General features: G+C 56.1%; 1 protein-coding gene across 1 annotated transcript; it reads left to right on the forward strand.

Moving 5' to 3' along the window:
• Positions 1 to 16,103: 16,103 nt before the first annotated feature.
• On the forward strand, positions 16,104 to 34,318 carry LOC119111623 (LIM domain kinase 1; the record flags this gene model as incomplete). Its single annotated transcript, XM_037235431.1, has 14 exons — positions 16,104 to 16,231; positions 16,920 to 16,931; positions 17,744 to 17,858; positions 18,810 to 18,940; positions 19,372 to 19,536; positions 21,699 to 21,831; positions 24,316 to 24,443; positions 25,168 to 25,306; positions 25,659 to 25,745; positions 26,000 to 26,257; positions 27,606 to 27,718; positions 29,068 to 29,173; positions 31,876 to 32,033; positions 32,550 to 34,318. Coding segments are annotated over 14 exons (1,932 nt in total), but the record flags the coding sequence as incomplete, so codon positions are not given.
• Positions 34,319 to 59,990: the final 25,672 nt, after the last annotated feature.

Consider the following 59,990-nt stretch of genomic DNA (forward strand, 5'->3'; position numbering starts at 1 on the left):
GGTGTACACAAATTGTGTTTCTAGATAGGGACAGTCTCCAAGCTTTTCAATCTATGTTCTTTCCAAAGACACCCTCTGCTGCTCCTTAATTGTCTGTTTGCCAAAGTGTGTTTGTGCTGATTCGAATGTAATGAATTGACTGTTCTGCCTGATCTGCTTTTATCTTTCTCAGTCTTTGCATTACAACACTTAACTGGAGCAAGCTGCATGCATCATCTGGAGCAAGCTGCATGCCATGAGGTGGTCAGCCATGTGCTGTTGCTTTGTGATGCCCATGCACTGCACTTGCAGGTTCTGTATGCTAGAAAGCAGCAGCGCACCTATGTTGACCCGTTCCACGAGATCTGGCTCATGGGGCTCTGCAGGTGCAATGTTATCCCTGCCTCATGCTCATGATGAACAATGCAATGATTGATGCATGGTGCAATGATCAGTGCAATGATTACCTCAGCCACATTGCCCAAGCTTTTCAGTTCTACATGTTTTAGTTGTTACAGTTTGTTTTTCAGCATGCTGAAAGCACACTCAATTTTGACATGTTTTTTTGGATGGTTGTTGAAGTGGCGCTGGGTGGGGCTGAGGTGATCGTTGTCTCGGGAAGGGGTGATGATCTCCATGTAGAGGGGAAGCTCCTGTCCTCGACGAGGTGTGCGTTAGATGGGAGAAGCTGCGCAGATGCTCCCTGAGGTCGTAGCAGAGGGGGCCTTCTCCGAAAAAACACGAGAATCGTGGGCTGATCGCGGAACCCTGGAAGTACATCAGTGAGTGCGCCGCCGTGATCACAAGCAGCCAGTAGATAACCTGTTTTGGCGTATTAACCTGATGCTTATGGGTATTATGAACAGCTGCTGTCTCCTTGCTGGGTGCATTCATGAAGAGAAAGGACCCGTCGATGGCCGCAACCACACCCGGGGAGGCGGCGCACGCTGCAAAGCCTGCGATGGTTCCATGTAGCCGCGCTCCTATTGGCCACGCGATGGCGTCACCGTGCGCGGTAGCAACATATTTGCAAAATGTTGTCAGATACTAGTGTGACCCAGATTTTGAACTTCCGAACTTGTCGCTACCGTCGTGTTGGGGTACTGGCTCGGCAAGATATTGCAGTGCAGGCATCACATCTTCCAACGGACGCTTCTGGCTGCCCCTGCGCTGGCCATGATTGTCATAATAAGGAGCCAGCTTTGCCCAGAGATTTTGAGAGAAAAAAATGTGCGCGGATACGGGACTGCGATTTGAAATATTCGTTATTATGTCCTGGAACCACGTCATGTACATAATTTTCTACTTTGTTTGCGCGACGTTGGTGTTTTAGCAGGGCCAGAACCACTACGTCGGCGTGTGCACCAATGTGTTAGTCACTTTCTGGATCCTGTAGCATAAATAGTTTGTCTGGACATCATGATTGTGGGAAAGTTTATATTTGCCTTGAATGCTTTGGAGTGTGAATATACTGCATAACCTGACGTCACATGTTTCCATGGATGTTGTTCGTCTGCGTGTCTATACATAGAACTCTCCTTCATGCGACTTGTCACATGATATTTCTCCCTGCACACGTGCTCCGATCAAAGCTGTATCCCTGCTTGCAGCAATACGCGCCAACTCGTCCATGCGTAACAAAATATATGGACGACCTCAATATACATGCGCGATGATCTTGGATGACATAAGGCGTTAAGTTACCAGTGCCTGTTAAACTTCGTGTCCGCGGGATGATCGATTGCGTGTGGTTTTGCGTGCGTGTGGAAACGCTCGTGCAACGCTTGAAGTAATGTGGCGTCTTTTGGAGTCTAGGGCGATGATCTGCCTTTCTCTGCCTATAATATTCTCGTTAAAGTAAAGTCGTCATGGTATGAACAGCTGTTGTGAGGGATGCACGAAGTATTTGTATTTGACTGTCCTGACTCGTCAATATCATCTCTGCTGCGGGTCAAATGTGTTCGTTGGGAAACAGCTGATTTTACTAGCCGCCGTATTTAGGAGTTACTTGAAGCGTTCTCCATGGCGCAGATGACGTAGCTGTGCGACGTCATAGGTTGTTACCTGAAAAGGCGGAGCATCTGGCAGCATTTCCCCATCAAGAACGGGGCCCAGGTTGAATCATCACCAATGGTGCCAGTCAAAATGTGGTATGGTAAATCGACTACACATCAGGGCTAAAGCATCCGATTACAGGTGGAAGCGCATGAACAATCACCGGAAAGAATTAAATCGTGATTAGAACAACACCTTGTCGCCCTATGTGGCTTGACACGCACTGGGATGAGGGGTCAATTTGATCCCCCAAAGGTTTTTTCCGGAATGGTTTCCGAGCGGCGCGGCGCAGCCTCCCCAAATTTTGATAGCTGTAGACAATTAAATGGCGGATCATTTGAATTCAAAAGTGAGATGTACCTTGCAAGGCTGCTGACTTATGGTAGATCAAAGTCAGGCCATGAATTCAGTGACATCAATTTCTAGGGAATCGTTCAATCTGATGGAACAACGGAGTGTTAGACGAAGTCGTAGATGTCTGAGATACCTTCTTGGGCAACACAACGATTAAAAGAACAAATCCCACTGACCTGGAGACGGATGTGAAGTTCAAACGAGGGTTAAAACCGAATGTGCTATCGATTTAAAGCTTCAGTATGGAAAAAATTATGGTGCTCATTTCCAATTTATTGATAACAGGATCCGCGTAAAACATCTTCTATGGACTTCTTAAAGGTTAAAATAGGTCAATGACCTAAGATGACTCAGGTCAACATTTTCTTTTGAGAATATTCCGCCAGTGTGATATTTGTCGCTTATTCAAATACAAAACTCAAAGCAGTCCTGTATGATTTTGCCCACCATGACCTTCGAAAGGTCACACAAGGTTACTGACCTTAAATGAGCATGCGAACTTTTGCTTGAAAATCTCCCCCCCCCCCCTCAACCAGCTGGCTGCGCTCCTGGATGCGTAGGTATGTACGGAACTCATTGCTAGTCAGAAGCTCGCTCTCAAAACGCAACTCCAATTTGTTATTCCAATGGTGTCTGCGTCCCAAACACTCGCGACTTGATGCTGTGGCGCACGGTATATCTATTCGCCGCGTGCCACATAGGTTGTTAGCTGTTATTCGATCTCCCCGCGACTCACAGCTGAGGTGGGACGCATTTTTGCACATCGCTGGCCGCTAGTGAAAGTAGCAGTGCCACGCGTAGGGTAGTGTTGATGGATTCGGGACTCGCAGAACGTGAGATTCGGTTTTCAGCTGCCTTCTTGCGACTCCCAGGAAGTGAAAGTCGGAAAAAAGGCGTTGCGCTGTCCGAAAAGCTGGCTGATTTGTTCCCGTTGATAGATTAACGTGAGCCACAGAAATGGCCCGCTAACATGAACATGAGTAACTGAACTTCAACAGCGGCAGTAAATTCAGCCACTGAGGGTACCGTTGTTGGAATCATTACAGCGACTCCGGAAGGCGAGTTTCGCACATATCAGCCGGTGAGGGATTCCGCGTGCCGATGTGTCATTCAGGCGACAAAATATTGAGAGCCGATGAGGGCTTCCGACGTGCCGATAAGGATTCCGGAGATTAAGGATGATAAGCCGATGAGGGATTCCGGCATGATTCCGTGACGAGAGACGGTGGGGGCTAGGTGGTGATGCCACGGTAAACCTTGCACCTGGTGACTAAAATTTACTGGGGATGAATTCCGAAGTATGCGTGGTGTATGGCTGTATGGTTCCGCTCATAATTGAGGGAGTCCGGTCGCTGCACTTAAGATGCGGACAGTGTGTAGTGATCACACTATAGGCCTCGCTTTAATGTGACCGGTGACAAGCGTACGTGAGATGGTGTGAATGTATGAATGCTAGTTGTGGAATTCCACTAAAGTGGCGTTTGCTGCCCATCTTAGGACGAACGCATCTGTTTCGTAGCAGCCCATATACTGTCGGTGCGCCAATGCTTTCGCCACCATTTTCAGTCGCCCCAGTTAGTTGCTGTATTACAGGGAATTGCCTCGATGGTCATTACCTGCAGATCAATACCGTGAATTATCTAGCCAACAGCCGCCAATAACAATGGCATGTACATTTGATCTAAGCAGAACGTGATTACTGTCGGACCTATTACTCCCAAAGACCTTTTCTTGGTGAGGTTGATTATTGATGAGTACAGCCACTAACTCTAGAAAGGTATCCATAACATGATGCATTCTACAACGTCATGTATGAGTACTTAACTTCAAAAACCGTACAAGAACTTCATCTAATCATTGAGTCAATCACGGCGCTCGTTGCCGTCATGCCAGCTGAGCTTTGGGAATGACGCGGTTGCCATTTGGTGTTGGTATGAAATCAGTCGGGTTAGCATGACAATATTGCTGGAAAAATGAGTAGCCAGTATTCCGAGTTAGGCGGACAGCAAAAAAAGTTTGAGGGAAACGACAACGATAAGCCAGAAAATGCTCGCATAACAGTGCTGCCCTGGTTTAAAATATGTTTGTTTTTGCTGGGTTGACTGAATACCTCAGACTCTGGTACAAACTCTTCATTTACTATATTTTGGTAGCTTATTCCACCTATTTGGTGCAACCGTAGCCAATCTGAAGCATAAGATTTCTTTCTAGGCATTTCCTTTCTGTATTTGGTGAGTGGAAGGGAATAGATAACCGTTGCATTTGATCTGTGGCGTCAACACGTTTGTCAACACCAATCATAGTCCATTATTCGCCTTACGTCACGTCACGTGACTACACAGTAACATGGTCTGTGACGTCACGCGCGGGCTGTCAATGATGTCAGGGGCCCCGTTTGATCTGCCGTCAGCACGATTGTCAGCTGGAATGCGTTTGTCATGCGTGCTGACGGTGCGTTCGATGTGTGGGCTGATGGAAGTGTTTTGATTTAACTTTCTCTTCTTCCTTTACCTTTTACTTCATACCACACCATCTGGTTTACCGCCAACCATGACACCATACGTACAAAGTGGTGCCTGGAAGTGTGGCTTCTGCTCCAGTATTGCCATCATTTATCCCGTCCATATGTTGCGTGCTTCTTCCAATTTCCAATTTATTTCAATTTTTCCTCTCATTTTAAGTGTTTACCTACAACACTATTAATTTACTGGGGAACGCAACCACACACCATACCAATCACTATCACTGTCACTCACTGGCGTGGGAACAGGGGGGGGGGGGGCGGGGGCCATGGCCCCCCTACTTTTCAAAATGAGGAACCGGGAGTGCTAACTGCCCCCCCCCCCCCCCACTTTTCAACTTAAGCCTGCGTTTAGCTCAGTTTTGGGGGATTCCTGTGCTGACTCGGGGCCAGCTGTGCGGGTCAGAAAGCCGTCCATGTCAGGGAGGGGGTCTGTGAAGTGATATATTCTTTAATGGCCTCCGGATCGACCAAGAGATGCCGCCCCGTGTCACCAGAATGAAAGCCAGAGGACACTTCGCGATGGGACAGAACGCCCCTCAGCACTTGACCGGAATCGATAATGGGTCTCCAGTGTTTTACTCAAGCGGTCCCTTGACCAGAAAGAAATAAGGGGTCTCATTATTGTTGAGTAGATTGAGGGTCTTACTATTGTTGAAAAGAATGGGTCGAAATAATTTTAAAAAGAACGAACAGGGCCATCCCATGTTTGCTTGAGAACGTTCATTTTTAGAATGGAGTAATGAAAGCATTTTATTAAAATGTTTTAACATGCCCGCCTGCAACCTCGAGGGCAAGGACAGCGATGGTTTGGGTTGAAGCTTCTGTAAATCCGAATGGCAGCGGTCACTGCACGTGCCGCCAGACAGCGGACTCCAGGTTAATCTGTCTTCTTGACAGATAAATAGTTACAGAAACACTAAAAGGATATATTCTACCTTTTACTCTTCCAGTTCCACCACCACTTTTGCGATGTCTTTAATGTTTATCAAACCCATATGAAACGTTCTGACAAAGCTTCTAAATTCTATCGGTTTATAAATATTTCACTAAGCCATTGTAAATTGAGGGCACCGGTGATTTATTCCATGCGGTCGTTCATCCACTGATTTTTTCACTTTATTGACTGCAAAATACAAACAGAATTGATGGCACGGTAGCTTTTGGTTTATGCCCTGATTGCAAGGTAAAAATATAAACGAAACGAAAAAACCGTGTTCCTTGTTAACAAGTAAGCTACATCCAATAATTTTTTGGGGGGAAGTCACCATACGGAGGCTTTTGTCAACCCTGTGCTTCCTCCTAGCAACGCTCTGGCTACTCCACTGCGTGCACACAAAAACAGATCAAGTCGTCTACGTTGAATGGTGGGCAATTAAACGCCCGTTGGGTCAATCGATACGTAAGGCAGGCGGCTTCTCGGATACTTTTTTGGGGGTGGTGGGTGTAAGGAAAGATAATTCGGAAAAAAGATACTGTTGCAGGTGTCCAACATATGCTTTACACACCAATTAGTGGTAATGCTGATCGACAAATATGCGACAAAGCAGCCATACGATCGGTTTGCAATCAGTCAAACGGGAGACAGCCAGGCCAGGTCAGTGGGCGCTGACGGCGCACGGGAGCAGGGCCAAGATAAGGAATATATGACAGGAGGGCGTTCATTTTGTGGCTTGGTTTTTAAAGGAGAATCTCCGTTTTTGTGGCTTTTATCACATTGTTATTGGCAGTTTGAAGCTTTCGCATTTGTTTCCGCCTAAAATGATGTGACAAGCCTTGAAAAGCAGTCAGCAAAATGAAGGCGCATGAAAAATATGTCGCGCTGTGAGCCTTGGATTCACCTTCAAAATCCCACTAGCCTATGTCCAGGCCGTATCTTGGCCTCTACCCTGTGGAGGCAGATGCCTTCCTTCTCAGTGACCCAAAACGCCTACCCGTGTAATGTGTAATGTGTGCTCGTGTAATTTCGCCTCCGCAGGAAAGACAATCTTGAGATGGATGAATAATTTCGATAAGCTGGATAGCGTTGTTTGCCGAATGACATAGTCGACATGAGTCGAATAGGCGAGATTGTACACCAGTAAGAAACAGCTCTAGATGCAAATCTAGCACGCCGGCCATGACATCTGAGTAAAGAGCGATAACAACCTTTATCTCTGCTCCCCCTCCCCCCCCCCGATCATCGCGCTTGTTTTCCAGAAAACTTCCTGAAGCATGTCCTGAGCTTGCCCCCCACCCCACCTTTTGAAACGTTCCTACGCCTATGCTGTCACCTTTTCATGGCTACTCTTGGCGTGGCTTTCATGGCATTTCAATTTCGTCTTTATCTTTCTGACGCCTCATTTCCTCCAAAATTGGAGACAAGTGCCCCTACCGCACCTAACGAAATCATGTAGCGGAAGTTAGCCCACATTCAGCCCACATTCAGCCCAGCCCAAATTTGGCAGCACAAATGTAGGGAATTCCCTTTACCGGCCAATATCTCCCATAGGATAAGGAAATCATGGAGTGGCGAAATGTCACCTGAAAGCTCTCTTTCGGAGAAAGACAACAGTGCACATAAAAATCACCTACCTTGTCTAGGGGAAAAGCTATAGACGATCCGAAAAATCATGTCTCTGGGGCGGCCCCTACGATTTTCTTCAAAATTGCGTCATCAAACCATCGACAGATACGCATCAATTCGGCTGAAGAAACCCTATGGGGCATTGATATTCAGGGGGTCAAAAACCCTTAGGAAACATATATAACGGGGTTTGGCACTTACTTAACGGCAAACATAGGCCGAGTTGCATGTCAAATGAAATCACGTGGCATCCCAAATGCAGACGTGCAAACCCAAAACCCTTATCTTGTCTAGGGGGAAAGTTATAGACAATCTAAAAAATCATGCCTATGAGGCGGCCCCTACGATTTCTTCAAAATTGCGTCATCGAACCATTGACAGCTTCTTATCAATCCGGCTGAAGAAACCCTATGGGGCATTGATGTTCAGGGGGTCAAAACCCCTTAGGAAACATATATAACAGGGTTTTGCACTTACTTGACGGCAAACATAGGCCGAGTTGCATGTCAAATGAAAGCACGTGGCATCCCAAATGCAGAAGTGCAAACCCAAAACCCCTATCTTGTCTAGGGAGAAAGTAATAGACAATCTAAAAAATCATGTCTATGAGACGGCCCCTACGATTTTCTTCAAAATTGTGTCATCAGACCATCGACAGATACATATCAATCCGGCTGAAGAAACCCTACGGGGCATTAATATTCAAGGGGTCAAAACCCCTTAGGAAACTTATGCAACGGAATATTGCCTTTAGCTAAAGGCAAATATAGGTCAAGTTGCATATCAAATGAAAGCACGTGGCGACCCAAATACATATGTGCAAACCATGCATTTGGGATGCCACGTGCTTTCATTTGACATGCAACTCGGCCTATGTTTGCCGTTAAGTAAGTGCCAAACCCTGTTATATATGTTTCCTAAGGGGTTTTGTCCCCCTGAATATCAATGCCCCATAGGGTTTCTTCAGCCGGATTGATACGTATCTGTCGATGGTTCGATAACGCAATTTTGAAGAAAATCGTAGGGGCCGCCCCATAGACATGATTTTTCGGATCGTCTATAGCTTTTCCCCTAGACAAGGTAGGTGATTTTTCTGTGCACTGTTGTCTTTGGCCGAAGGAGAGCTTTCAGGTGACATTTCGCCACTCCATGATTTCCTTTTCCGATGGGAGATATTGGCCGGTAAAGGGAATTCCCTACATTTGTGCTGCCAAATTTGGGCTGGGCTGAATCTGGGCTGAATATGGGCTAAGTTCCGGTACATAACGAAATCGCCAACGCAAGAGCTACCAGATCGAACTCCCGCTTCAGTCAGTGATTTTCTTATCTGGTAGCGCTTTCTCCTCCATGCATACCGACAGGCTGACAAAAATCCTGGCATCATCGTCAACTGGCGCGTGACGTAACAGGCCACGTGACTTCGAGGTCACATATCGTGATGTAGGGCGAATGCTGGGCCGTGATTGGTGCTGACAAACGTGCTGACGATAGACCGAACGCGGTCTAAGTGTGCGGTCTTTAGTAAAAGGTAAAGGAAAAAGGAAAAGTAAAGTTGAAAAAGCTTTCCCGTCAGCCCACACATCGAACGCTCCGCCAGCACGCCCATCGTCCCGCATTCCAGCTGACAATCCTGCTGAGAACAGATCAAACGTGGCCATAGATGTATGCCTCGTAGAGAAAAGCCAGGATAATGGTGCCATAGATGCGTTGATATCTTTAACATTTTCACCTGCGGTGGCGCGGCGCTCGCGTAGCCGTTTCCCGGCGACATATGCGGACGCTGGGAACGGTAAACGGGCGACGTCTCTGCGTGCGGCGTCAGTCTCCGCTGCAAAAGGCACCAAAGCTCAGCTGATTCGGAGAATGCTCGCTAGATGGCAGGGGCTGGGTGGCTGCCGCGCCGTGTCGGGCAGTGTCAGGCAAGGTGCGGGCAGTGTCAGGTTGTGTGCCATGAAATCATGTTTATCCGTCCCTCTTATCCTCTGTCTTGCTTCATCCTGCATCCTCGCGGCACCCCGCTTGTCTGGGGCAGGCTGCATACGTCAGCCACGAGTGGGCCGAGAGCCCCGCGGGAAGGGGGACCCCGACCGGGTACCCAGCGTGCATGCGCTGGTTATAGCTCGGGGGGTGCCCCCCCCCCAGGCGCATGAAAGTCTGCTCCACCATCAAGTATTTTCCTTCAGCCCATGGCCTTGAAATGATCAGTTTTGGTCGAAGGGGCTCTAATAAAAAAGAAGCCAAATCATGTTTGACGGCCGCATAGGCTTTACCATCCTTGTGAGCCATTCCTCTGATGCTGGTGAGAGTCTGGCTATGCGTCAGCTACCGAGACGTGTTCCGCCTGATCTGGCTCAGGGCACAGATTGAGGAGCTGGTAAGCAAGGGAGCTTTGGGGGAGCGTCGTAAAAGTCAAGCGTCGCCCGTTGTCTGGTTTAACGCAGAATGGTAAAATACGCGTTTGTTCATATCTCAGGCGCTCGAATTCCGTCACAAGGCTCTCATCGCACCCCATTCCACGTTTGGATGACACACTTGAGGCGCTTTCGGGTTTCAGCATCTTGTGTTCTTGACATGAACAATGCTTGCTTTCAAATGGGAGTTGACCCGGCGGACAAAGACAAGACTACCATCATCACCCCTTTTAATGTAGTGGTTAACGCGTCTGCGTTGACCATTACGCGTCTGGGAAACCAGAGGTCCGGGGTTCAATTCCCCACGGCGCCCGCTATTCCCGCCAGGGTGATAGGCATGCGACGCCAGATAGCATCAGAAGCTGAGCGCATTGTAAAGCCCCAACGACACGATAGAATTGTGGTACATGAACCCAACTTCTCTGACCTCTTCGAGTCAGATAGCCACATTTCCGTGTCGGAGCTCCCTGTTTTAGGATAGATAGGTCCCTTCCTGGATTTGGTGGCCCGCTTGGTGAATCGAAATGATCCTGTTCTAAATGAAGAGGCCCCTTCTTGGCATCCGGAAGCCCTTTGGCACGGGAGGCACCACCTTTGGATGGGAATGTCCCTCGCTTGAACAAGAAGACACCTGCATGAAAGTGTGTTCCTCACTTGTACAAGGTTTTGAACTGAAATAGCCATCTTAAAAATCGTTCAGTGCAGTTCACAGCTATGCCCCTCTTAAGACCTAAACCCTATTAGTTTGTGAGCTACATGCCCGCAAAGATGTGCACACTGTTTCGGGAAACTAATTTAGGATCACCTAGGCATATACGACGCCACAATAACGCCTTTTAAGTCATGTTGTTCCGTAGGCCATGCGGCGGCCAAGACCCAGAAAAGTATAATTTTCGAGTCGTCTAAATCTGGCATTCGTGGCACAATTTCCAGATGCTACGGCCGTCAACCGGCCCTCAATCAATGCCTTGTAAGGTGCATGGCGCAATCAAACAGCGACTTATTGAAAGGTACAATCACTAAAGAAAGGAATGGTGCTGTCTAGAGTGGTTTCTTTTACTTTAAGGTATACCAATGGTTAAAAGTGAGCTTATTTCATCAGAGCTAATGCTTGCTTCAATTTCTTCAAACTTGGAGCACTCTTTTTATCAGAAGACCCTCATTCTATATTTTTGAATGTCGCCATGTCTTTACCATTTTGTCCAGGAAAATTTCAGTCCTCCGAAAAACCCTGCTCCCCAACTCAAAATCCGTAGTACCGTCCCTATTAGTGGAAGAAAGGGCTCCCAGTGCCGAACTGGAAGTCTTCCGCCCATTTCAGTCAATGACCCGCTAAGATGTCTGTCTGGTGTCTCTGTACCAATTAATGGATTGCCTGCGGCGGTAGGGAATCTTATTACGTCAATGAAAGCTCCTGCGTTGATCTGGGGCCAACTGCCGGGTCAGGGAGCCTCCTGCGTCAGGTTGGGACCAATATATGATACGACCCTCTTAGGGTCTCCGTATGGACCAGGTGACTGCGCCCCTAGGTTGTCAGAATGGCATCCGGTAGTCACCCCACGCTGGGACGGAATGACTCTTAATGCCTTGGTCGGGAGCAGTGATGTGCCCCCTAGTGTTCTGCGCACCAAAAGTGCTCGTGTCAGTCAGCTCTTCTGGCACCTGCACCTAGCGCTCCTTTGAGTCAAATAAGTCTCCCACTGGGGTTTCCTTGCCCGGAAAAAGTTATAGCCTAATTAACGTTTAAGACGGTGGATCGAAATTGTCAAAAAATTAAAAGGCCAACCCATGTTTGGCCAACAGCGTCTAACTATTCACACGATTGACTAGCGAGACAACTTACATAAACCAGTTTAAAGCCTGTGTGGTCATCGTCTTCGGAACAAGGGCAGCCATGATCCATGTGGTAATGTCTGTCAATTATACTGCGTTGTCCGCTGCAGATAGGCGCCGGGCTATCGAGAACGACCGCCTTGTAAATAATGTTTACGAAATTGCTTCAAAGTCAATTCACACCGCTCACAGGTCAGATTATTGTGTATACTTTGCCTTTCAAGTTTTGAGGTTGTTCTGTGAACAGATTTACGGTAAGAACACCACAAAAAGACGATCTGTGTTTACTCTTCCGTTTTCATCATCAGATCCCAGCACCAGCGGGCGGTGCTGCAGGTAAATGACGATCCGGTCCATTTAAAAAAATCGTACGATTGACATCGGTTGTACTTTTGACGCTATTCCGGCCAAAAAGAACCATATCAGATGCATGACGTACTTTGCAACCCGTTTGAGTATCTTTGATTTTACCCATATGCCTAAGCAAGGTACATAAGAGTCTCGAGAACTCAACATGCGTGACTCGACAGTTATGTTCATTATGCAGACAGGTAGGGGCCGAACACTGTCGGCCTCGCGTACAGGCACGGTCCAAGCACGGCCGGCCCCGCCGACAGGCACGGACGCCGGAATTTAGGCAGGTACGGACCGAGCACATGACATATTGTTGAAAAGCACGGACCAAGCACGGTAGCCGTGCATGCAGGCACCGACCGAGCACCGCAGTATGTGGATTTTAGGTACGTCCCAAGCACGGTAGCTTGATGGACAGCTACGGAACGTGCACGACCGGCCACGCAAAGAGGTACAGACCGAGCACGGCGACTGTGCGGATAGATGCAGGTGGGTACGAAATTCCTGGACTCCTATATTGTGCAACTCAATATAATACAACCACAAAGGCGGTGGAAAAATATCAGTCACCTAATCGTACTCGCAATGTCCCCGGCGCACCCATGAACAAAAACGACCATAGCAAACAGCAGATTCACTACGTTTTCGACCCACTCGCGCCACCGGCGGCGGCACGACTACGGGGTGCGAGGCAGTATAAGATCGAAGCGCATTAAGTATAATTACTTGCCGCTTCCAGTTACCACGCACATCATAATGCTTGTTGTTCGATTCTACGCAAACGGTTCGCTGGTCCCACACATCTTTCACCAACTGTTTGTTCGTTATGGGTGGTAAGACAGTCTAATGCTCCTGATATCATATGGGAATCAGTCTCGTATGTACGTCGTCACATTTCATGCCAGTGTACTTTAATTGTTTGCTGCATTGGCTTGACAAGCTTAAAATTATATTCGCCAGACAATCATACATATTTTGCTCCCTTGCAGTATTGACCTTCCATTTACAGCCTTTGCATTATCTGTGCGAATATTTCGATTCTCCGGTTGCCTCAGCATTGCGCCCAGCGTCTGGCGGCTTCCAGCACAATTTAAGTTTTATCACCAGTGACGTCAGGGTAGCGTGAATTGCAGTTGACGCTAGAATCGCCGAGCAGTTTTGCCTTTATTATACAGCCTTGACAATAACATTGGCGTGTGTCTTCCAGGCCAAGGGTCAGGATCGGTCGTTTGTAGTCTGGGTCGAGTGATAGGTGACTGATGTTTTGTGTGTCTTAAAAGTTAATTCAAACGCTAAAAAACCGATAGCGTTTCAGTGTGTTTCTAATGCCGTAAGCCAGTTTTCTGCGGATTTTTTTTAGAAACGCCCCTGAATTTGTCAGCGGAGCCACTCGGCAAAGAAATAACGCAGAAAGGTAGGCTGTTTGTTAACATTCCTGCTAAAATGCGCGTGCACTAACTCCATACTTTAGGAAGCGCTGAATGCTATCCAACGTCATGTAGTGGTTGGCAGTTAAAGTCCCCATTTCACTTTAAATTTCAGGTTAGGTCCCACCAATATAAATGTAGGAGGTGGGCACCTGATTTATATTTCATGTTAAAGAATTGAACACCTCAGAGTTTAGTGTAACAATGACAACATATTCAAGCATCCCAAAATCACTATATGTTTGGTATAATTGCAGCCAAAATAGATCGCCAAAGACCAGTTTCATAAGATTGGTCCCTCTCACTGATAATTCACCATCACATGCTAATGAACATCATCATTAAATGACTGTTTTGCTCAAATGGCATAAGTTGTATTGCATCCTTCAATTTGAGCTTGAATGTGGTATGCTTCCATTGCCATTGCACTTTTGGGCTCCAGCCTGCATCTTATCCTCAGTATAATGCTTTCAACATACAACTGCCTTAAGGCATGTAACACCAATACTCGTGACAAAGTAGTAGGATTTCATCACTTTTCATTAAATAAAATTATAACACTACCCAGGCATGGCTTGTCAATTCCAACACAGCAAATATGGTATGAGGCACAACATGTGGCAAGAGGTGTAGACAAGATAATTTTTTGCTTATGAAAAATTATGACTTATATAACATTGTCTTGTCATGAAGTAGGATTCTCAGCTTGTTGAACTGGGACAGCATTTTGCAAACACCAAATGCAAAGTTCAAAATGTTCTGTTGCAACTATTACAGAAATGTTCAATTATAACTAGGATGTGACATCTTGAGAAATGCATCATAGGATTGGGACTAGAATGGGACAGGCATTATAAATCAATGTGCATTTTAATGAAGGGGATAAGCTAGAAGTTAGGTCAAATCATTTGTTACCTTGTCTGGTTCAGCTGATAGGAAAGGTGTGTCAGATATGATTTGGGGACTTAGAATAGTCAGCAGTTCTGTATAAAAAGGTTTGATATTGGAGCTCATCTTGCATTACTGGATCATGTTATTTCAAAGTAAGTCCTTACAATATGCAAACAAATATATCATTTTCTATAAAGCTATATTTATGCTCTCTGGTTTATATTTGATTATCAGCTTAGAAGTTATGTGAGACTTATTATGATTTATATGGTCACTAGAGCAATGAGATGGTTTTAAATATGTGGCAACCACAGAAGTGCATTGTTTGGAGGGAATTATCTATGGCATATATACTAAATCTCCTATTTTTGGGATGCACAGAGATGCAGCTCATATGTTGTCCTCTGTCAGAATTCCAGCATTATGCCAACCAGACAAATTTTCAAGAAAAACAATCTTTCAAGAAGTCTGCCTGGATATATAGTCATTGTGTCAGCTGGTTTTCCACCCAACCTTGTTTTACAAAGTGTGCTTCAATGTGCATTCCTTGTCATATCTGGTTTTCAGGTCAAGCCATGTTTCAAGAAGTCTATTTTGATCTGTGCTCCTTGTGTTGTCCTCTCTTTGAGGCCTGGAATGGTTGGTGGTGGACTACCCTCAGCTCTTTGGGCAGCAACTGTGAGCCAATCATGGCATGCGATCCTGTGTTTGGTAATGCTGCTGTGTCGCCTCATATCATTTGCTGTGGCAGCTGAAACAGCACTGGCATTTTCAGTTTGGCCTGTGTCAGCTCACATGTTAGTATTTATTGCTTTCATTCTGCTGCTGCAAATGCAAGGGCTGATTGCCAAGGCTGTAATTGTTCTCATGCTTCAGGAGAGTTTGTCTTTTTGTTTTTGTGGTATTGGTTGAGACTGATTTAAGGCAACTGAGTGTGTGGATTGGGCACCTTTTACTGGGATTATCAGTTGGCACTTCACCATAGTTTATATGGTATGATTTGATGCCTATGCATGCTTCTGCATCATTTTCAACCAGTGTCTACACCTGGAGAATAAGAAACACTGGCTGTATCATGTAATTTTTAATGCTGTATGACACTGAGACTATACTGATTTGCTCTTACTGGGAGTGGAATGGGGAAGGGGCAGGGCATATTGTACTTTCAGGGTATATTGTACTTCCTGAATTTCAGGGTGTATTGTACTTCCTATGATGCCAGTGACAATTCCATGTTCTGATAGTGATGTTCTTGACATGTAACTAGCAGCACATCATAAATCACCACCGCCATGTTGGAGTCAAATGCATTTTTGCATTGGAACACAACAGTGATGAATAGACACAGAGACAACACAGACAACATAAATAAGACTGCACAAATAAATAAGTGCAGTAGTGTTACAATGCTCTGATGTGAGCATTGGGCTTGGCTGCCGGCGTGGCTGGCCGGCCGCTGTCGTGGCTGACCGGCCGCTGTCGTGGCTGACCGGCCGCTGCTGTGGCTGACCGGCCGCTGCTGTGGCTAACCGACCGCCACCATGACTGACCAGCCGCCACCCTGGCTGACCGGCCGATGCCGTGGCTGACCAGCCGCCACCCTAGCTGACCGGCCGCTGCCGTAGCTGACCGGCAACTGTCGCGCCCCAGGCGGTATGCTCTGCGCGGCGGCCGGAGCCGGCGCCGAGGCCGCCGGCGGCGGTGGTGGCGGCCAGACGGAGCAGGCGGAGCCGGCCGAGGACGAGCTGGCCGACCCCGCCTGCGCCTGCTGCCTCAACGACATCGACGACGACGAGTTTGTCCAGGCGCTCGGCAAGTCGTTCCACCCAGAGTGTTTCAGGTCAGGACTGGACTGAGGACTGAGGACTGGCTGAGCGGCCGCGTGCTGGTGGAGGGGCGACGCGGGCGCAGGAGGGGCCGGGCAGTACAAAGCCGGGGTTGCTGCTGAAGCGAGGCTTTGCTGCATTATGCTGTGGTGTGCTTAGATTGGTGATTGGCTCGAGCTGACGTGCTGCTTGATACATGAAAAAAGCATCTTCATCTTGTAAGTGAAGAAAGCAGGTTTTAAATTGTCCATGTGGCAGGTAGCGTTTTATGGGAACAATACGGAAGCCAATCATTGGCATGACTTCATTGCGTTATTCAATATGCATATAACGATGACATTTCTACGCCGATGTTTTAAAGGGCGTGCGGTCTGCGCGTAACTGATCCGATATGTTTTCGTTTCGGGGGAGAGGGGGGGGGGGGGGGGGGGGGCTAGCGTTTGGCATTGCTGCAAGGCTGGAACATGGAACTTAGCGTGCGACGCTGACTGCTAAACGCTGTTAACTGACCGACAACATAACATGTGTAATGCTCTAAATCGATTCGAACAAGATATGGCTTTCTCATTGCACGTCCATGTTGCTGGGCCCAAAGAAACAGGAGCTTACTGACCGGGTGAAAGTGCTGCGTTTTCCTGATGGGAGCTGAATTGCATCAACATGCAGCTAACGTGTCTTTGCCCTTTGTTTCATGACCTGCAGGAAGAAATTCAGGTACGTCCGTTATGTGGTTTTGGTCACTGTTCACTCTGATCCTTAAATACCAAAATGGAGCCGTGATTGTCCTGCTTAATTGCTTTGTGTTTTCATTTTTATGTCGGGCATTTGGAGTGGATTTATGTTGTGTTCAACTCACTGTCAGGGTTTCTAAATGAAGGCATCTCACCCTCGGCACGTACAAGGAGGAACCTGATTTGTATGCTTGTGTGCGTGTGTGTGTGTGTGTGATCTGTACTTTTTCGTTACGGAAACTGTCCTAACACGGGGAATTCCATACGGGTGTCATTAGAGGGAGAATAAGGGTGAAAGTTTTCATGCAAAATTCAAGGGTTTTACGAATGTTTGGTAAAAGTCTCCCACGGAAGTGGCCTTTGCGTCTGCACTTTTTCTCCATTCTCATACACCAATCGTGACCTCGTTGGTAGTGGCCCTTTATTCGCACGCACTTGCCGCCATTTTCAATGTTCTTGCTGAAAGTCAGTTACCATCAACAGCTTTGTCCGTGAAGGCATTTGGTGGACATTGCTGTCTTTCTCAAGTGGGGCGTGGAACCATCGGTCGATCGCATGCTCTGCCTGTGGTCGCGAGCAGCGGGCCCTTCCCAGCTGCTGCACGCGTGTGCTGCCATCGACGCTTGACTCCCCGGCTGCCGACCCCCTGAGTCGGGTGGCGGCGCCGAGTGGCGGCCGGCTGACACCGAAGCCCCGCGCCCGCCGCCGGGTCGTCCGTCGCTGTGGTGTGCCGTGCTGTGCCGGCCGGCGTCGCACCGCGCCGGGCCGGGTGATCACGCCCCGCGCGCCGTCCAGGTGCTCCGTCTGCGACGCCTCGCTCGCCGCCTGGTACTTCGAGAAGGACGGCATCCTCTTCTGCCAGGCCGACTACGCCGATAAGTTCGGAGAGGCGTGCCAGACGTGCTCCAAGGTGGGTGCTGCCGTCGGCGGCCGAGCCGCGTCTACCGGCGCCCGTGGCCGCGTGCGGCGCGTGTCGCCGTCACGGCCGGCAGCCGCCGCTGCTCTGGCGGGCCCCTGCTGCTCCGACATCGACTGACAATTGCCAGTGGTATCAAGCGCGCGCAGTGCTGAAAGGCTGTTGTGAAGACAATTGCCGTCGCGATAGTCCAGTTGGTGAGAGCGCCCGCATTTCAGTTCACTCGCCCGTGGTGGGGTGGGTTCGAGTCGCTTGAGGCATGCGCGTTCTAGCACATGGATGACCTACGGCCGGTGGCAGCTGCCACGCTGAAGGTCAGCAGACGTCAGGGCTTTGGACGGACCGCGCCGGGCATTATCTGGCAAGTTAAGTTCTCGCCACAAAGTCCGGCCTTGGAGCAGGATTTTCGCGATCGGACGATCGGAAACATGCGCTGCTTATCTTGGGCGCTGCTCCCAGAAGTCTATCCAGGCCAAAAATATGGACCTAATTTTGAAAGACTGACATCAAAGTGAAAGGCCAGCACAAACATGTTAACAATATTATGAGAAGTTACAAATTGGAGATTTGTTTGTATCTTTAGAGGAATACGAGGCCACCGATTTTGCTGGTTGTTATATGGTATCCCATTAGTTGGTCGTTATCTCCCTTCACTCAAGAGCTTCTGGCAGTTGGGTTTTGCCGCGCGGGAGGCCGGTACACTTTGCTGATTGTTGCGTTGTCGGCATGGCATCTCCTCCCACAGCAGGCAGACATGAGCCTGGTGGTAAGTACGGCCGAGCACGACCCGATCTGACCTGACCTGACCTGACCTGACCTGACCTGACCTGGCATTACCCGACCTTACTTGACATGACGTTCCCGTTGCAGGCGGCTGTGGGCCTGGTAGTGATGGCCACTGAGGACGGTCCGATCCGACCTGACCTGACTTGACCTGACCTGCAGGTGATCACGGGCCCTGTGATGGAGGCGGCCGAGCACAAGTTCCATCCGGAGTGTTTCCGCTGCACCTCGTGCAGCGGCTTCATCGAGGACGGGCAGGCTTACGCCCTTATTGAACGCTCCAAGCTCTACTGGTGAGTGGCGGCAGACCAGATTGGTTGACGGCCTTCCCGAATGGTGCCAGTCGTGACCCACGAGCCGGGCCGATGGTGCTGGGCAATCGTGAAGAGCGTGGTCTCACTGTATGTTCACTCCATTCGTCAAAGCTCAAGTTAGTTCCAGTCTTGTTGATGTTCTAAATAGATGTCGATGTTTTCATGTATGCTCGCATGAAATGCATGCAGTTTTAATGGATGCGCACGTCATTTGCGTATTTGCGCCTGGGACTGCTCCATGATTTGATTAGCTCCTGTGAGCATCTGCACCGGCGCACCTCAGCCTGCTATCGTACTGCTGTCGTGCTGTGGGCTGCAATACTGGCTGCTCCACTCTGGCCATGGTCGTAAGCTGGAGTGTGCTGCTTTGAGGGGCCGTGACTGTGACGGGGCCGCCCTGTGCACTCCAGTGGCGACTGCTACACGCGGCGTATGGAGCTGCTGGCGCCGGCCGAGCCGTTCCGCAAGCCGCACTCGATCCAGCTGGTGCAGCTGCCGGGCGGCGGCGAGGCGGCCGGCCGGCACATCCGGCTGGGCTCGCCCGACCCCGGCTCGCTGGCCGTGCGCATCGCCGAGTACGTGACGAGCCGGACACGGCGGCGTCCCACGCGCCGGTGCGGGGGACGGGACAACGCACCGGTGTGGGGGACGGGGTCCCGGGGCGTCCCACACACCGATACTGGAGACGGGACGCCCCACACACCGGTGCAGGGCCCCGGGGACCGGACACCACACACTGGCACGGGGGACGGGGCCCCGGGGCGTCCCACACACCGGTACTGGAGACGGGACGCCCCACACACCGGTGCAGGGCCCCGGGGACCGGACAACCACACACTGGCACGGGGGACGGGGTCCCGGGGCGTCCCACACACCGATACTGGAGACGGGACGCCCCACACACCGGTGCAGGGCCCCGGGGACCGGACACCACACACTGGTACGGGGGACGGGGCGCCCCACACGCCGGCACAGGGCCCCGGGGACGAGGCGCCCCGCGCGCCGGTACAGGGCCCCGGGGACAGCGCCCACAATGGTGCCGACGCAGGAGGCTTTAATGATGGTAAGTCACAAAATGTGGCACCAGACGTATGCTGGCCGGCTGTCGCCGACGCTGGGGGGCGGCCTATATCTTAAGGCCGCAGTACGACACGCCCCACAGGCACAAACCCGAGAGGCGTAAAACCGCGGGCGGAAACAGGAGGGACGTGTGAGCGCCGCTCTTGCTGACACCGCCCGGCGAGGACGCGCAGTGACCACCGGGCTCATGGTGCGCCGAGAATGTGGGGATTGATCAACGTTCTCCATGAATACCCGCACCAAAGCATACCAAAGATGCGCCCTGGTGCCATAATGAGTAAGCTTGTGCCTTTGTATCCCGCCGTGCATCCGTAGGAGAACGCACTCCCTGTCAGGTTGGGGCAGGTCAGACGTGTGGAAGCCTGTGATTGGGCCATCAGGGTGTCCCGGCTCAGACCCGGCTGCTTCTCTCAGCTCGGGCGCACTGTCGCAGCGAAGGTGGAGATCAGCGGCTGTGCGGCGCTGATGCCATTAGCTAACAGGATCTGAAGGCGCCGTGCCGGCCCGTGGCGGGTGACGTGACCGGCAATCGATGCCCCCGGCCGGCCGCCAGGGTCGCTCATGCCTCGCGGGGCGAGTGATAGATAGGCGACTGCGCCGACTGACGCGTCGCACTCGGCCACACAGTGCAACGATTGGATGACATCAAAGTCAGATGGACTTCTCAGTAAAAGCCGCCTTGGCCTGCGCGCTGGCATGTGGTCGGGGGGGGGGGGGCGGAGGGGGGGGGGGGGGGGGGGGCTCGCTGAAGGCTTCGCGAGGCCCGCACGGCGGCGGGGCTTCCTGCGTCGTCTGTCCGCTCGTCCTGTCGCTCCGGACCGAGTGACGCGCGGTGACGCGCGTGCCTGCGGGCGTCGAGAGGCCCCTGGCCGTTGGTGGCGCCACGTGCCGCTAGTCCGACCGCGCCCGTCGCCTGGCTCCGGTTGGCGCGCGGCCCGCCAGGTGGCGCGCCGGCGGTCACTGATGGCCCGGGGGCAGGCGGCCGGCCGGCGAAGGTCACGACCACTGGGAGGTCCACGCCGGGCGCGGCCGGCCGCCGGCAGTGTCGAGTGGACGCTCTGTGCATGTGCGTGTGTTTGTGAGTGACTGCTGATGTGGTGACTGACATCGCCCGGGGGGTGCGGCAGGTAGCGGGTGGTGATCGGTGTGAGAGTGCCGGGTGGGGTGCATGATTGTGCCGAGCGGTATGACGTGACGTCGCAGTGGATAGTGAGCCGTCCCGACTCGTCCTTGTCCGGAGCCGCCCCTGAGCCACCCCTAGCCGCCGCTGTGTCGCCCCTGAGCCGCCGCTGTGCCCCCCTGTGTCGCCCCTGAGCCGCCCCTGAGCTCCTGCTGAGTCGTCCCTGAGCTATTGCTGTGCCCCCCTGAGCCGCCCCTGTGCCGCCGCTGAGCCGTCCCTGAGCCGCCCCTGAGCCGCCGCTGAGCCGTCCCTGAGCCACCCCTGAGCCACCGCTGCGCCGCCGCCGAGCCGCTCCTGAGGCACCCCTGAGCCGTCGCTGTACCCCCGCTGAGCCGCCGCTGTGCCATCGCTGAGCCGCCCCTGAGCCGTTGCTGAGCCGCCCCTGGGTCGCTCCTGAGCTCCTGCTGAGCCGCCCCTGGGTCGCCCCTGAGCTCCTGCTGAGCCGCCCCTGAGCGACCACTGCCGGCGCCGTCGCAGGATGAACCTGGGCTCTGAGCTGGCGTCGCTGCACGCCGGTGACCGGGTGCTGGAGGTGAACGGGCTGGCCGTCTCCGGCAGCAACATGGCCGCCATCGAGAGGCTCATCAACCACGGCGAGAATGACGTCCAGGTGCGAGTCGCGCCGGCCGCACGCGGCGGCGGCTGGAGCGGGCAGGGGTGACGGGCCCGTAGGCTCGGGCGGTGCCGTGGGTCAGGCGCTGATGCAGTGTCGGAAATTCAAAGAAAAAAAAAATCTTGGCAGCGGGGTACAAATTTTCTGTAGTGGAGTACAAAATTATCCAAGTGCCGCGGGTCATTACAGCTATATTTAGGTTATCTTTCAGAGATAACAGTACAATGGGTGGCAATCAACAAAAGCGCCACTTTTCACATGCAGCAATTCGTGTAAAAGCACTTTAAATGAAAGGAAACATCAGTATTAAACATGGCACACTGAAACCACACGGTCTCATACCTATTACCTGTATTATGAAACACATGTGCATATACATTGGTTTACAATTTATGAAAGGCTCTGTGTATACACTCTCCAAAACGGAGGATAATTACGCATCGGGTTGATACACTGTCCAAAATGGAGGGTGGGTACGATACCCACAGCCAGACAAAAGTGGTACACAAAGAATGCAAATGAACATGTCACAGACGGCCACCTACTCATGCTCCACCACGGTCACGCTACTCACGCTTCACCACGGTCACGCTACTCACGCTCCACCAGCTAACTGGTTTTAAAAACAACAACATTCATGTCCTCCACCTTTCCACTCCCGGTCAACACACGAGGCCCTGCACGTCCCACCGGAACTATATAGACAGACAGCACTCTTAACCGATTTACCGAGCCAGCGCAAGTACAATGCCTAACAGACACGTGCAGGCCGGCCAAAAGGGATCGAGTCAGTCGCTGCGCTGACTCCGGAAGATAATGCAAGGTATTAATGGATTTTGATGCGCTTTAACCAATATCATTGCGAAATATCATAATTTGGGTTGCAACTAATTGATGTTTTGTCCTAATAAACCCTCCTCTATAATTTGCCGGGCCCAAGTTATGGGTTCATGTTACCCTGGTATCCGGGTGTTTTCGCCGGAGTGAGATGGCTGTCTCCGAACAGGTTTTTGGCTATTTATAGCAACGTTTTTCAACCTAAAATGTTTTTGTATAGCCTGCATTACCAGATTTAATTTCACACCCTTCAGTGACAAATTTAACTTGATTTAAATCCACAGCTGCCGTAACATTTTTGTGTCTTCCGGATACCAGGAAGTGGCCAAAAATCCAACCACATGGCGGTTCTGGATGAGTACAAATAAGTCCTTCTTCATAATCGTGATGTCCATCTCTACACAGCTTCCCTCCAGATGTTTACAAATCTGTTCGAGGCATGAGCGCGAGCAGAATATTTATGCTCTTGACAAATCAGTGACGAGAAAGCGGATCATTAAAACCAGTTGGGGAGTTTTGCTATGGTCAACCCCCAAGCTGAGCTAGGAGGCAGGCGCAAGCCGCTAAATAGTTGTGACGTTTCCGACGCTGAATTGCGAGTGATTCCGTTATTTGCATTGCCATGACGCAGTGGTGGCGCGTGGGTAGGAGGCCGTCTGCGGTAGGTGATTGGGCGTTCCGGTTTCTATGAATGTTCGTTGCATTCTTGACAATTAATGCGGTTCGTCGTCAATGGTAGGTTAAGTCATGTTCACGTTTGAGTTGGTCTGCGTGGGGCATAGGGGGTGAGAGCTTTGCTAATCTACAGACCGGTGCGATTCTTGTGCTCTTTTCTCATTTCCCGGTATTGTTCAAAGGCCATTCCATTCAGCCTTCACACGCTTTATTTTTCGCATTTCCATACATAGTTTATCATATACCTAGGTGGCAACACAGGCCGCTTGCTGTTGGGCATCTTAGTCTGGTGGATGCAAGATTTGTGCTCTTGCAGATGCCAATACATGGCTCCTGATAGAAGCAGCAAGTCTCAAGCTGTTTCACCTTCTGGTTTTATTTTTTCCTGGCACAAAGAGGTAAAATGAGTTTTTCAAAGTCTGTTTTTGTTGCATCATGATGGAGTACAAAATGTTTTATTTTACCCAGTCACAATCCTGGAGTACAAAGCTCCTGGTATACATTATGCCAGGAAACGTCAAGTTTTCCAAGACTGCGCTGATGGGTAGACGCGCATGTGTGCCAGGCGTGCATCACCGGCACCGTGGGAGATGCGTGGTCGGTCGCCGTAGCAGGAAGTCTTCCGCACGCCAGCATGTGCGGCACACAGTGAAACACGCGTGGCTTTGTACATGCTCTCATGGCTGCGCAGCAGGCTTGTCGCCCTAATGTCGCCACCGAAATGGCGCGTCACTCATTGCAGTTTGAACCTACACATTTTCTCAGTTGTGGGACCCTGGTTTCCTACAAATTTATGCTGCGGGCTCGCCCTGCCTTTTCGACATGCAGCTTGGTCATCGAACGCGCCTGATGGCATACTACATTTCCGCATGCCGTGTGCCCTTGCCCTGACGCGGCTCGTGCCCCCAGCTGACGATCGAACACGACCCGCGGCCGGCGCCCGACCCGGCGCGCCGGCTCAGCGCCGACGGCGGCCGCCAGAGGCGCTGGCGGCGCGCCGACGAGGGCTACATGTCGGGCCGCAGCCGGCAGCTGCGCCGCCCCAGCCGGCCAGACAAGGAGGAGCGCGCCAGCAGCATGCCGCGCATCCTGGAGAGGTGAGGGACGTCCACCGATGGGGTGAGCGACCCTCGCCGAGGGGTGAGGGACCATTGCCGAAGGTTGAGGGACCACCGCCGAGAGGTGAGGGACGTCCACCGATGGGGTGAGCGACCATCGCCGAGGGGTGAGGGGCTGTCGCCGAGGGGTTAGGGACCACCGCCGAGGGGTGAGGGACCATCGCCGAGGGGTTAGGGACCACCACTGAGGGGAAAGAGCCCACCGCCGAGGATTGGGGACCTCCGCCGAGGGGTGAGGGACCACCGTCGATAGGTGGAAGACCACCGTAAATGGGGAAAGGACCACTAGTGAGAGGCGAGGACCACTACGGAGAGGTGAGGACTGCTTCCCAGAATGTCAAACCCACCTTTCACATCCAGCAGGGTGCAAGTTGGGTGGGGGCGGGGGGGAGGCGTAGGAAGCCGCATCTGAAACTGCCTGGCAAACTGGGGAGGGGGCCAGGTTTACTTCGTGTATTGTATCTATTATCTATCCAACTATCTAACTATCTAACTATCTATCTATCTATCTAACTATTATCTATCTAACTATCGTGTATATATTCACTTCGTGTTACTTCGTGTATTGCGCTGAAGATTCATTCGCGCACCCGTCCACGAGCGGTGTATAGCTCAGCTGGCGGTGCTGGCGGCGGCCGGCGGCCGTGCGCTGTCAGCCGCGCTCGAGCCGTGTCTGACTCGGCCTGGCATTGGCGCCCCTCAGCGGGCTGGACGCCGACCACGACCCTCTGGCGCGCACCCAGTCGTTCCGCGCGCCGCCGCAGCACCAGCGCATCTTCCGCGCCGCCGACCTGGTCAAGAGCGACCTGCTCGGCACCGGCTTCTTCGGCAAGGTTTTCAAGGTGAGGTGCGCACCGGCGGGTGGCGGCTGGGGCGGCCGCTGTTCGGGAGTCGGTACTGCGCGGGCGTGTGTGTGCGGCGTGCTCTTATGACGTGTCGGGCTCTTCGGTGTCAGCGCTGAGAAGGTAGTGATGTTTGTGGGCGGAACGTGCGTGGATATCGCTCTGCTCTGGCGGCTGTTGGGTGCTGGTGGTCGTGAATGCCATTCTGTGCTTTTTCGTTTCGCGGGGGTGCCGGTCGGGACTGCTCGCGTTGTGCCGGTCTCGGTGGCGTGGTGGTTTTTGTCGCGGCGAAAATCACCCGCGTCACCTGTGTGACCTTGGAACTGCTGGCGATATACTTACGACCTTCCAGGTTACTCACCAAACCACTGGGGAAGTGATGGTTCTCAAGGAGTTGTACAGGGTGGACGAGGACGCGCAGTCAAACTTCCTGAAAGAGGTGGGCCATGGACGTGTTGACTTAGTGTGACTCTGAGAAGCTTCTGGCTCGCAGTGCCACAGCTGATTAGCTACGCCTTGAGAGACTGGCAGTATTCCAATGCTGCAATGGTAGTGGCCAGCATGCAGAGTGCCGATGGCCTGGCCTGGCACCGTTGGTGGGCCGCCTGGGCGTCTGCGCCGCCATCTATGCCGGTGTGACGATGGCTGGTGGCGCTACCTATATCGGTGTGACGATGACCGGTGGCGCCACAGGTGGCGGTGCTGCGCTCGCTGGACCACCCCAACGTGCTGGGCTTCATCGGCGTGCTGTACAAGGAGCGGAAGCTGCACCTGGTGACGGAGTACATCAGCGGCGGCTCGCTCTGGGACCTGATCCACAACGCCGGCGAGCCGCTGCCCTGGGAGCAGCGGGTGGGCTTCGCGCGCGACATCGCCGCCGGCATGGCGTACCTGCACAGCCGCGACATCATCCACCGCGACCTCAACTCGCACAACTGTCTAGTCAGGGAGGTGAGCGGCGCACGGCCGGGCGACGGGTGCGCGGCGGGGGTGGGCGTAGCCGCAGGAGGGGCTATGCTGCTGTGCCCAGTGTTTGCTAGAATGGGCAGGACTGCGTCAACGTTTACTTGCTGTGTCTTGGGAACGCGCTGCGTTTTGAAGCGAGAATGCTGCTGATTGTGTTCCACGCATCACCTGACAGCCGCATATTTGATCGTAGTGCCGCGCACCGCTATCAGTTGACTCGGGTGGCGGTGATGGTCGCCGCATGTCGACAAGCGTGTCACCATCGATTGTCCCTGTGCCCACCGTGCAGTCTGTTAGAGTGAACTTGGAGCCGATATTGAACTTTGAGTGGACCACATGCTCCGCGTCCCACTGGTCCCTGTCGCCGGCCGCTGGCATGATGTACCTCTATGGGGCAGCTCGGGCGTTCGTCCCTGGTCTTGCCAATACTCCATCTCGCCTGTAGCGTGCCTCGCGACGGGCCTGTCACCCTGTGCCTCTGCCTGCCGGTCTCCAGACGGCCCTGACTCCATCACGCCGGTGTCGGGTCTTCCGTGTGCCGTGCTGCTAAGCCTGACGTCTCCACCGTCTCCGGGCTTGTATCCGGAGCTGCGGCCCTGTTGTGTATCGCATCACTAGCCACGGCGTCGGACCGCGCCTGTCACCCCATCTCGTTTGTGCCGACCGTTGTACTGCGTCTTGGCGCCTGACGCCAGGTCTGCTCGCCTCTGTGTCCGTGCCGCCGCCCGTGGTGCTGTGTCTGGGCGCCTGGTGCCGGGTCTGATTGCCTCTGTGTATGTGCCGCCGCCCGTGGTGCTGCGTCTTGGCGCCTGACGCCAGGTCTGCTCGCCTCTGTGTATGTGCCGCCGCCCGTGGTGCTGTGTCTGGGCGCCTGGTGCCGGGTCTGCTTGCCTCTGTGTATGTGGCCAGCCGCCGCCGTGGTGCCTGCGTCTTGGTGGCCTGACGCCAGTTCCTGCTCGGCCGCTGTGTATGGTGCCGCCGCCCGTGGTTGGCTGTGCCTGGGCGCCTGGTGCCGGGGTCTGATTGCCTTCTGTTGTATGTGCCGGCCGCCAACGTGGTGACTGTGTCTGGGCGCCTGGTGGCCAGGTCTGCTCGCCTCTGTTGTATGTTGCCGCCGCCCGTGGTGCTGGTTCCGGGCTGCCTTGGTGCCGGGTCTGATTGCCCTCTGTGTATGTGCCGCCGCCCCGTGGTGCCTGCGTCTTGGCGCCTTGACGCCAGGTCTGCTCGCGCCTTCCCTGTGTCCGTGCCGCCGCCCGCGCGGCTGCGGCACAGTAAGACATCACGTCTCCATTGGTCCGCACTTGTGACTCTGCGGCGGGTGGGCGTGCCGCAGAACCGTACGGTGGTGGTGGCCGACTTCGGCCTGGCCCGCATAATCACCGAGAACCATTCGACGCTGGAGCGGCGCAAGATGAACCGCGCCCGCCGCCTGCAGCGCAAGAAACGGTGAGAGCCGCCCTCCCCCTCCCCCCTGGGGTCCGGTCGCGGCCGCTCTCTGGGGAGAGCCTGGCGAGGCGCAGAAGGACCGGTGACCAACTCAGCCACTGGAAGGCCGCTTTCGCTGGAAGGGAACCAGGACTGACAGAAACGCAGTGATGGGACGTGACCTGTACCTGGCGCTGTGTCCTCTCATGACCTGTGCCATGTGTTGACAGACATGGGCCGGTTCGACTGAACTGCACCCGAGGTAGTAACAATGCAGAGGAAAATGTTGGGGCCGTCATGTGTCCCATTCCGAAATTATTAGGCACATTTGCAAGGCAAACGAAAGCGTTCGTTCATCACCGCCAGATGCATGTATTTATTTTCTTGTCGGGTTGGAGGAGGCGATACAGCCACGTTGCTCGATACAAGCATGCTTCTTTGGGTCTTGGGAGACATGTGAGCTGTAGCCCTCCCCCCCCCCCCGGGACCACACAGAGGAGCGTAACTCGGCGCACCCCCGGAGAATCAATACGCTCTTGTTGCCGCACTAAGTCGCGCACCGTCCGTCATCGGTCCGTCGCGTCCAGCTGAGCTGTGCCGACCAGCGCGTCCTGCACGGTCCCACGCGCCCGCTCAGCCTGTGGATGGTGCGGGCACGTCCTGCCCGTAAAGCAGGCAAACGTCGACTGTACCTGATTGTGCTCTGGAAGGCGGAGACTCTTCGCACGCCACGCCGCGCTGATGTCGCTGATCGGGGAACTGCCCGAGTTTGAACTGGCTGACGTTACACTGTTCTGGGCTGCGGTCGGACAGGACGCGATCTGCTGTCGTGACAGGCGCTAGGGCGCGCGACGCTGATTACATAGGCCTGGCTGTGGCCGGGCGCGTCTGGCCGTGGGGCTGGGGGTGAGCTCGCGGTCGTCGCCCCTTCTTTCTTTTTTAGCTGTTGACATTTATCGGTTGACACACCACGAGGTTGAGACGTGTCGTGGTCATGGACGTTTATATAAGTGTCTTCACTGGTTCGTTGCATCATCGCGAGCAGATTACGGTGTAGATTCTTCAGATTGTTCAGGTGATCTTCCGAACGCATCGCAATGCATGCATCGACTCTGTGGAAGCTTTAGTTTATTTTTCCCGAGTACTCCCAGCAATGCCACGAAATGTATGCAGTTTGGCATATTTCGCTGCCAATATCTTATCGGTTGACCTTTCACCGAAAGAGCACTGCTGGTGACATCTGCAAACGCAGCCCCCTGGATGCATAATCCGAGCGCCGTCGACTGAGGCACGGAGCGGCGCCATATGCACCGGAGGCGTGGCACTCGGCCTTGGTGCCGGGCGCGGCTCACCCTCCGCCCTGCCCGCAGGTATACCGTGGTGGGCAACCCGTACTGGATGGCGCCGGAGATGATGCGGGGCCAGAAGTACGACGAGAAGGTGGACATCTTCTCGTTCGGGATCATTCTGTGCGAGGTGAGACCGACGGCCGCCGCCTCAGCCGCGGTGCGGACGCTGCGTGCCGTCCTGGGGGTCGCCGACAGGCCTGCCAAGGCATGGTCCGGGCGGCGCCGTGTCGGCCCGTGGCGCGTGTGCCGTGGCCGACCTGCGCTTTCAACGCGTTCTGCGGCGCCGCGCATCGGTCGAGGGCGCGGTGCGTTAGACGGCGCCCGTAGGTCGCCGCGTTGGACTAGTGAAGAGCACAGGCCGGCAAGCAGCGCTGTCGCCTGCAGCAACTCGGTGTATTCTTGAGAGCCGTTGGACGGCGATGCGTTGCTGCCGTTGGGCCGTTCGGGGACGGATGTCGGGCTGGCGAGGACGATGTCCTCCCCGCACCTTCGCTGGCCTCGGCGCTGCCTGTCCGGCGCTGGCTGGGTCTGTTCAGCCGGGTGCACGAGAGCGCGCAGCGGCACGGTTGGGCGGACAGTGCTGCCGAAAAGGCGGCTGTGTCGGAACAAACGGCGGAGTTCGAAGATGGGAATCGATTCCGAGCAGGCTGCTTAACAGGACGTCGCGCGGCGTCATGGGGTTGACAACCCGCGAGGGGGGGGGGGCCCGGTCAAATTACGTTGAGATTGGCTCATAGTTGAAATTGGGGTATCAAAAGAGCATAAAGGCATGCGCGGGGTATCATTCTCCAACTAATTTGCGAAGTTGAGGTACGGTTATCATCCGCCGTGACGTTGACGGTAGTGGCAGCCGGATTGGCGGCGGCCACGACGCCGATGTTGACGTTGCTGGAGGTCGTAAACACGCCCATATTTCCTGGCAGGACATTCGGCCAACGCGTGACCCGAGTTACCTGTTGCGATAACGGATATGAAGCGCTGGTGTGCTGCGTTTGGTGCGGACCATTTGCATGCGGAGCATCCTGGGGGGCGGTTTAAGTGCGGGCGTGCCAGTCGGCGCGCCGGTGTGACGGACGAGCGGCGCGCGCCGCCGCTGACCTGCCCGGCCGGCGACCCCGGGCAGGAGCACGCCGCCGCTGACCTCCCTGGGCAGGAGCGCGCCGCCACTGACCTGCCCAGGCAGGAGCGCGCCGACGCCGACCTGCCCGGCCAACGACCCCAGGCAGGGGCGCGCCGCCGCTGACCTGCCCGGCCAGCGAGCCCAGGCAGGAACGCGCCGCCGCTGACCTGCCCGGCCGGCGACCCCGGGGCAGAAGCGCGCCGCCGCTGACCTCCCTAGGCAGGAGCGCGCCGACGCCGACCTGCCCGGCCAGCGACCCCAGGCAGGAGCCCGCCGCCACTGACCTCCCCGGCAGGAGCGCGCCGACGCCGACCTGCCCGGCCGGCGACCCCGGCCAGGAGCGGTCAGGTGCGACGGCGCTCCGCCGGTCATGCGGCGAGGACGCGCGTTGAAGCAGTCAGGGACTGCAGCGGCCGGTCACGCCTGCGGAGGCTGCGTGTCGCCAGCCCAGCGTCCCGCTGCGGTCGCCGAGGGTCGCTCTCTGGGGACGGGCGTGCAGCGATGCGTCACGCTCCCGAGAGGCTGGGGTGGCGACGTGTCATGCAGGGAAGTCGCCCAGGAGGCTGGCGTGGGGACGAGTCATGCCGGAAAGCCGCCCAGGAGGCTGGTGTGGCGACGAGTCATGCCGGGAAGCCGCCCAGGAGGCTGGTGTGGCGACGAGTCATGCAGGGAAGCCGCCCGACGCCAGTGCTGCTAGGGCTCGTCGTGGTGTCTGTAGGTGGCGTGCCTTTATCTTATTGGGAACGCTCATCGGATTTTCATGCCAGCTTCAGGACGTTGCTCGCTGGGGACTGACACACCTGGGCGTACAGTATCGGCCCTGGCGGACAAGTTGGGACTTCTGCACACCAGCGCTCTGCCACACGTCGGCCACCTTCGCTGTCCTTGACGGTCCGGATGGCGCCAGCGAGCTCCCTGCTGTCTCCGCCGGCGCTCTCCTTGTCGGTCTGAATGGCGCCAGTGAGCTCCCCTCTATCTCCACCGGTGCTCTCCTTGTCGGCCTGGATGGTGCCAGCGAGCTCCCCGCTGTCTCCACCGGTGCTCTCCTTGTCGGTCTGGATGGTGCCAGCGAGCTCCCCTCTATCTCCACCGGTGCTCTTCTTGTCGGTCTGGATGGTGCCAGCGAGCTCCCCGCTGTCTCCACGGGTGCTCTCCTTGTCGGCCTGGATGGTGCCAGCGAGCTCCCCTCTATCTCCACCGGTGCTCTTCTTGTCGGTCTGGATGGTGCCAGCGAGCTCCCCACTGTCTCCACCGGCGCTCTCCTTGTCGGTCTGGATGGTGCCAGCGAGCTCCCCTCTATCTCCACCGGTGCTCTCTTGTCGGTCTGGATGGTGCCAGCGAGCTCCCCTCTATCTCCACCGGTGCTCTCCTTGTCGGTCTGGATGGTGCCAGCGAGCTCCCCACTGTCTCACCGCCCCTGTCTGTATGTAGCTCCTGCTCTCGTGTGCCGTGTTCGCGTGGCCCTCACAGCCTGTGAACTGGTGGCGTCTGGTGTGGCTGGACGGCGACTGTGACGACCGCGCTGCGGCCGAAGCCGCGCCATCCGCGTCCACAGGCGGCTGCGCACGTCTCGCCATTGCACCAGCCCGGCGTCCGGGGCCGCGCCGCTGCTGACGTTCGGTGCGATTGGCGTCGGATCTCCGCCCGCGTGGGCGGACGCCGTGCCAAACCGAGCCGTGCAGCCGACGACGCGTGTTCGGCTGTGACAGGTGATCGGGCGGGTGGCGGCCGACCCCGACTTCCTGCCGCGCCGCTCCAAGGACTTCGGCCTGGACGAGGGCGAGTTCCAGAGCCGCTTCTGCGCCGGCTGCCCGCAGGCCTTCTTCAAGATCACCTGCCTCTGCTGCAACACGAACGCCGACCTGCGGTGAGCGAGCAGCGGCGCGCCGCGAGCGGGCTGCGACGCTGCCTCCGGGGCCACCCGTGCGCCGCGGGGTCTCTGACAGGGAGCCATGTGACTAGGTGACGTCCCCGTCGGCGGCCCTGCTGTGTGCCCTCTCTGCGGTCGGGGCTGTCTCCAGGAGGTCACAGGACCGGCGGTGTGGGTGCGCCCGATGGGACGCCGCAGTGCGCCGTGCTCCGCCTGGGCTCTGGCAGGGCTGGACTCTAACTGGCCGGTGTGGATTTCTTGCGGATTTGTCTGAAGCCGCGGTGGTCTGGAGAAGCGGTGGTCGTCGTGTGGGATAGGCGACTGGCCTGCGTTGACTGGTTGCTGAGGAGCTCTGCCTCTGGCCTCGCGCCAGTGTTGACCTCTACAATGTCCGGTGTTCCGGCTCTGTCCACAGCAACGCTCTAGTGGTAACACGTGCCGCGTGTGGTGTTCCCGCCCGGTGTGTGTGCCAGTGTGGCCCCGCTGACCGCCGACGCTCGGCTGCCGCCGCAGGCCCGCGTTCACGCTCACCGAGGACTGGCTGCAGACGCTCGGCCTGCACATATCGGTGTGCGCCGAGCCGCCCGAGGAGCTGCTGGCAGACCTGGACCAGTTCGCGGCCGGCGGTCAGCCGCAGATGCCGGAGCCGGCCGAGTCGCCGCCGCAGCCTCCGCCGCCACCGCTGCTGCGCACCATCTCCGAGACGCCGCCCACCTACTACTACCTGACGCCGCCCGACAGCCCATCAGCCGTCCAGACCACCGCCCTCTGACCGCCCGGAGGACCCGGAGACCACCGCTCTGTGACCTCCCGGAGGACCTGGAGACCACCGCTCTGTGACCGCCCGGAGGACCCGGAGACCACCGCTCTGTGACCGCCCGGAGGACCCGGAGACCACCGCTCTGTGACCTCCCGGAGGACCTGGAGACCACCGCTCTGTGACCGCCCGGAGGACCCGGAGACCACCGCTCTGTGACCTCCCGGAGGACCTGGAGACCACCGCTCTGTGACCGCCCGGAGGACCAAAACCACCGCTCTGTGACCACCCGGAGGACCCGGAGACCACCGCCCTTGGATCGCCCAAAGGACACGGAGACCACCGTTCTCTGACCGCCCGGAGAACACGGAGACCACCGCTCCCGAACCGCCCGGAAGACCCGGAGACCGCCGTTCTCTAACCGCCCGGAGGACCTTCAGACCACCGCGTGGCGGGCCCCCTGAACGCCCAACAGGCACGAAGACCACCGCGCCCAAACCATTGAAACTTTGTGGTCTCATCAGAACCTCAAATGACTTGTGACGAGTAAGCGGAATCAGAGCATCCATTTCATAAGCATTAAAGAGCTGACTTGTTGATCTCTACATCCGATCTTCTTTCGTGGGTCGGCCTACAGACTGGGGATCCCTTGAATGTTCCACGTCTCGCGCTGCTGCTGTCCTGGCCGCGTCTGACTACCTCCGGTAGGGAGTTGTACGGCCGGGAGCAGCCGGGCGCGCGCAGTCCGCGCCGTGAACATCGCAGGGCGGGAGGCGGGCGGGGCCTGACATGAGCTGTTGATCACCGGCCGTGACCGGCGGCTGCTGTGACGCGGCAACACCGGCGCGGCTCGACGGCGACGGCGGCTCGCTGGAGGTCGTCCGGCGCCTGGGCCAGCCTCGCGCGTGTCGTGTAGCTGCCAGTGCCCCGGCAAGCAGGATGACCATTAGCGGTGCTGCACCGTTGCCAGTCGTCGACCGTCACACTCGCTGGGTGGGTGCTGCTGGTGTTTGGCAGCTGTCTGTGTGTGCTTCCGTGTGTTCGCCGCGCGGGAGTGTGGGATTCTGCCTGTGTTGCAGTCGAGGACGCTGAACTGGAGCTTGCGGCTGTTGTGTTGAATAGGTGCACTGCATAATTAGTCATTCATAGACGATCTCTCTGGCGTAGCTGCACAGTAGGACCATCGAGACATTCCGGAGAGTTTGGTGCGATCGTCGGCCCCTCTCCTCCCTGACCGTTCCCGGGCTCCCGACGTTTCGTCAGCCCCCCCCCCCCCCGGCCAGGTCGTTGAGGCTGGGTTGGATCATCTGCTGAGATCTCGAGGGAAGGTGGCATCTGAGCCCAACCGGCGGCGCGCCGGCCCGGCGGTAGCGTCTCAACCTCGGCAACAATAGCATAACTGAACTCGCGCGCTGGCGGCCATCCGTCCGTGCGGCGGCCTTCCCGTGGTCCGAACTCTGCCTGCAGCAGCTCGGCTCGGCCACGGTCACGCTGGCAGTCAGGCGCCCTCCGTGCCGTGCTGCGAGCTGGGGCGGCCGGCCGGCCGGCGCGGCTGCCGCGCGCGCGCGTCGGCGCCGGCCCTGGCAGCGGCCGCCCGGCGCGGCGTCGGCAGCTGCGGCGGCGGCGCCGGCCCCGCCGCCGATGGCGCCCGGCAATGCCCGGAATCCCGCCCGCCGATGTAATCGGGGGTGAGCGCTCGGGCGCGGCCGTCGCAAACAGCCGGCTCGGCGGCGGGCGCCGCCCTGCGCCCGGTCGCGCGGGGGCGCCCACGGCTGGCGTGTTGTCTCTCACGCGGTCTGGCGCTCCGGGCCTGTGTACGTCTGCGCCGGTTCTGGGTCTGTCTTTTGGGTTGGGCGTTATACAAGGCGTGCTCGGTGGAGGAGTCTCCTGGCGTAGACCGTTTCGCCTCGTGTTGTTGGTACAGTGCTGCCAGCGCCCCCATCCCCTTGCCACCCCCGCCTTCGATCGGGGACCAGCTGCAGGAGGCCACAGCCGCGGCGGCAACCTTCCTCCTGAACCCAGGGTCAGTTGCGTCAGGTCAGAGTTCCCGGACGGTCAGGCTCGCGCCGGGCCTGAAGTACCCCCCGGACGCTGGCACGCTCCGCCACGATCCCACCCGACAAGTGACCCGACCTCGGGGATGGCCCCAGGGCACGATCACGGACAGCGCCCCGACGGCTGTCTTAGCCGGTTGGTGGCTCGCAGAACTCTTTGTTGTGACTTGTGACGCAGTGTTTCGTTTCCAGGCAATGCTGGGAGTCACGTGTCTACATTCAGTATTTTTGCTACCGTGTGTATTTATCGTGAGCTGCCGACCGTGTGTGCTGAATTGCTAGTCTGCTCGGTACATGTCAAGAATACATGTATTTTTGTATGTGCTGTCTTACTTCAAATAAGTCGACCAGCTGAGTTCTGATGTCCCTTTGCGATTGTTGAAATCCTGAGCATCCAGACCCCCACGGTAACAAACTGAGGGACGTAATATTGCACCAATGTGTCAGCTGTTTCCAAAAACAAGTGATGTATCGATGGAGATTGGGACTAGGAATATATGAGCGGGACTTGGTCCCACGTATGGTAAGGTTCGATTGCGCTTGAGCGAAGCAATTTGCTCACACGACTGTTGCATTCAGTCGACTGGTGCTGGTTTCGAACGTTAGGAAATCGATAGGGCGTTCTCCCCCGCAAGAAGTCCCCTTTCACTTGTCTCAATGTGGTGCCTATCGAAAAACATTTCATTTGCTGCGTCTTGAACCAGGATACCACCCGGGGCCATCGAGAACCGCTATCCAGCTGTATCCGATGCGGGACAACGAAGACCTCGCGAGGTGTCCGACATGGGGTTGGTTCCGGCGCGCCCCGGCAGTGCGCTACGACAGCGCCCTTCTCGGCTCTGCTGACCTGCAGCTGATGTGGGGACCTCGCGCGCCGGTCCATGTGGAGACGCCTTGGGCGCTGGTTTCCCACATTCGGAGTGCGGGCTGCCGGGGCCGCCCCTCGCGGGTCCGTGCCGATCCACGCGGGATAAGGCCGCGCTCGTTTGTGTGTCGCTCGGCGGCGGCGGCGACCTGCCTGTGACAATGGCCGTGTTTGCCGGCGTCACCGGCCCAACGGCCGGAGCGCAGCGGCCGGGGGGGGGGGGGGGGAGGGGGGAGGCAAATGACGGAGCGGCACACGCCTGCCGACGGCCGATGCCTATCTGGGGCGGCGCCGGCCCCAACTGGGTGGCGTGGACGCCATCCGGACCCGGCGGACGGCGAGCGGCGCGTCACGCAGACGCCACCGCGCGCCGCCTGGCGCCCCGCTCCGCACCCCTCTGGGCGTAGATACCTGTAATGCTATGAGTGGGATCTATGCCGCCCGGCGGCCAACGGCGGATCAAGATCTAGTCGCTGAGCGCATCGCAGGCTCGTTCCGTAACCATCCCTTGAAACTAAAACTGGTGAGTTGATTGTGGATTATGCTGTTTTGATCTGTTGATGCAATTACAATTGATAACTTCTGTTAAATACAACTTGCAGATCTCAGTATCGCGAGTAGGGCTCGACCCATGCTTTTGGAAAGAACAACAGCTTCCTCAAACTGAACAGTCCGCTGTTTAAACAGCTGATCCTGTCCGTGCGCGAGATGTGTGCACCAGGAGCAGCCACCATTTCGAGCTCCGGGTCTGGCATGCCGCAACACCATCCGTCATCGTGACCGACCCGTGACTGCGGTCGCACCACTCACCGCTAGCTCACTTTCCACAATGTCACCGCCAGTGGCGCACGCAAAGCGGCCGTCTGTCTGCGCGATAGGCGTGTTTGAGGTGTCCGCCGCCTCGCCGCCCGCTTAAACACCACCGCGCGCAGAGGCGTTCGGGGCCGGCAGGGTGCCGTGCTGCAGCCGAGCGCCGTCTGCCCCGGTGACCGGTAGCCACCGTCGGCGGTGCTGGGTGCGCCTCTGCGGCTCGGGTCGTCGCAGCGCCGGACCATGACATGTCGCCGGGTCGTTAAAGCCCACCCGAGCATCGAACGCCGGTGCTGGCGGCGGCTAGGCTAATGGAATTGACCGCGATCGGCTGTCGGCCGCCGCCGGTCGCGCCGGGCCCGCCTGCGGCCGACAGCCGTCACCAGCCGTCACCAGCCGTCACCAGCTGTCAGCGGCCGTCATCGGCTGTCGAACGGCCGTCAGCCGGCATCCGGCCGGCGTCGGGCTGTCGGCGGAGCCGGAAAACGGCGTCCGAGCCGCGCTCCGGCGGCGAGGGCCCGCGGCGTGCCGCCCTACCCGGCGCACCTCCCCGGCTATACGGCCAGCGGTCCTGCCTCTGGCGGAGCTGTCTGAGTCAGCGGTCCTGCCCCTGGCGGAGCTGTCTGAGTCAGCGGTCCTGCCCCTGGCGGAGCTGTCTGAGTCAGCGGTCCTGCCTCTGGCTGAGCTGTCTGAGTCAGCGGTACTGCCTCTGGCTGAGCTGTCTGAGTCAGCGGTCCCTCTCTCGCTGAGCTGTCTGAGCAGCGGTACTGCCCTCTGAGCTGTCTGAATCAGCGGTCCTGCCTCTGGATGAACTGTTTGGGTCAGCGGTCCTGCCCCCGGCTGAGCTGTCTGAATCAGCGGTCCTGTTGGCCTGTCTAGCGGCTAGCATGCCCTGTGGCTGAGCTGTCTGAGCAGCGGTATGTGCTGAGTGTCGAGCCAGCGGTTGCCTGCTGAGCTCGAGTCAGCCTTTTTGTTTATATGCTGTCTCTATGGGCCCTGAGCTCTGCTCTGATGTCAGCGGTACTGCCTCTCGCTGAGCTGTCTGAGCCAGCGGTACTGCCCTTGGCTGAGCTGTCTGAGCCAGCGGTCCTGCCCCAGGCTGAGCTGTCTGAGCCAGCGGTCATGCCCCTGTCTGGTGTCTGTGTCAGAGTTCTGTCCCTTTTTGTTATTGCTGTCTCTGGAAGGGCCCAGCTCCTGCCTGATGCTTTGCTCTCTTTGGCCTTGTGCGCTGTTCCGTAACTTAATTCCCCGTTTCCGCCAACAACGTATACATATATACTGTATATATATATATATATATATATATATATATATATATATATATATATATATATATATATATATTGGCGTACTCTTGTCTGAAACAGTGTTTTCTCCGTCTCAACCAGCGGTTTTTCAATTTGTTCTTATGCTTAAACGACTACTGGTGCTGAGACAGGAGTATCCATGCATCATAACGTGTCTACCTCCGCCTGCTCCCTGCTAATGTCCGTTGTTCACGGGTGAAGGAGGATAAAAGTTGTGCAGACCACGTTACTGTTCCCCTGCGGTCCTCCAGCTTCCTTTCACTGGCTTCCTAACAACATGCTCAGTTTTTAAATATGCAGCAGAGATTAGAGCACGCGTGCAATCGTGTCGACTCATTATGGCGTTTGCAGCGCTGGGCTAGTCTAAACTGAACCAACTGGTTATACATGACGCTACGTCGCGCCAATGCATCGGTTTAATGCATCGGCACATCAAAATGCATCGCAGCGCATTACGCGACCGATGCATCGGTTTGAATTGCATGATTTTGCCGTAGTTTGTTGGGTAGGGACGTAGCTGTATGTGGAACTTGAACGCAACATCTCGGCGTTTCATGGGAACTTCACTTATAGCTGTCAGGAACACAATCGGATCGTAACGCACGGCGTGTCATACGCACAACTGCGCCCAATGGCGGAAAATTGGAAAAGAGCGTACGTTTACGTCGCTGTGTTGTTAGATTGGTCAGGTTTGATGCGCTGTGGACTACTGCTGTGAAACCATTGGGCGATAACACATTGAAAACCAACTTTGTCTAAGGGGATCATAACACACAAAGCCTATTATTATCATTCAGAAAACTTGATGGCAACACCAGCCGCATATTGACGCGCTGATCCAGTGTATTACAGCCGTCAATTTATCATCTGAATGCTCCTATTCACCGTTGTTGTCGCTTTCAGTTCCACCTTCTTTCATGGGAACGTAGGATGGGCGAATGAATAGCTGCACTTTGGGCTCCCCCAAATATTTGCCCACGTGTGACCCACGAAAAAGAACAATACTACATAACTAAATACATACTACGGGACATCGCAGAAGCTTTGGATATATTGTCGTGTCTGGTCCCATGTTATTTGGGAAATCAGCACGAAGAGCAAGTGACCAGCTCGTTTTTTTTATCAAGAAGATAGTCGTGCAACCCCGCGTCAAGTCGTGCAAGTCGTGCAATGTACGTGTGTTTTTAAACTATTACTTTGCTGGCGCATCACTGATGTTCGGACAAAAGATGATAAGAAACGTAAGCAGCGAGAATGCTTTTGTCACCTCGTAATCAGAGAAAAAGATCGTTTGAACACAAACTATGTGTGCAAAAAATCATAACATTACAATCATCAAAAATTATCAGCATAAACCTGAAGACGTCTCTCGTTCATGCGCTCTCCCATCGTGCGCAAAGGGCGTTCGATCAGCCTGTGGTGGGCGCGCGGGAGACGGAGCACAGAGCTGGACCTGTGCCCACGCGGCGCTTGACATCGCAGCTGCCGACGGCCGGGGGCCCGCCTCTGAGGTCGCGGACCGGACGACAGGTCGGGCCGCGGCGCGCCGCCGCCGCCGCCGGGCGCCGTCCCAGCCACTGAGAACGAGCCGCCGAACAGTCGGCGTAATAACATTTTATTAGCGGTAATGGGCCGACTAATGCCGTCCAGGTCGCGGGGAGAGTGGACACAATAGGCGCGACGGCAGCGGCCGGTCTCAGCCGGCCTGGGACGGCCGGCCGCGCCGCCCCGCCCCTAATGAATCGGCGAGCCAGGCCGGCCGCGGCACCGGCGCGGGTCGCAGGTCAACAAGGCGATCGTGAGAACGCGGCCGCCGGCCGACGCGACCGGCCGCGTCACCAGCGTAATCACCGATATTGCGACGACACTGTCCCCTAGTTATCGGCCTCATGTATCAATTTATCGAGTCGGGATTAATTTGATTTGGCGACGCATTGTTGGCGGGCGGCGGCGGCGGCGCGGCGGGCATTGTGGCCGGTGAGTCGGATTTCCGCGCCGGCCGCCACCGCCGCCGGCAGTTTTACGAGGCGGCGCCGCGCTGCGGGCCCGGTCTGTCGGCTGGTGGTCGTTTGGCCGCAGGCCGCCGGTCGCGCGCGAGGGGTCGGCCGACGCGCCATCGACTGCTGTATTTGCATGAGGGGTGATTAAATGGGAGACGAGCATCCCCTCTCATCGGCAGTCACATGAGCCGGGGCGAGGGTCACAATGGAGCCGGGGAGCGGACAAAAGTGACGCTCTCCCCAGCTAGTCGGGGTTGCCATTACCGGATGCTGGTTCGAATCCTGCGCACGGCACCTTCAACCGGCCCCATCTCGGCAGCCGTTAGAAAAGGCTTGATGCGAAGACAGTACTAGTGGCATGCGTCGATAAAATCGGCTGCAGTATCGATCGATTGCTGTGTTCACAAAAGGAAAGACCGCATCAATGGGGAAGGGCGAGGGATTGGACGCGGAATCTAGGTCACATATTCGGGGCTGGAAACCCGAGGACAGGGAAAACACAGATCTTCCATACTTCCTGAGCTTAAAAAACGTTGGGCTATTAGCGCGTGCCAGATATATTTCGGATCACAAAATGTCCTGCATCCGTGCTCGTGGAGGTGATATTCAGCGCTGTTCATTATAATGGGGGGGGGGGGGGGGGGGGTCCTCCGGCCACATTGAGTCCCACCTTCAGGCACAGTGGGTCTCACCTCCGGCGACAATGAGTCCCACCTCCGGCTACAATGAGTCCCACCTCCAGTGACAGTGAGCGCGTCTCTCTCCGGCCACGTTGATCCCCAAGTTCAGCCACAGTGAGTCCCACCTCTGGCCACAGTGAGCTCGCCTCTCTCCGGCCACAGTGAGTCCCACCTCCCGCCACAGTGAGTCCCACCTCCCGCCATAGTGAGTCCCACCTTTGGCCACAGTGAGCTCGCCTCTCTCCGGCCATAGCGAGTCCCACCTCCGGCCACAGTGAGCTCGCCTCTCCGGCCACAGTGAGCTCGCCTCTCCGGTCACAGTGCGCCTGTTTCTCCGCCGGCGGCCGGCCGATCCTCCGGAGCCGAGGTTCCCCGAGGCGTCGCTCCGTCCGCGCGGCCGGCTCGCCCGCGGCGATTAAGCCGTATCAGAGCCGGCATCGGCCGCGGCCACAGCGTCATCTGCAACAGAGTGGGGATTGGGCGGATAAGGCTCGGGAAATAGACTTCACACAAATGGGCCACGCTTGCGAGCAATGTGAGCCCCGGGAGATGCGGATGGATCAAGAGATGGAGAGGGGAGGAGGGGAGCGGCTGACCGGAAACGCCGGGAAACCAGATACGGCATCGAGACCGGAAAGAAAGAAATCGGTTCCGGTGCTTTTAATTCAGTCACTTTCTCCAGCAAAGCATGACAAGATAAGAGGCATTGCTATGATGCACGTTAAGAGGTCAATTATGTGTGACAATCGCGCCAAAGGCAATCGTGCTGAACTCGGCTTGAATTTTGCCCCTGGTTTCATGAACTTGGCCAAACGCACTTCATCACGTTCATCGCAAACGCACGGACAATGAAAGTCCTCCTGAGTTGGGGGGAGGAGATCGATCGTCCTTTTTGATTATTTCGTTCCAGTCAACGTCCACAGAGCCAATGTTAATTCTTAGAAAGTTGGGGGCGGAGGCCCGCCCCCCTTGGCCCATGGTCCATGCGCCCTTGCACAACCGGCCTTGTCTTGGACCATTGAGCGCACCCTTTTTCTTTGCTTTAAAGATTTGCTGGGATGTTTTTGCAGAGCTGGCTTGCCGACATTAGCAACAGCACGAACACATGTCGTGGACCTTTGAGCGCACTCTTTGTCTTTGCTTTATACATTTACTGGGACGATTTTACAGAGTTGGCCTGCCGACCTTAGCAACAGCACGAACACGGCATGAACGCCACTGTAAACGGTCCACGCACGGGGCAGTGACACGGCAAATTGGGTGTGCGCGCTGTGGACCAGCTGTGCAGTGTATCCTCGTAATGCACAGGCGCCATGAAGGGGTCCTTGTTATGCTGGCCGACAGCAACCTGGATCCATGCCCGCAGGAGCGGTGGAGGGAGTTTACTGCGCTCAGGTTCGCACTGAATTGGGTGCCGACTGTGTGGAGCGCACAGTGCAGCGTATCCGTTCAGTGCAGGTGGAGGTGGATCCTCGCTATGCACGCCGACGGCGAAGTGGATCCGAGCGGACGCAGGCCGTTGAAAAGCGGATCCAATCTGGCGGTAGTGCAAGCAGCGGCCATCATTTAGCGTTGCAGGATCCTAGTGAAGTGGATCCGCATGAGCACGTGGTCCGTCGCCACCCAGTGATCCCACGCTTCACTGATCATTGGGCGATTCCGGCCGGGGCTGTAGAATCCCCAGCTGTAGCCATTCTCAGTTCAGATCGGGATAGGTCCACGTAAGCACTAAATTAGTTTGCTAAACCACAGATATATGGGTATATGTCATACAGCACATTTATAGGCTTGGTGCAGCGCGGTAGCTATACAGTCAAATGTTCGTATTACGACGATAACGTGGATTCGTCTTTAGTCTGGGCGAGACCCTTCCGCATAATTGTTCTGGGTGCGCGATACGGTTTCGAAAGCGTTGGTTTTCTTTGGAATAAGCCTTTCATGCACATCAAATAGCCGCACCGTCTAGCAGCAACATGCCAGTACAGCAGTACCCTTCGCAGGTGGTGCACAAAGGAAAAGCGCGGTATGCACATCGTGTACACCTACATTGCTTAGATCTGCTCCCCGTGCCGTGCTCAGTGACGTGGCCCGGATTTATCCCAGCAGTTGGCGAGATCGGGTCACGGGGGGTCTTTTTAGCCAAGGGGTCCCCCATCGTCGGTACAGAGGGCCTGGTTTGTGAATTCGGAAGAACCGAAGGTTCGAAATCCTATTTACAGGCCTCCAGGGCCCTTTTTCTTGATATTTTGGAATGCTATCAGGAATTCTGACTGCCGACAAGCACTGGATATTCAGCCCCAAAGAGTTCCACCACACCCACAGGTTGAGACATGCTCCCAATGGCTTTCCTTGGCTATGCCACTGACCATGGTCGCAAGTGTGCATCAAACACGTTTTGTTTGATGTACTGTTTTGTTTTGTGGTCGTACTGGAGCTTGCAGTGAACCTATCCGACGGACCTATAGGACAGCCCGGCAGCTTTATAGACCAATACTATGCCCTGCAAAGCAACCCGATGACCCTGGGCACCAGTCACATGACACAGACCAGTGTCGTGACCCTGCAGAGTGCAGACCAGCCCCGTGACCCTGCAGAGTGCGGACCAGCCCCGTGACCCTGCAGAGTGCGGACCAGCCCCGTGACCCTGCAGAGTGCGGACCAGCCCCGTGACCCTGCAGAGTGCGGACCAGCCCCTTGACCCAGAAGAGCGCTGACCAGCCCCGTGACCATGCAGACCAGTCCGGTGTCTCCATGCAGACCAGTGTGTTAGCTTCATATGTCTGGTAACCGTGTCCAGACCAGCCGTCTATTCTGGATGGAGTCTGGCCTCGCCTGCAGCCGGGTGGTCCTATGCGGACCGGTACCAGTTGGGGGCGGGGGGGGGGGGGACTGTAGCCCACCCGAACCCCGTGGGGCTACTTTGCCAAATCCTAGAAAAAACTTTGTCTACTTCGGGACAGATCTGGTAATTTTTTCTGCTCCCCGACTTATTTGTCAAAACTACACCCCTGACCGGCGCGGTGCCCTCGACAGACCTGTCAGGTAGCACATAATGCCAGTCCAGCGTCTCTATACAATCCAGCGTGTCACCTCTATGCAGGCCAGCCCGGCGCGCTCATCCTCAGACCGATCCGGTGGTCCTCGCGCAGTCGGTGGTAGCTGGTGCCGGCCGGCCTCGTGCTGACCGAGCCCCAATCAGCCGCGCGCGGCGCCGCGTTTTGTCTGGCCGCCCTGATTGGACCCCGCCGAGCTGACGTGAATGAGTATAATCATGCCGCGTGTGTCCGCGTAAACACCGCCCTACAGGACGAGTTGTTTGCGCAGCCAGTGTCACCGATAATGGCTGGCGCTGGCCGGGCTCGGCCGTCTCCCGAACGGGTACCTTACCACGTCCTCGGGCTCCGTCCAAAGGGAGGCAGCGCTCTCGGGCACTGTCTGAGGAGGTGCAGCACCCCGGGTGCGTTCGTAGGGGTGCAGCACCCGGGTGCGATCATAGGGGTGCAGCGCCCCCGGGTGCCGCTTGAAGGGAGATGGAGGGAACACATGCATTCCACTGGACGGAAGCCTGACATGCCGGTAGTCCTGGGCGGTTAATGAAGTGGAATTCTATTGAAACTGCATGAACTACATCCTTCGATCCCCACGACAGTGAATATAGTATAGAGTGAGCGCATCTGAATATTCTGTGTTAACATACCAATATTTGGGGGACACGGTGCGGCGAGTGCGGGAACCACCACACCAAATTTCCACACATTCATCAAAATAAAGATGGTGTGTGCGTTCTGTGGTTAACAGTTGCTTTGACCGTTGGCATCGCAACGCGAACTGTTTTGGTTTCCTCCACCTGTAAAAAATCAAGTAAAAATCCTCAGCCCTGGTGTAAGTTGTCAGTGTATGTGTCTTTATGTAATCACCGATACACTCACATGTCGGATATTTAGCCATGGAACACTGCAGTTCGAAAAGTTTGCCCCGATTTTTACAGTCCATGATAACCTGCGTAAGTAAGTTCATTCAAGGCGCAAGCTCCAGGATTTTAGCAGCTGGCACCCTAAACCACCTTTCTGCGGACATGTATGCGAAGTTTTCGGATCACCACATCGATGTAGGGTATTGTACTTAAAAGAGGGTAGATGAGATTAAGTCTTATATTACCTTCCTCCTTGTTGTTGGCATCTTGTAGGCGGGCCCATGAGTGAAGATCAGAATAAGAGAAGTAAGGGCACGAAGTTTTGGTGTTTGTCATCAGAAGGATACGGAGGGGAAACAGGAAAAAGCAATTCCCAGAACAAGAAGGTTAGTACTATTAGAGTTTAATGTCATCTCTCTATTCAACTTTACTATCAAATGACCAAGATTTTATGCTGTTTCTGTTCGTGACATTCATAAGCGTAGAAGAATGTGTCCAATGACCAAGCACCACCACGAATCAAATGTTCTAAAGGAGCCCACCTCTGCTTGCCACGGGACGCACAGGTCGCGGCACATGATATCAGTGAGCTCCAACGCGAGGTGTGACGACACACCCCAACTGCGCAGTCCCGGCCACCTGCTCAGTGCTCGAGCACAGCGCCAATTATGTTCCTCTTGTTGGTCACCATACTTCAACACATGAAACGGATTGCTATGCAACTCGGTCTTGTGTATTGTTGTTGATAGTTGCTACAGACCTAGCTATGGGCAACGGCGGAGGTATATTATCATAGCTTAGGTGCAAAATCCGTGAGATCTCCGCTGAAAATGTAGCACGTGCCGTCGTGTTATCGCTTCGCCGCGCCTCAGGTCACAAACTGACCCGGCGACCTGTAAGGAACAAGAACCTCTAGCTGACATATTTTTCTGACGTATAGGAGTTGAGAGATGATGTTTGTGACAGCTATCCCAAGTAAAAACCAGCCCACTTTCCCTTACATATTGATCCCCTGCGATGCACTAATTATCCTTGCTGACTGAGTGTCCATGGTGGCCCTGATTAGCCTTCGGTCTGCTCCCCGGTATATTTCAGCTCCAGGGTGCACATCCGTAGCCGGGGCACGACAAACTCGACCGTCAATTGCGTTCGCAGGCATGTACACACTCATGTATATGCATACATATGTACGTACACTCAAGTACCTACGCTAGCTTCATCGACTGCACCGCCCTCACAGCCCGCGTCATTGTTGCGAGCGTGCTACCTTAATCAAACGACGGCGGCGAGGGCTCGCGTCCTGCGGCGTCGAGGGGGGGTGGGGGAGAGGGCACCGCTAGATAGAGTCGTCGCCGATCGTCGGTGTCGACACGCCGGTCGTCTACGGCGACGCGGCGGCGGCACGGGCGCGGGCGCCGGCCGCTCAAACATGTATGGCTCGCGGCCCGCGAGCCCGCCATATTGGCCCCGCGGTCCAATCCGAGCTGCACAATTAGCGTCTGAATAATGCAGCTGGTAATTTGTGGCACCGCGTAATCATGTAGTGTGTTACCGGTGCGCCAGTGAATTAAACATGGCGGCGCGGCGACACGGGCCGCGCCGGGACCGCCGGCGGCGTCCGGCCACCGCCGCGCCGCTCAAACAAACATTAGACAAATTGGCACGCAATTTGGCGGCTCTCGCTCGCATCCGGCTGATTTGTCGGCGCCGCTGAGGGGCTCGCGACGCGCCGACCCCGTCCGGACGCGAGCAGGTGGCGCCGGCGACGGAAGCCGGTCGGTTTTAAGCAGTGATTACCCGGCAAACATGCCATCCAGAGCGATTATGGCGGAGCCGCGCGATTAGCCTGAGCGGGAGGTCGTGGCGGCGGCCGGCTGCCGTCCATTTGTCTCGGGCTGGCCGCTGGTTAGCAGCGTGAGGAGCCGTCGGGCGCGGGTGGTGCCCCCCGCGGGCCGGAGCTGGCTGACGAGGTGACGGCTGCTTCGGCGAATGGTCGTGTCGCGCGCCTCCGGCACGGGAAGTTCCCGTGAAGGGGTGTCAGTGCGAGGCGGCCGGCCGCCAGCCAAGTTATCGTTGCGGTGTTTCACTTCGCGGAACAGCGCCGGAAGCCGCTGCTCGAAGGCGGCGCTGGGTGCTAAGCTGTTCAGCGAGACCGCCGAAAGTTACGCTTGACTGATGGTTCAAAGCTCCCCGTCTGGCAGCTGCCGAGAGCTTCCTTGTTGGGTTCAAGTGGCCTGCTGTGCCGTGAACATCTAAATCCCGGCGGTGGGGAGCTTCCGGGAACAGGCTCCGGCTTGTGCCGTCCAGGGCCCGCGCGTGACTTTTCGTCGCCATGGCATTATCTCCCACGAAGTGACCCAGCTTTAAACCCTTACATCCCGGCGCCATGTTTGTGGCGGGCGCGCCGTTTTCGCCCTGACCGTTCCCCGCCTGTGACCAGCCGCCGTGCAAAACATGAACATGGATCTAATCCCAAGTAAATGGCGTAGGCCACCGCGCGGTGGCCCTGTTTGCACACCGCCGCTGAAAGCCCATGAGTAATAGCACAAAACGCCTCTACCGCAGCGGTCGTTACCGACCGAGCATTATTCACATTAATTGCCCGGCAAAAACGCTAATGCGGCGGCGGCATTACACGGCCGTCGCACCCACCAGCCGCCCATCGGCGCTGGTCCGTCGCCGCCGCCAGAGCCGTCGGTCACGCGCGAGGGGCGCTCCTGCCGCCGCTTCGCGCGAACGACGTGACCACACCGTGCAAATACGGCGGTGCGCCGGCGGTCAGTCGGCGTCGGCTGCGGTCTGGGCCGTCACGACTGGAGCTTCCGGCGTCGGCCGGGCCTCGGGGCTGGTCGGGCCCCGAGTCCGGCGTCGGCCGGGCCGTGCTGGTCGGGCCCCGTCCCGGCGTCCGGCCGTGCTGGTCGGGCCCCGAGTCCGGCGTCGGCCGGGCCGTGCTGGTCGGGCCCCGAGTCCGGCGTCGGCCGGGCCGTGCTGGTCGGGCCCCGAGTCCGGCGTCGGCCGGGCCAGGCTCGTCGGGCCCCGAGTCCGGTGTCGGCCGGGTCTCGGAGGCCGTGCTGGTCGGGCCCCGAGTCCGGCGTCGGCCGAGCCGTGCTGGTCGGGCCCCGAGTCCGGCGTCGGCCGGGCTGGGCTGGTCGGGCCCTGAGTCCGATGTCGGCCGGGCCAGGCTCGTCGGGCCCCGAGTCCGGCGTCGGCCGAGCCGTGCTGGTCGGGCCCCGAGTCCGGCGTCGGCCGAGCCGTGCTGGTCGGGCCCCGAGTCCGGCGTCGGCCGAGCCGTGCTGGTCGGGCCCTGATCCGATGTCGGCCGGGCCAGGCTCGTCGGGCCCCGAGTCCGGCGTCGGCCGAGCCGTCGGGCCCCGAGTCCGGTGTCGGCCGGGTCTCGGAGGCCGTGCTGGTCGGGCCCCCGAGTCCAGTGTCGGTCGGGTCTCGGAGGCCGGGCTGGACGGGCCCCGAGTCCGGCGCCGGCCGGGGCGTGCTGGTGGGGCCCCGAGTCCGGTGTCGGTCGGGTCTCGGGGGCCGTACTGGTCAGGCCCCGAGTCCGGTGTCGGTTGGGCCTCGGGAGCCGGGCGGGTCGGGTCCTGAGTCCGGTGTCGGTCGGGTCTCGGGAGCCGTGCTGGTGGGGCCCCGAGTCCGGTGTCGGTCGGGTCTCGGAGGCCGTGCTGGTCGGGTCCCGAGTCTGGTGTCGGTCGGGCCTCGGGGGCCGGGGTGGTCGGACCCCTGAGTCCGGTGTCGGTCGGGCCTCGGGGGCCGGGCGGTTTGGCTCCGGGGGTGCGGTGCTTGAGGCCACGTCACTGACACCCTGAAGTTATGCGGCAGGCCAGGCCACAACTGTCAGACAGAAGCGCGCAGGACCGACGCTTGTCCACCGCGACCGCTGACACCAAACATTTACAAGCCGTCTAATTGGTTGAATCTTTGTTCTGCGAGCCTTGTTAGCCATAACGAGCCTCGTTTAACACACAAGGCTTTGAAGAAGAATTCACCCCATCCTCAGTTTACAACATGCAATCTGTAGTCAATTAACTGGCGCTAAAACCATCACGGCATTATAATTTTGGGACAGCTATCCTGTTAAAATGATTTGATTGCTTCTAACTCCTTTTATTGGTGTTGTTCGTATGTTTTACAGTGTGCTTTATACGGCATTACAATGGTCGGACGGGGCGAGATCATAAAACTGGTCTCCCTACCATGCTCGATACGCCCCGGTCCCTTCAATTCCGTACCTTGTAAAGTGCATCTAAAATAGGGTCCCGTCACTCGTGCATCCCAATGGTGAGTGTTGGCGGCCGGCGCCGGCCAGGCCTGCGCCAGGCGGCGTCAGTCTAGAGTCGTCGGATAGGGCAGTTGGCCGTAGCCGGGGCTGGACGTGAAGCTGAAGCTGACGCTGGCGGTGGATCTGAGCCTGCAGCTGGAGCCGAAACTGGCGTCGGGATACTTCAAGGAGTGTCACAAGTGGTGTGAGAGTGTCACATTCGCAGCATTCAGTGTCAATGCCTGTTGTGGGTCAGGCGTGCGCCTGTTGTTGGAAACCAAGAGAGTCAGGGGACTCTTGCATGCTTCTGTACCGAACCTGGCTATTTGACGTGGCAATGTACTGTTCGGTGCTGCCTTCTTGTGACTCCACACACGTACAGACTCTCACGCTTCAAACCGTGTTATGGGTCGTAAAGTGTGTTTGGTGTTATTCATCTTCAGTCATCGTAAAGGCCCATCAGCTTTCTGTTTACGCTGCTAGTTTTGGCCCCATGGCCTGTTCACGCGGACCTCGCACATTTAACGCGGACAGATAGCCCCAGGCATACACCCGGGTCGGAAACGAGGCCGCTGCGCCTCTGCCTTCACCGCACTGGCTCTGAACGCGTCATACATCTCGACGACACTTACCGCTCCATATGTAACATGTTTGCTTCCTCTGTCTCATCCCGTCCGGTCACGTCGGTGGTCCTTTCGGAGAAGTGGAGCCTTGGTGATTTGGTCGAGCGTTTCAATGCCAGTGTGCAAATGACGGTATCGTTTTTGCAGGCGGTTGGGGTTGGCTTGTTGATTGCAGCTTCGACATTTATTGGTTCAGTTGAGTTGATTTAAGGGGATATTCGGGTCTAAGGTATGTCTTGAAACCCGACGAAAAAACCGCTTGGCCTCCCAAACTGAACGCTTTCGATTGCGCATTATACTTTTCAGGCAAGTGCTACATTCATTTTAGATATGAAAACCCGGGAAATCGCTTTTCTCCCGACGCGAACCAGGTCTAGGCGTAAATAATGTTACCAAGCCCGATAGGTGAAAAATATCACACTTTTTTATAACGTCTTCAGTTTTGATGCGCGTCCAACCACGACCAAAGCGCGCCAAAATTGCTGCATAGCAGACGATAATAATTATTTTCTCTATGGGGGAAGCAAACACCCTACAGCGATGCCGTCATTGTGTCAGTCTGTAGTGTACGGCATTTGGGAATTCAGCTGAGGACGAAACGGTGAACCGGCAATAATCCGGCTGCTGGATATTGCTGGCGTTGAAAAGTTGCTGCTTGTAATCTCAGCTTATGTGAGAAAGATGTCATGCAAAACTTTTGCCATGTCAAATCCCCTTGGGCACAGAAAGATGCGTGCCCGAAGAATGTTCCACTTATCCACATCGTGGGGTAAGCGGCATCCCAAAACTCTGACAGGCCACATTCTGGCATTTCGTTTATTCGTCTGAAAATAGTGATGAATACTCATGAACGAGCGCAGCTGTTAACATCACGTGAAAATTACGAGATGTTGGTGTGCCGGTCGCAGTGTAGAATCCAGCACTCGCCGGGTTAGCTGTGGCGCGCCTCCCAAATCGATGCATGATATCAACTGCATGTGGGAATCAGATAGCTTAGAGCATAAAAAGTTTAGAAATCAAATAGCTATGTTCTTGAGCCACATGGAGGCCGGCCACTAAGCCATACTCCAAAGGCATCAGAAGGACCCGTTATGCACTATTTCAGGCTCAATAACAACCCCAGCATGCCATCTGTGGCCCTGACATTTCCAGTTGTATCCTGGGCCCTGGCAGTCCCAGGTGTACAAGACCACTTCCCGTCTCGTCTCAGCACTTTCTCCAGCCCTGACAGTCAGGACCGTATGCTGTCCTGACCGGTACAGGGCCGTTCCCGAGCGTTATCGCGCAGTCCCCGGACTTTCCCCGCCCGTGACAGCTGCGTAACTGTCCCTGACCCTGGCCGTGGGACAGTCGGCCCTCCACGGAGGCGTGCAGCAGCAGCAGCAGCAGCAGCAGCAGCAGCAGCAGCAGCCCCAGCCGCTGGGTCAGTCCGGATGGGCGGGTGGCAACGACGGCAGCTCAGACGGTCTCTCCCCGCCGCCGCCGTCACCGCTGCCGCCGCCAACACCGCCACAGCCGCCGCCGCCGCCGTCACCGCCGCCGCCGCCGTCACCGCCGCCGTCACCGCTGCCGCCGCAAACGCCGCCGCAGCCGCCGCCGCCGCCGTCGCCGCAGCCGCCGCCGCCGCCGCCGTCGCCGCCGCCGTCGCCGTCCCCGCCACTCCCGCCGTCGCCGTCCCCGCCGCTGTTGCCGCAGCCGCCGTCCCCGCCGCCGCCGCCACAGCCGGCGCCCGGCCCGCACAGCCCGGCAACATGCGGGCAATTACCGGACAATGCACAGCAGTTCTTGCGGCCGCGTCGGCACCGGACCCGGCCGGTGTAAGTGGCAGGTATTTTGTGTCGGTATGATTTGCTGGCTGCTCTCCCCCGCCGGCGTAATCAGAACACGCCGGCCCACCAAGGAGGTCCGTGTTGTTCTCCCACCATCGAGATCGTCCCGCGACAGAATTTTCACCAGCTTTTGTTCGCAGCCTGCTAGCCTTCACGCAGGCTACTCATTTGGCGGCTCATTTTCTAATTTTCGGTCCCGGTTTGTAATTACGAATTCCACTTCCTTTTGGCGGCTGTGATGAACGACTTTGTCGGGGCACTTACGTTCACACTTGACCAGCTACTTTGCATGACAGTGGAGAGGAGAAATATGACGGCGAGATTCGGCCCGACCGAGGCGGCCGTCTCCGACACCGAGCGCCGACGGCTCAGGGACGGCCACTCACGCGCCGTCCGTCTGCGGCCGGCACCAGTCCACACATCGCTCAACCATTCATATGCTAATCCGCTAATGAAAAGATCACACGGCCTGAGCAGCGGCGGTGGCGGCCGGCGCCGCGGCGGCGCCGCCGGCCGACCCGTGATAAATGTTCGCCGGTGGCCACCTCTCCGAGCCGAGGCGGCCCGCTCGCGTCTTGCCCTGGGCGCCGGCACCGATCGATCGCGACGCAGACGACGCGGCGGCGGCGGCGGCGGCGGCGGCGGCGGCGGCGCGTCCCGCCGGCCGAGGTAATTGATCCGCAGTCGGCGCGGCGCGGCGGCATTGTGCGCGCGCCCGGCGGCCTCCAGCCGTGACCTGCGGCCATTGAGCGGCGCCGCCGGCCATTCAGGCCGCCGCCCATTACCGGAGGCCCGAGCGGTGGCGCACGCGCCCCATTGTGGACACGGTGCGACACCATCTGTCCGGTGGCCCGCCCCCGCCCGCCCGTCGCCGCGCCCGTGTCGCCCCATTGTCCGCCGCTGCTTAGCGTTTGACCCCGGCCTGCGGCGGCGCGCGCGGCCGGCTGGCTGGCCGCCCCCCGCCACCGGCGCCGCGGGGCGCCGCCGGCCCGTCACCGACACCGTCACGGTCCGGTCAGCGCCGGCCGCGCGCGCCGACAATTGTTTTCACGCCGCTCCTCTGCCCCCCGCCGGCGCCCGGGTCGTCCCGATGATGGCCGCTTTATTCGGCTCGCAGACAAATTTCGGGACGCGGCGGGGGCCGGCCGGCCCGAACGGCCGCGGTCGACGCCGGACCTGTTTGTTTTAGGCACGAGCCGTGTTGGGCTGTGCACTCGGAAGCAGGTGGTATGACAATGGAGCCCGGACAATGGGGCCGGTGCAGCAGCGACGACCCGGCGCGCTCGGAGGCCACGATGGAATGCGCCTCGCTTCTGCGCTGGTAAAGCCGCAGATTGGCTGGAAAATCATCAGGCAGGTGGGCGTTAGGACACGTGACACTGCGTGCGGCGCTGTCACGGTGGAACTGCGCTGTCGTCCGGCGCGATGCTGCAAACTGAAAGGCATTGATCACACGCAAAGGTTCGAAGCCCTGAACTTTGCATGATCCGTCATGGAAGACGAACAGAAGCTGACTGTCCTTGCCTGACCACGACAGACCATTACAACGCTGGACACAGACTTACCGACGGGCTGGTCCGTGAGAAGAGCCGCCCGCCGTCCGGCCCGGGAGAGATGCGGTGGGTAATTACCACCTGGGAGGCCGTTACCGGGGTAAAACATACTCTTCGGACGGCGCCTCGGTGAAGGCCTCCTGAATGATACATGAACCGCCCTCTCGGCGCACAGGAAACCACAACTGACTCCACAACGAGTCGGTAATGGAAAATGTGCCTACCGGTCGGTGCCTAAACTGATTTTGTAAGTGAGGCGCTCGAATGAGCTGTTTTAATTAACATGAAAATGCGATAGCCAGGTGTGCGCCTCACTTTCGTCCGGCTTCGCTCCGCCAGCGGAGGTCGGGGCTCGGCTTCCCTGCCGCGATGCCGGACTTGTTACCCGCGCGGTGGCTATTCGAGTCCGGTGTTCGATATGAGGGTGTCGAAGCACCTTTCCCTAGGCTACGGCACAGTGGTCAAGGTGAATGGGCAGATTACAGGTATTCATTTAATTTTCATTCGACTGAAGACTGCGGGCACTAGATCTGCGTCATGCGTGTTCACAGATTCTAATGAAGCGTGGGAAATATGGCACTGGTCACCTGATAAATGGTCTAGAATTCCACGAGTCGGTCTACCGTTTGTTGTGAGACCATAAATCATGTGCAAGTTAAGTTATCGAAGAGGCTAGTTGCCGAGCTGTAAGAGTTATTGCACACATCATCGCAATGGCGCTTCGCTCACCGCCATTGGCAAGCACGTCATATGTTCATCCGTTTACACCGTGTCCCGTAAAGATGCGTGTATGCCTCTCACATTGCACGTAAACATACGTGCCTGGTTGCCAGCGTAATTTCACTGAATTTTTACCCATAATCTATTGCCGAATGAATTGACGCTGGCTGTTGAGGACAGTACGCGTGCGACAAACACAGCTAGTGCTCAGTTAGCAATGAATCTGTGTGAGACCATGCGCGTGACTATCATAACCTAACGGGGTAAGCTGATCCGTGAGGAACGCGCCTTGAGACCGCCTAGCGGGGTAAGCTGGTGCGTAAGGAACGCGCCCTAAAACCGCCTAACGGGGTAAGCTGGTGTGTGAGGAACGCACATTGAGACTGCCGTATTCACGCCTCTCTTTTATTCAAGTCTCGGCCGATGCCTAGTTGTGCTTGCCTTGAGCTGTTCCGCGCTTCGCAAATACCAACTTTTGATCCTGAAAGACAACTTCATGTGACGATCACCTATCCCCGCTCTCGAGCTGGGTCCAGACAGATCGGCTCGTTTTCGTTTCTGCCCAGGCCAAGGCATGTTAACATTACACGATGAAGCTGGCAGAGCAACAAGTGCGTCAACCAGCCAGCTGGTAGAATGCGAAGTGTGCAAAACCATTCACAACTTATGCAACGACTGGCGGCATAACAGTTACAGCACCACTGAATAGCCATGACGTCACGCAGTGACTCGCCCGAGCTAGATGTGCTCGTTCACCAAGTCGCCTCCGTTCACGCATCGCAGACACGCACAATTCACGGAACGACTAGACGGTGGCGTCAGTCAGCTGGTGCGCCGTGACGCCCCGAGGGCGAGGCGTCGGTCGGCGCGAGTGTGACGCGCTCCGACAGCCGGTGACGGGCGTCACCCGGTCGCCGCCCCGGCACGCCCGGCCTGACGTCACACGGCCGTCACGCGGCGCACGTCACCGCCGCCCGCGTCGACAATGGCGCCGCGGTGCGCCGCTTTGTGTGCCGCCTTTGTGCGGCTCCGGCGCCGCAGATGGATCGCCTTTTGTGTGCCAATCTGGCGGCCGGCGGCGTCGGTGCTTCAGGTGCTGTGTTTAACTCTGACGGATAGCGACGCGAGAAGCGGGGCCGCGCAGCGCAAAGGCTCGCCACCGTCCCCCTCGCCGCAGCCTCAGGGGGAGGGGGCGCCGCTTCCGTCTGCGTCGGTGGCGTCGGCGGGAGTCGATGTTATCTGGCGGGGTTTGCGGGCGGAGGCGCGGCGGCGCGGCGGCTCCCAAGCCAGGCCAACATCCGGCCCGACGCCGTCCGGAGGAGAGCGGTGGTAAACACGTATAGATGGACAACGCTGACAGCTGCGCAGGGGCGACAAAGACCGCACAGCACGGATAAAGGGGACCCGAAAGGAAGTAACGCTTTCCATTCAAAAATGGACGCTTCTTTACGTCCACTGTTCGCGCGAATCACCAACTAACTTTTGTTTTGGTATTACATGAACTAGAGGGAGCTCAGTTACTGCGAAAAGTCGGGGCTGGAGGTCGAGGTCGAGGCTTACACTCGAGGAGTAACCATTGGTCAGGTCGGTTTCCACTCGTCACAGTTGCGTGGTCCGTACACTATCACCCCGATGCGCCACTCAGGGCGCCTCGGACATCATCGGTAGTGACTCATGGCAGTGTCATTCTCGTTAAAGATCCGGTTAAACCGAGGTGCTTTCAAGAATTTTCAGGGACCAAAGCCCATCTATCCTTCCGCATAGGTCTCAGGCATCGCTGGCACCTATAGAATTCCCAAAAGGAGATAATTCAGGCGGGGACAAAGAAGGGTGAGAATATGAATAGGACTAGTCCCGGCCATAGAAACGCGGTTGTATATAAAAGGAAACTGGATACCGGTGGGATCAGTACCCCTCTTTGCGTTGAAAGATAATCACCTTGACCAGCCTGTGGTCAGTCCATGGAAGGGAAGTACTTCGGATCATAATCCCCGGTTCGTTAATGCAGACAAGGGACGAGATGCGTGACGTCACAACCGTCGACTCAGTGCGACTCGGTGTGCTTCTTCCGAACGGAAGATGGGAAGCTCATTCACGGACAAATGTTTTGACCTCGAAACTAATCTTATCACTTGACCTGCATGAATTTAGCTATAAATGAGACTTTTAGACCAATAGAAATTGTCCAAACGGCTTTTAAATGTTGCTAGGGAGGGACTTCCTGCAACTTCGTTGTCAGCCCATCCCAATGGCTCACTTCTCTTTGACTAAATGGCATCTGCCTCCTCATGGCTCTGCTCCTACCTTTTGCTAAATGAAACTGGTTTCCCCTATGTCTCGGCCCAATTTCCAGTGCTCCGTGTAGATTTACCGCGTCTACCTTTTCATTATCTTGAATACCTTCATCAGATCCCCCCTAACTCTACGATGTTTCAGTAAATGCAAATCTAATGCCCCAAGCCTTATATTCCACGTCGCCAGTCCTATTTATCATCCTTGTTGCCTTTTGCTGCAATCTTTCCAGTCTATCTATATGTGTTTGGAAGCAAGGGACCAAGCCTGTACACAGTACTCTGGGTGTGGTCTGATATAGCTAAGTACAAATTATTTAGCATTCAGCATTCTTACTCTTGTAATGGACATTCCTGTTAATGAATCCCAGCATCCAAAGTGCATTGCTCCCAGCAGCCCCACATTGTTTTTAACCCTTTAAATCTCTAGAGATTACAAGTCCAAAATACTGTTCTTCCTCGATCTGGTATAACTCTCGGCCTCCCGTTTCCCACTTTATAACCAGTGCCCTCGCTGCCAAACTACCCGAATGCATTACCTTATTACCTTACCGAATGCATTACCAGTTCACTAGTTTCCCTAAGTCAAGTTTCGCCCCTACCAATTTAATATCGCCGGCAGATTTAAGCACCTCACTTCCTTTTTGGTTTCCTACTTAAAAATCGATACCATTTCTTTATACTCTGGCTTTGCGCCAGTCCTCGGGCACTTCTCACAAGAGGCTAAGATAAAGTACTAGCGAATTCATTCAACATTCTACCGTACATCTGGACAGGTCGACAGAAGGACGTGCACTGGCGGATTCATCTTTTTAAAAGACATTACACTACGTGCATTTAGAATGTAGAGATACGTTTTGGTCTTGAACGCCTTTAGGTCTGATGTGCTTCATGCTGCGTGGGAACCGAAGCAAAGTGTATGAAGCAAATGGCACGCTTTCGCATGTAACAGAAAAAAACGCGGCTGATGCCTAATGACTAGAGCCTCACTTCCCGGCGCAGAGCAATAGTGACGCACAGCTTGAGCCCATGTCGCACCTTTGAAACTTAAATGAGTTTAGACTCCTGTTCATGGGTGCTGGAACAGAGGGATGGGGGGAGGGGAGGGGCAGCTTTCTTCTCTCCCTCCCTTCCCCTACACAGACACGTGCCATAAGACGCAGCATTCGCCTTTCGCGTCCAATGCCAAGAACGAGCTCAAAACCCGTTCCTTATTCACGCAAGCACATTGGCTTCACCCTATCTTTAGGACAGGACTGCTGTATAATTTACACACGGCCAATGCTTTGTGTAGCAGCGCTGGTCACCCGACGCCGCCCATGAGCCAAGTACGTGCCATTCGCCGCTGCTTTCAAACCAACCTTTCGGTGCCCTCGCGTTACCTTAATTGTATTTTGACATATATGTCCCCGCCGGCTGACACCGCAGTCGTGCCGGCGATGTATGGTGATGGCGGCGAAGGTTTGAAGGTGTGCAGGCTCCCATCGATAAATGACAACCGAATGGCTCGGAAGCCTAACAATGGTCGCGAAAGGTCATGTGTTGCATTGTGTTGTTGAGCGTCTGTCCGCCACTCCCGGTGATGCCTGCCCGCCGGACAGTGTTGTGTTGGGCCTGTCTGATCGATCACGTGTGCTGGCTGCCAGCCATACCACGTGGCCGAAATATCTCCGGCGAATGTTTCAAACCGTTCTGGAGCGGCCCGTGCATGCCCGAGCGATCGGCGTCAGTCGCGGCGCACGCGCCGTTCGTGCAGTCCGGCCGCGAGTCCTGCAGGCGCCTGGCTTGTCCCCGCTTGGCGCCACGGTCCTCGGGCCAGTCGCCTGGCTTGTCCCCGCTTGGCGCCGCGGTCCTCAGGCCGGCCGCCTGGCTTGTCTCCGCTTGGCGCCGCGGTCCTCGAGCGGCCACCCGCCTGTTTTGGACAGAGCTTTGGCTTGGGACGGAGACGGTCGGCTCGGCGCGGCTCGTCGGGTCCAGGCTATTACATATTAGCAACTGTGTCCGGCAAAAACCGGGCCGGCCCGGTGCGGTGCCTTTGAAGTGGGGCGCGGGCGCGCCGCCGCCGCCGCCGCGCCGCCACTCGCCACTGCAAGCTTGAATAATTTACATCACGTCCGAATGCCTCCGTCTCTTTGTGTAATTGATTTATCCCTGAATGCCTGTAGAGGGCTGTGCTCTGGAGTTGCGCCGCGTGGCGGGCCGTTCTCGGGCCGTTTGCACACATTTCCATACCGAACGGACCCGTAATAAGCACAAATCTTTAAACATTAGACCGGAGTCTCGTCGTTGAATACAATTATGAAAGTCATCAACAAAGACTAAAATTAAATTTTCAGGTTAATGCATGGTTATCGTTCCAGTAAACGTAATTCGAATCGGAAAGTTGAGAGCGTCGAGTCATTATTGTCTGATAATCCAAGCATATGGCTTAAATATCCGCACCAAAATTTATGACGAGACATTAGTGCGACATGGAACCTTTCTGACATACTTTGCTGGATCTACGGATGAAGGCAATCATTCTCCAATGATACTAATAAGCAGGCCAAATGGGCATTACCCTCATGGCCGTTGATTCGACCACTGTATTTTCGTTGCATCACGCCATTTCGTGGGCGTTAGTGCCCACATGTCATTTCTGACCTCTGCGCACGTCAAACGCCCGTCTAGCTTCGGACCTAGTTTCGAGGCCGAGTTCAATTATGACAAAGTTAAGTGCTTTCTCCGCGTTCTATGGTCGCTAACAGCCTATGGTAAGACAGGTGCCCCCACCCCGGAGGAACGTAACAGTTCCAGGAAGCAATTTGCTGACATGGTAACCTGTGGACATGGCCGCCATTCTACTTGATCAAGGCGTTTACATTTGTTTTGGCATAGGGGTGTGATTGTTCAGTGGTCTCATCGTTGAGTATCCAAGTGGGCGCCGCTGAAGCCGGTGTGTAACACGTAGTGTGATGGCATTGGCTGTACCACATCTGCCAGCTTTATCTGTAGCACGTCGCGTGCTTACATTTATTGCATATCAAAAGTGCGCCGACATCGGCCCGCCGTGCCTCCCTGTGTTGAGCATGCGTGGAAAGAAAATCATCAACAACGCAGGACGAGTATAGCAACAGCGTCCTATTTCCCGAACAGACCGGAATGCAGGCAGAGCAAATGTTATCCGGTGCCGTTTTGCGGACGCCTCAAAAAACAGATGCATGCGAGCAGGCTGGCATGAGACCCGACCGTCGGCCCTCACCATCGGACCAGCATATGCCGGTTCGCATCATATCAAACCCCAACCACAAGGCCCGTTTCCAGCTGCAAGGCAGCGCCGCCAAAATGAAAGCTCCATTGTAATTTCCGCAAGTGGAGGTGTGCCTATCCGTTGGCCGTGTTATGTGCTGTTTGCATGCGCCGCGTGCCACATTTCACGGTGTTGCGGCGCGGAAAATGTACTGCAATAAAGCCGCGTGTGTGAACCCATCATGGCGCGCCGGGGGCCGCTACGAAATAGCGCGGCCCGCTCTCTCACAATCATGGCAAATGTATTCCTGTGTTAATTGCGGCCTGAATTGGCCTGCACCGGCGCTAAATGGCCGTACAAAATTGTATAATACAGTGAGGGAGCGAATCATATGGCCGATACCGACTGCCATCTGGTGGGCAATGGCTGAAACTGAGGAGAAAGGAGCGGCGCAGCTGAGTGGCAACCAGCAGGATGCTTGCTAACCTACTGTGGTCATTGCTATACACCGCTGAGAGGGATAGGTAAATTTTCATGCAGTTGAGGTACGGAGGGGGGGGGGGCATAAGACGAAATAAATGGGACCCTGATCTACCGCGACCTTCGTAAATCCGTATCTTAATCACCGCCTAGCTGGTTTTGGCGTGCAGTACCTACCCCACCCAAAAACCCCTCCGATTAAAGAAACACAAAATCATCATCTGATAGAAGCATGAAAATCGAAGTCTACGTCGTCGTCGACGCCGTCTACGTTGAACGTCGATTAGCGCTCTAACTTCTAACCAATACAGCAAAACTAGCCTCGCACGAGGACGCAAAGTTGTTGATGCTGATATATGGTTTTGTATGATGTTGATGCGCGGTCGCCTGCCTTACTAGTGCACCACTGTTGGTTCTTTCTTTACGTGCTGTTTTCTTTGCGAGAGGTGCCATGCTGTGGCTGACTGAGACTGTGTGGGGGACCAGTTCGGACCAGAGCTGATGTGGGGGACCAGTTCGGGCAGACCACACCGCTTGTACGGCGGACCAGTTTGAACAGGCCTCTCCTCCTCC

The sequence above is a fragment of the Pollicipes pollicipes genome, unplaced genomic scaffold (assembly GCF_011947565.3).
Source record: "Pollicipes pollicipes isolate AB1234 unplaced genomic scaffold, Ppol_2.1 Scaffold_7261;HRSCAF=8764_pilon_pilon_pilon, whole genome shotgun sequence".
Taxonomy (NCBI): domain Eukaryota; kingdom Metazoa; phylum Arthropoda; class Thecostraca; order Pollicipedomorpha; family Pollicipedidae; genus Pollicipes; species Pollicipes pollicipes.